The sequence below is a fragment of the Dipteris shenzhenensis genome, chromosome 33, assembly GCF_047967505.1.
Source record: "Dipteris shenzhenensis isolate YYH24624 ecotype China chromosome 33, Dip_SZ_1.0, whole genome shotgun sequence".
In the NCBI taxonomy this organism is placed as follows: domain Eukaryota; kingdom Viridiplantae; phylum Streptophyta; class Polypodiopsida; order Gleicheniales; family Dipteridaceae; genus Dipteris; species Dipteris shenzhenensis.
This window is the reverse complement of record NC_141628.1, coordinates 6825308-6886255: the sequence shown is the minus strand read 5'-3', so window position 1 is coordinate 6886255 and position 60948 is coordinate 6825308. Positions and strand designations below refer to the sequence as shown.

Below are 60948 nucleotides of genomic sequence, written 5' to 3'. Positions count from 1 at the left end.
AAATGACGAGCACCTAAAAGGGGGTGAACAAGGAAACAAGGACATGGAGCAGGAGTAGGAGCAAGGATGGGACAGGGTGATAAGGGCCAACAGAAATGGGAGCCGAGCAACACAGATGGCTAGGAGAAGGAACAAATTAAGGGTGCCGAGGAGAAGGCATAGGAGCACGAGCAATAGGACAAAGATGTCGAAGAGACACAAGAGAAGACACTGGAGGGGAACAGTGGTGAGGGCACCTCCAAGCAACATACCCAAGAACAAACACCAGAGGGGAACGATGACAAGGGTACATGAAGGGCACGTCTGAGGAACCATTGGCACAAGAATCTGCTAGTGGAACACCAGAGCAAAGACAGGAGGCTGAAGGAGTAGACAAGAGAAATATCGAGCAGTCCTCAAAAAAGCCAGTCGAGCAGCAATCTGAGCAACAGAAGGGTGGTACAACTCGGATGACCCCCTTAACCTCCCTCTCTTGTACATAGCCTGACCCATGCTGAGCCATTTCCCCTTGATCCATTATTAACTTAAAATAACCATCAAGATTGGATTGCCACCAAGCCCTAATGGCAAGTCTTAAGGGAGAACATGGTAGACGTGGCACAGGCCTTGGATTTCGTAGCCAACCACTGGCTCCTTGCGTAGGTAATCTTTTCCTTTAGATGTGGTACCAGGAGGAGATGACGTAGTTCTTCGAGAAGCAGACAGCCATCTTGAGACAGGAGAAGGTCGATTTGACTACAGAATGCAAGAGTCTCCGTGAGCAACTGGACAACGAGAGGGAAGTTTATGATGAGCTACTCCAAAACTACTCCCAACCGCAACAAGCCCATACCAAGCTCAAGACAGACTTTAACAATCTCCAATATGAAGTTGAGAGACTTAAGAACCTCACTACCAAGTCTCGATGTGAGCTCATGGCTATTGCAGGTAAGAACATCCATGTGTAGCATGCGTTGAAGACCACACAACAACGGGTCGACAAACAGCCCTATCAGGTGGCCCAGGACAAAATAGAGATACTTGAAAAGGAGAACGCCTTGCTATGTCACACTCTTCTGTCTCCTCCAAGCTCCGACAAACATCCCAACAAGTTGTCCCCCAGATAGCCACCAGACCATGGCGGTTCAAATGGGCAGGCTGGTGTGTGTGAACTGTCACAACCGAGCAACCACGTGAGTACCTCGGAACCAAAGTCAATTGAAGGTGGAGGTACCTCATAGACTAAGGCAGCAAAGGGGATCATAACCCAACCTCTATTAATGCTCAATCCAGCAAGATGAGCAGAGTCCAAAGACATGGCTACACAGACTTGTTGCAATTTTGAAGATGCTACAGTTCGAGTCAAAATTTTGGCGAACACAAGTGGTGTGGGCATGTAGACCAAGCAAGTTTTGGATGTTGAACCCACTTTGCCAAGGCAGGATCTCCCTGTAGCTATCCCAGCTCCCAAAGTTTTGCATCGAGTTTTGAGATGGGAGGAGATACCTATTTGATATTGGGTTTGGTGTGGCAGATGGAGGAAGTTGGATGCGATGCTCCCCCACAATCAATGCATCAGGGTGTACTTAGGCTAGTGCAACCCATTGTATTACTATACGATTGAGCAATTGAAGCCTTCAACCATTTTGTCGAAGAGTGCACCTTATGCCAATACAACATTTTCAAGACTGAGCTCAATTGATCGTGGTTTGGATTTACCAGTTACCCAAGCCTACAATACCCTAGCTCCCTTCCTACTACTACAAAATTTTGCAGGAGCTCAAGAATCTTATTAGTAGCCATGTTATAGAGGCCGTGGTAATGCGAAATAATATCTTAACTCTTATACATAAATTTCTTGAGTACTAGTGCTCGAGTGTTCCACAAGTGATTCGTACATTGCTACACCACCTATTATGCATCCTAAACTGCATCATGTCATGTCCAAGCTAGTGATGCCATTAGGCATGCACCTAAACCATCTATACACCATCATGCTATCTTTCCATGGTTGCTCTCAAATGGCTTTGAATAATAGGGATGCTAGGGTGGTCTAAGTAACATCTATTGAACAAGATCACTTGAGTAAACTCTAGGTTGAAGAATTCAATCTCTAAAGCAATTTTTGAGTTCTTCCTTTATCAACTTACAATTTTTCCATCTCATCCCATTAAAGCTTAGCTATTGCAAGTAGTGGACAATACCTTTTGTCAATGGTTACCATGATAATTACTTGTGCTCTCTCGTCATGCTCAACTTCATCAGTGTTTGTCAGATCCAAAGTCTTCTTGCCATTGACATAAGGCCATAAGCCATCGAACATGAGCAAATATTTGACTTGTGTTTGCCAAGAATGGAAACCTTTCAATGGTCGATATTTCTTCAGCTATTGAATAACCAAAGTAAAAAAAGGAGTGTAAAAGGTGATTATATCTCAAACAACTTTAGCAAAGGACCTCCTCTTGCGGATAAAAATGAAAGATGCAATAAAAAATTTAATGATCACCCCAATTATAGTAGCCAACTAGACCATTTGATGCTTAGTCAATGAAGGGTTTGACTAAGCTTTGGAAAAGCTCTGCAAAATAGCAAAGATTGCTTCATGGTCAATGTCGTGGCTTCTATGAGCATCTTGAAGAAGATAAGATAAGCAACGTCTGACTGAATCAAAGGAGAAGGAATTTCCCAAATGTGAAGAGCTATAAAAGATACAAAACTGCTTCGAAAAATCTACAACCTTCAATAGCCAACACACAATAAGAGAAACCAAATTCAAAGTAACATACGTTCTTCGAAAAATTCAGCACCCTTCACAAGTTTTGAAAATAAAGTCTCCTGGATATTGATAAGCAGCTGTAGGAGTAGAATAACAGCCAATAGAGGGCTTCTAAGGCCTCTCTTAATGATGGACAAGATACTTCCAATCGCCTTGATGATCAAATCTCAACACTCCGCATAGAGCTACTATTGCTACTACAAAGGGCATATGCTTACCAATATCTACATATAAAGTGCAAAGGACCCCCATCAAAGAGAAACCCACCCATCCATGTCGAGACCATCCATGCCTCCGACATTGTCCTCAATACGTAGGATGATCTTGCATTATGTCACATGGCTGTCTATCATGTGCAAGTTCAAAAGAAAAATATAAACGACACTTGTCAAAACCACATGAAGCTACTCATAGGAAGACTTTAAAAGAACAATTTTTAAGTGCAAAACACTCATCAAGACTGCAATTTTGTGTACCATCAATTTTATTTCCCTTCGAACATTAAACACCTGGTAAAGGTTTTAGGGAACCTTGAACAGTTCCACTTATTCCTGTTTGCTTCAATTCTCTAGCAGACTTACTATCAAAGCAATAATTTGTGGTACAAAGTGGCACCCCTACAATAAAGGTAACAATTTATGGTGCAAAGTTGAGGTGACAGGTTAAGTATGTTGCCAGTATGTGACAAGCTGGTAGCTCTAACCAAACGTGTTTAGTGTGCTTACTAGAAAACAAATCATGTTGCTTAATTTCATACTGGTGTCGATGATGGTAAAACAGAATTACATGAGTGAGCTTTACCAATCGTAGAGGGCTTGATTATCAGCAAATGCAAGCCAATTGACTGTTATTTTTCACGTGAATGCCAGTTTCCCTTAGAAGGCAAGCTTCACTTTCTAGATTGAGGTAAAATGTTCAGGCTCCATTGATATTCACGCATCAATTACAAGCATTTACTAGATGGCCTTATACTCATTTATCACGGAGTGGCAAAGGTTGGAGAGAGGGCATAGGTTGGATGCATACATTTGGAAACCATTTGGCAAATCCTAGAAAAGGTAGCCAAATGGGTCTATGTCCTAACAATTATGCATATAACTTTTCATTTAATGTTGTCTCATAGATTCCATTTGAGGACTACAAAGGTAGTGTAAAGACTCTTACAAGGAATGGAGGCAGCATTCAATAGCATTTGATTAAAGAAACAAATCTTGTTTATATGCTTCTATGAATTACATAGTGCCTTTGACCTTTTGAATCTCAGCTCTCTTAAAAAATGTTCGTGTAAGTTGATCAAATACAGGCGGTCTGTTTGATAGCTGGGTATCATTTCTGCTATAACTTTGAGCCAAGAGTTCATAAGAATATCCCTTTGCCTAATTTAAACAATTGCTTTGTGTACAAGTTAGTTACATTCGCTGCACATAGTAATGCTCAAAAAGAAATTCACCCTTTCAGTTATATGGCTCCTTCAAGGATATTCAGAAGCTTCAAATGTTCCCAGACAGACACAAGGGAATGCGCAGTTATCAGCCCAGATGCAGCAACTGCAGGGACTCCTATCCCTGGCATGGTACTGTCGCCACAGCACAATAACCCTGGAATTTTTGTGTAAGGCCCTGGAAAAGATTCCTTGCCTGCCTTGATAGCTGGTCCATATGTGCCTTCACTCCGGCGTAGATAACGCTCATGCGTGAGAGGAGTCCCCACGAGCTTGAGCTTAACCCGCCCTCGAATATCTGGAATTACCTTCTCCAGCGCTTTCCATAAGACCTAAACCAACAACAAGTCAAAGATCATTTGATGATCAGGTTGAAAATGGCATAAAGAAAATGAGTTAAGTGAAGTTTATAAGCATAAAGGACTAGGGCATGGAGCTTAAAGTACAGTATGCTCCCAACTCTCATGTTGACGCTGGACACAGCATCCACTAGAGCACGACGAAGATGATGATGCATAGTACTCACCTACGAACCAAATACTTACATTATATTAATATCACCTAGTCTACTTGGGATGTGTTTTTACAGAGCTAGGCACGTAGATAAGCAAACAAAAACGTTTGGGAAACTATACATCTGTGCATACAATTATCAGAAATCTTTGACCAAGAGGTTACACCAGCTCATCTGAACAGTGAGAGCAAAACTGGCCCTTGGCCTTCGGATTTCGTTCAAACCCACACCCCCTTTAAGGCGCATCTAGAAAGTGTCCCTGCTACATGCTGGAATACTAGACTACTACTAATGAACCTGCCTGTACCTGAATGAGCTCTTACAGACTCCAAGAAGTCGAATACTAACAAATACGTGGCTGATGAACAGAGAGAGCTTACATGAAGCATTGCTGAATATCTCATGTATTGGTGCCCTCACCACATTGGCCTGATAATCAGGTTGATCAGCCAGCCTGGCTTACTTCTTGCCCGGCTTACTCCTCACTCACAAAAGTAGCCACGTCACGGCCTCAAATAGATTTCCTGGCATACTTTCAAAGCTCCCACTTGAGAGCTCTACTCAAAATCTGCTGCAACATGCGCTCCACCTGCTCCAAGCTAGCCCTTGTCTCCCCATCTGCCCTCTTTCCTCCTCCATGCCCTCCCTTCCTGCCTGTTTTCCTCTTCTGCACCCTCCCTTCTTGCCCTTTCCCTCTTCTATTTCTGTTCTCCCCCCCCCCTCAGCACGTCACGGGACTATTAGCAGTCACCCACTCATTTTAGGGCTTTTTGTGCTCATGGGCTCCCCCCCCTTCCCCAGTAGCCTTGGGCTGCTGTTTATGCCTGTGTGGTGCTGCCTGGGAGCCATTTCGGCTTCCCTGCACCTCTGCAAGGGCTTTCCAGCCTGTTCCAACCTCATGAAAAGTGCTGAGGTCAGTTCTTTGGTTATCTTCAGTTTTCATTCAAGGTTATCAAGAGCTGTTTCCAGCTCTGGTAGCTTGCCCCCCCCCCCTCCCCAGGCTGCCTCTTGACAGTTAGTTAACGCATTTTGGGGTGCCCATAGGCTGCAGAATCCCCCCCCCTCCCCCCCCCTTCTTTTTCCTCTTTACATCCCTCCTTTCCCTTTTTTCCACCCCCTTCATCCCTTTTTCCTTTTCCCCTTCAGGTTGCCTTAACAGCCAAGGGATTCCCTACCCGCCTCCCCCTTTTTGTCCTTCAAAGGCAGCTCTCTATTTTACTTTTAGAGGATCACGATCCTGTTGGTGACTTTTTGGTCTGGCCAAAACTTTGATGACAGCTCCCTTGACTCACCCAGCCATTTGAATCTCCCTTTCCCCGGAGGGCAAGCAGCAGGTGCAGTTAGCCGTACAGTCCCTTCAGGACAAAGCAGTGGTACTCCTCCTTGATGCAGTAGGCCCTGAAGGTGGACATAGAGCCAATCATGCCTTTGGCACCATCACACAGACGACTCCTCCCCTTCCAAATCCCCACTCATAGGAAGGCCTTGTTTGCCACCCCTCAACCCTCCTCATGAGCATGCATGGCCTACATAATCATGCATGTCAGTAGATACGACAGCAACTGATACTTCGTCAGGAGTTGTAGAGAGCCTTGGGGGGATGGTCCATTGGCGTTCTTATGATACGTGAGCTATACAAGCATACGTTTCCAGTTTCGCATATCAAGGGACGGCACCGTCTCCTCCCAAGGAGAGGTTTGAATGTATGGTCTCCAGCTATGGGCAAGAGAAGGAGAATGTGCATTTCGGTAGCCCAAACCCAAGCCCTAGAGGTGTTCAATCAGGGTGAGCTCATAGGAAAATGGGCTATATGGATAGGCTTGAGGATGGGAGACTCCAGTATTCACTTTTCTCGAGATGGCTTACCAAGAGCCTCCCAAACATGGACTCTTGGATTGTTGGAGATGAGGACAAGAAGGGGGAGCCTCCTTCTTGGCTATGCCGTTAACCAAGCGCAGCACATGGGAGTAGATTATCTTCGCAGTTAGCGGCCAAGATCCCTAGCAAGAGGCAAAGTTCTCTAGACTCCCAGGTAGCCTTTACTACTCCTTCGGCCAATTTTGTCATGACCGGCTATTCAAGAGCATAGAAGATTCTATGGGGGACTGGGCTATTCCCAAGCAGGATTTTCTGGTCACCAGCAGAGATATATGGGTGTGTGTTCTTTGGGATATGAAGCAGCTCATTCCTTCATGCTTGGAAGTGGATTTTGGACTGCCTCACCCTCTCCGGATTCCACTTTGTTTTTCCTCCTTTCCAAATGCCTGTTATAAATGTCAACAATTGGGCCATTTTGCTAGAGTATGCCCTTCTCCATGCTCTTCAGCTCCTCCTTCATCCTGTTCCTATCTCTTCTTACAGCATACAAGAAGTCAGGCATTTTGTTAAACCCTCTAAGGTTTGGAGAAGAGTTCAAGAAGACAAGGCGGTTAAAGATTCCAATCCTTTTGCGGTTTTGGCAGTTCCGAATCCTATTACTACAGTGCCAGATTCTCATGTTTCTTGTGATCCTGCTTCAGTTTCTATTTCAAAAAGTGAAGTTGCAATGTTAGATGCTTCCTCACTCCTGGACAATTATGCTGTTATGCAAGATATTGTGGATTCTTCTTCTATTCAGCAATTTCCTGCAGTAGAGAAAAATTTAAAGTTCCTTTCTCCTTGGAGCAGCAGTTCCCTTCTCCTTGGAGTTTCAACCTCCTTTGATTGAGAGCACTGCTACAGTGCAGCCATCTTTACAGGGCCTTTCATCTCTGGCTGCAGATGTTTCCTTTTCACTAGAGTCTTTTCATCCTTGGTTGAGACAGGTTTTTGATACTGTGGTTCAAAAGTTCCGATTGCCAACCTATATTAAGAAGAACCACAAGGGCAAAAAACAGCTTTGTTTTATTGATGGTGATATCACTCCGTTACATGGTTTTCTGCAAGCTAATAATCTTACTTTGGAGGATATCTTACTTGATCCTCCTCCAAGTGACTTGTAATCAGTTTTATACTTCTGAGGTTTCTCTCATAAGCATACTTGTAAGGCATAGCAACTGCAAAATGGCCTGCCCCACGTACTCCACCCAAAGTAAGTGGAAAACAGTCTCCACAGAAGCACAACGTGCAAAATAAAATCCTTTTCCCAAGAAAACATAAGATGTAATCTTGCCAGCACCCACTACAGCCGAAGACCAGGCTTGTAAATTAGACAGTGTAATGACTCTCCCCATAAAATATAAACAAACACCAAGTTGTTGTTCCTGGACACACACACACTTTTTTTTTTTTAGTGAAAACTTTTGATTGATTATATTATAAGAGTAGCGACCTCAGCCAAAATTACATCAACTGAAAATCTCAGTGTATGCTAGATATACATCATGATCTATGCAGTGCGTCTGCAAGCAATCAAAGAAGGATTGTTGCAGAGAACACTTTAAAAAGCCAAACAAGGAAAAAATAGGATCACTAAAGACTTTACAGTTCCTGTCTGTCCATAAAGTCCAAAGTGCCCAATGGCAAACCCAAACAGATGAAACTCCGGTCTGAGTGGATGAAAACCAAAGAGCCATAAAGACTTCCCAAAAGGAACGGTCGGGAATCTCACTCGCAGGCGTTGCCGAAGAAGATCAATGAACTCACGAGAACATAGACAAAACCAGAATAAATGAGGCACAGTCTCCTGAGAACTCAAACATCTGTGGCAATGAGCAGGAGCAATGTGTCTACGAGCCAACATGTGTCCAAATGGAAAAATGCCCATAAGTACTTGCCAGAAGAAAACATGTTGCCGAAGAGGAGTTTTGTAGGCCCAAAGCTATTGTAATCTCTTTCTCCACCACTTGGCTGGGCGATGCATTTGTCAAATAGAATTGCCTTTCTCTGAAACCCAAGGTTGAGGCAAAAGGATTTTATACAAAGCAGGCACGGTAATATGAAATAGCCTCAAAGGGCGAGAAGAGGACCCTAGGGAAGTAAAGTCCAATCCTTCAACCTCACCTGAAGTTCCAAAGGAGGAATCGGAACAAAAGGCAAAAGCATATAAGCAATTTGTTGCCACAAAGCACGATAATGAGAGCCCAAGTCATACCGTGTAGCTGCCAGAGAAAAAGATAGGATAGAGCCATTATTATGAATAACGTCGGCAACAAAAGTGACGCCCTTAAAAGAAACAAAGTAGGAATGGCGAGGTTCCTGTAAAGCCAATGGAGACTGACAAACTGTCGACCAGTGAATGCTTTCAGCTCGCAAAGAATTACCCAACAAAGACTGTCGACCATGCCATTCCAAATGAGAGAGGACGTGCTTCCAATCAAGAAGCAAACTGGAGACGAAAGGGCAGCCAGGCAAAGTGCCATCGATGTGACCAAATAAGAAATCCGAGTAATTGATTTGCTAGTGACCAAAGAAAGAAATACTAATATGTGTGACCAGAGATCTAATCATAAGAGCCCAAGGCTGATCACCTTGCAAAAATTGCAGCAACATTTTTCCCCTATGAGCAAGGATGTGCACCTGGATATTCGTGATGTTCAAACCACCATGCATCTTACGAGAACAAAGTTTGTTCACTGAACGCAGCCTGAGACTCTTTCTGCCATGTTTGGAACGCCAGAAGATTTCCATAATGGCAGACTGAGAGGGAAGGAAAGGGGGTGAAGAACATACGGGAGAGAGTGAGAGAGAGGAGTGACACTAGAGATGCGGGTGTGAAGTGATGAGCCACACCACAAACTCTTAAGTTTTATTAGGATTAGGTTTTTTACCCTATGACTGTCTTAACAGTCATAGGTGTCATATCTTTAATAAAGGGGTGGCAATGTGCCTTTACCCCAACAACCTCCCACCTAAAGGCCAATGTGCCTAAACGGGAGAAAAGAATAAAAATTACAGCAATATACAGTTACTGTATACAAGACCATAAAATAAGAATGGTCTCATCCTAATCCCATGATGTGGCGGCAATGTGCAAACCGCTCTGTAGGCAAGCTCTTAGTGAGCAAATCTGCAGGATTATCATCAGTATGCACCTTCACAAGCTCAAGTCGCTTGTCTTCCAGTACCTCCCTGATGAAATGATATTTCACATCTATGTGCTTGGTCTTTTGATGAAAGACCGGATTCTTTGCCAACATGATAGCACTCTGACTATCACAATGCAAAACTGGCATATCTCCTGTAATGCCCAAATCTCCCACCAGCCGAGTAAGCCATATTGCTTCCTTGCAAGCCTCAGTGGCTGCAACATATTCAGCTTCAGTAGTTGACAGTGCAACGCATTTCTGCAACCGAGACACCCATGATATAGCACCTCCTGCAAATGTGAAAATATAACCGGTAGTAGACTTCCGGTTATCTGCATTCCCTGCATAGTCTGAATCTGTAAAACCATGCACCAATGCATCTTGCCTACCATAGCATATGCACAAGTCTTTGGTACCTTTGAGATACCTCAAGACACCTTTCACTGCTTCCCAGTGCCGCTTGCCTGGATTTGCCATATACCTGCTGATGACTCCCACCGCAAAAGCAATATCCGGACGAGTGGCAACCATGGCATACATCAAAGAACCAACTGCAGATGCATACGGAACCTTGGCCATTTCAGCCTTATCATCATCTGATCTGGGGCTGTCCTTACTGCTGAGTTTTGAATGTGGAGGCAACGGGGTACTAATAGACTTCCCCCCCTCCATTTTAAACCTCTGCAGTACTTTGTCAATGTACTCTTTCTGTGACAGAAACAAAAGTCCCTTGGACCTGTCACAAGTAATCCGCACGCCAAGAATATGATTTGCAGCACCCAAGTCTTTCATGTCAAAAGACTTATGCAGTTGTTTCTTCAAAGTACTAATCTCCTGCTGAGATATTTACTGGCAATCAGCATGTCATCCACATATAGAATGAGTAGCATCAAACTGCCATCCTTTGCCCGTTTGGTGTACAAGCAATGATCGGTCTCACACCTATGATACCCTTGGGACTGCATGAAGGCATCAAACTTCTTGTACCATTCTCTTGGTGCCTGCTTGAGTCCATACAAGCTCCTCTTGAGCTTACACACAAGCTGCTCTTTCCCTTTAACAGCATATCCCTCTGGCTGACTCATATAGATCTCATCATGGAGATCTCCGTGAAGAAAAGCAGTCTTCACATCCATTTGACATAAATCCATGTCCTCATGAGCAACAAGAGCTAACACTGCTCTCAAAGTAGTCATCTTGACTACAGGGGAAAAGATCTCATCAAAGTCAATGCCCTTCTCCTGCTTAAATCCCTTGGCAACCAATCTGGCCTTATACCTTGATAAAGCATTTGAATCCACTTTGACTTTGTAAACCCACTTGCATGGCAAAACCTTTCTGCCTGCAGGTAGCTGCACCAAGTCCCATGTATCATTTTGAAGTAGGGAGTCCATTTCTAACTGCATGGCTTTCTCCCACTTCCTTTTCTCAGTTCTTCCCATAGCTTCCTTGAAGCTGGAAGGCTCACCACAATCTGTCAGCATAATAAAATCAGCCACATTGTTGGCTCCTGGAACAAACCTGTCAGGAGGCCGTTGTACACGGGTGCTCCTCCTAACAAAATGTTCCGGATTAGGCTGCTGTCTAGCCTGTTCATCATGCATGACGGGTGGCTATACCACCATATCTGGCTGTTCTACAGCCCCATTTGCTGGCATATCCAGTGGTGCATCATTGGCAAAATTATCTGGCTGATTTTCAGCCTGTATACCCTCTTGAACAGGGTTATCTGCAGCAGCCTGCTGCTGCATATTAATGGGCATTCTTTGCTGTCCGACATCATCATAAACAACCCTCCTGTATTCCACAGGTTGCACGGGTTCTTTGTGTACACTATCCTCTTTAAAGATGACATCATTGCTGCGTATAATCTTCCGTTTAACGGGATCCCATAACCTGTACCCCATTTCACCTTCGTCACCATAACCCATAAAGATGCATCTGGAAGACTTTGGATCCAGTTTGGTGCGCAGTTCTTTGCGTATATGAGCAAAGCACTCGCAGCCAAACACACGTAAGTGCTTATATGAAGGTGGCTTGCCAGACCACATCTCCTCTGGCACTTTCAACTCCAAAGCCTTGTTCGGCGACCTGTTAATTATGTGAACTGCTGTTTGCACGGCTTCTGCCCAAAAGCCATGGGGCAATGCAACATAAGACAACATACATCGAACCTTCTCCTGAATAGTTCGATTCATCCGCTCACTTACACCATTTTGAGATGCATTATGAGGGGCTGTGAGTTCCTGTTTGATGCCCTTAGCTTCGCAAAATTTCACAAAAGCATGTGACACATACTCACCCCCATTATCGGATCTGAGGCATTTCAGCCTGCGACCTGTCCGATTCTCAACCTGAGCGACAAACTTCTTGAAAGCATCTAAAGCATCGCTCTTATGCTTCAAGAAATAGACCCACACTTTGCGTGTGGCATCATCAATAAAAGTAATGAAATACTTTGCACCCCCTAGTGATAACTGTGGCATCTCACACAAATCAATGTGCACTAGATCAAGCGGTGCTCTATTTTGGGGAGTTCTCCTCTTATGAGGAGTCATAGAATGCTTGCCAAATATGCAATGATCACAAGTAGGCAAATCTGAAAATGAAAGAGACGGCAGATAACCCAAACGTGACAGTTCTTGCATTCCTTTAACGGACATGTGTCCCAACCGGCTGTGCCACAATGAAACCTTTGGCAGCTCGGTTATGGCAACAACATGATTACCTACACTGGAAACATAAAGAGGGTACAAGGTATCACTCTTAAAACCCTCAGCCACTACATGGCCATCAGTAATCACCCATTTGGAATCCCCAAATGTGGTGTGGTAACCACTATCATCTAACAAGCCAGTGCTAATCAGATTTTTCTTGATTTGCGGCACATGACGAACACCATCAAGCATAAATATGCGTCCATCAGGGAATACTATCTGTATACTGCCAATCCCTGCAATCTGACATGCATAGTTGTTCCCAAGGTGAACAACTCCATGAGTACCTGTATAGGAAGTAAACCACTCCCTATGAGGAGTAACATGAAAAGAAGCACCTGAATCCAAGAGCCAGGTGTGCATGTCATGGCCATCAATAACCAAAGTATGTGCAATTACAGCAGAAGAGCATAGAACATCATGTCTGTCACTGTCACTGTCCTCTGCTGCAACATTCACTGCATCCAAGTCATCTACCTTGGCCTTGCCTTTGCCTTTGCTTCCACTGCCTGCATCCTTTGCCTCAGCCTTCTTGGCTTTCTAATCCCGTATGAACTTGAAGCACTTAGACTTCACATGTCCCTTCTTGCCACAATAAAAGCATTCAATATCCTTTTTGCCACGGGACTGACTGCGGGATTTGGACTTACTAGCAGATCTCCCCTTCTGCTGAGTCCTGCCTCTTTCCTATACCTGCAAAGCATTTGAAGACTTTCTGCCCGCATTATTCTTTCTGCTCATCTCCTCCATGAGGAAAGAGCTCTCTACATCAACATATATAAGAGTGACATTTGAATTAGACAGGGTGGTCTTGAAAGTGTCCCAACTCTCAGGGAGGGTACACAACAAGAAAGTAGCCTTGAACTCCTCATCAAGGTTCAACCCCTGTGCAATCAGCTGTGTAAAGATGGCATTGAACTCACTTAAGTGTGAGGTCATAGCTGTACCTTCCTTCATGCAAAGATCAACCAGCTTCTTCAACCAGTACACCTTACTGGCTGAACTCTTTTGGGCATACAACTCTACTAGCCTCTGCCATACGCCATAAGAGGTCTTTTCAGCCTGAACATTATACACAAGAGAATCACTGAGAGTAAGCATGATAGCAGCCCTCGCCGACAAATCTAGCTCCTCCCACTCATCATCTGACATCCCAGATGGCTTGACACCCTTCACCCTTATGGGCTTAGAAATCTTCTTAAGCAGAAGTACATTCAAACACTGTTCTGCCCATAATGCATAATTGTGTACCCCTTCCAACTTCTTTATGTTCAGATTGATGATTCACTTCCCCCTGATGCCATATCAGATAAGGAAAGTACCTGACTCCCTGTAAGTCAAAAAAGACTGAATAAAATTCTGATTTCTCAGAAAAACCCTGCTCTATCAAGAGCCAGGAGCACTCACAATAGTGCTGTTTTTACTGTCAAAAAAATCTGCAGCAAAACAGAAAAAATTTCCCTCCAGTTACTGTACCTTCTGACACACTGTACTGTGCTCAAATAGGCATAAAACAGTAATTTCAGAATGCTGCAGCTGTTCCACAAGTGCTTTAACAGTGCATCATCAGCTGACGAAGCACAAAACACTGCTGTCCTGATCACTTCTCCCACCTCAGATGAGGTATTGCACTGATTTTATATGCATAAACCACTTGTCATACACTATTTTGTTCACTGAAAAAGAAGCTCCATACACTTCAGCCTGTCACAAACCTGCAACAGAAAATGGGACAAATCCCAAGCAATCACCCTTATGCCAAGGGGATAAAAGGCATCTGAAGGTCTCAAACAGTAACCCAAGTGCTCTAAAGCAAAATCTGGGCAAAAGCCCCTTGATTTGACACCTGTACCAAGTGAAAAACACCTCAACACTGAGGTAGCATACAAAATGCAGCGCTCTCCTGGTACTTTCACCTGACAATGCAATGCATAAACAGCCCTGTGTACACAATAACAACACAGATCCCAGCGTACAAACACTGAAGAGAAAATCTTATGAGCACTGTCAACGATGGACAGTTAGGGACCGAGTAAACTCGATGCGCCCTGGCCAAGCGTGGCTCAACTGAGATTTTCCAAGGTGTCGTACACAAAATGTGACCTGCAGAAATGTCACTGAATACACTGCGGAAACAAGACCAATGTGGGCTCCCTGGCTCCACACTGCCTCAAGGCATACACTGCATAAGCTTCCACGCAAAAGCCCTTTGAAAATGTCACCCAAAAGCTGAGATTTGCACTCAACAAAAGCATTAAAAAAAACCTCTGCAAAATCAAGGCATTACCTTCCCGAAACAAGATAACTGTGCAACCACCACACACTGTGGTACTAGTCACCTCAAGCACGAGGGACAAGAGTGTACTTGTTGTACCTCAAAAAAAAAACACAGTTTGAAGGATTGAACAGCCGGGAATGCTCTCTCTTTGCCTTCTTTCCCCAAAGAAAAAGTGATGTACTTGCTGTACCTGTGTACTGGCAGCACTGTACCTGCTGCACCTGTGTACGTGTGCAGGGTACGGAATCCCAGACCTGAAAAATTTTTTTTTCGAAATGCCCTTCTCTGATGCTGCTCCCTGACGAAAAGCTCTGACGCAGGTTCCTGTACGTACGGCGGCGTCCGTACAGTACGGACGCCTGTACGGAGTCCGTACGACGGTACGGATGGCCGTACGTCCGTACATGCACCGCCTTGTTCTGTCTGCGCGCCGCCCTGTTCAAGGCCCTTAGGCTGCGTAGGTGCGCTCCGGTGCTGCACACAGCCAGCTGCTGCTGTTGCAGCTGCTGGCGCTATTCCGGGCCGCCCTGCCCTGCTCGCAGATCCGCTGCAGCCCGCGCTACCCCGCTGCAGCTGTCCACGCTACGCCCTTGCCGCCCCGCGTTGCTGTCCCGCGCTGTAGCCCTAGCTGCTTGCGCAATGCCAAGGGCACAAGTCCCGAAGGGGGTAGAGGGAGAGGTAGGCAGGGGTAGGCAGGAAGAGAGGCTGGCTCTGATACCAGTTGAGAGGGAAGGAAAGGGGGTGAAGAACATACGAGAGAGAGTGAGAGAGAGGAGTGACACTAGAGATGCGAGTGTGAAGTGATGAGCCACACCACAAACTCTTAAGTTTTATTAGGATTAGGTTTTTTACCCTATGACTGTCTTAAGACAGTCATAGGTGTCATATCTTTAATAAAGGGGTGGCAATGTGCCTTTACCCCAACACAGACATGAAAGAAGCAAGATTTGCCTTGGTGAATGTGATCAATGGCATATCAAATTGAACATAAGCCACAAGAATGGACTATATTATCCGAAGCCGAACATGCAAAGGCCAAGTTGCCAATTTTCAATACTCTAGCTTTTTTCGAAGCTTGACCATTACCCAATCGATTTGTTGACGATGAGTTAGACCCCACCCGAAAGGATAACCAAGATGACAAACAATCTGAGTGGGTGGAATGATTTTCCCGGGCCACAAAAGACTATGCCAGTCTTTAGAATGCAATGGGAGCAGCTTAGACTTTTGAAAATTTACATGAAGACCAGCTTCCAAACCATAAACAGAGAGAGCCTACATCAAAGCAGAAAGATCATTCTGTGTATTCTTCAAGATAAAGAAAGAATCATCAGCATAGGCTTGAGCAACCATGCTGCTATTTGCATCCAATTCCAAACCATGAAGGGAGCCTATAGCCACGAGATGATCAATATATTGCAGCATAGGATGAGTAGCAATGGCATACAATAAAGCACTAAGGGGACATCCCTAACGAACCGAACAACAAAGAGTCCACTCATCAGAGAGATCTCCAGAAAGAATGCAAGCTGCATTGCTGTCCCTGTAAAGCCAATAAATAATTTGCTGCATTTTTGTTCCGAACCCCAAAGCTCGCACTATTTGCAAGATGAACTCCCATTGAGCTGTATCAAAGGCTTTTGCAATATCCACCTGTAAGAGCAGAACATCCTGTTGCGTGTTATTGGTCTCCACTCAGTGAGCGAATCACATAGCTACTTTTTTGGAAGGAGCTTGACAAGTCCTTTTTTCCATGACATAAGCATTTGCTGATTTTCCCATGCTGAATTAACCATTTGCAGCAAAGTAGGCTTGAGGATATCCCAAAAGGCAAGAAAAAATTCCACAGTGAGACCATCCCATCCTGGAGATTTCCATCTGCCACAGGATTCAACAGCATCTAACAATTCTCTTTCAATGAAAGGAATTGCCAATTCCAAAGCTTGAGCATCAGAGAGAATGGGATGGACATGCTGCAAAAGAAGTTGGCGGGCACACACAACCTGAGGAGAAAGAATGTCCACATGCCCAAAATGAGATAAAAAGTGATGCACACAAAAAGCAACAAGCTCTGAGCGAGATGAGGACCAAGAACCATGAGGCATCCGGATCCGACAAATATATGCAGCCTGTCTTTTGTAATGCAAACTTTTAAAGAATTGCTTGGAAGAGCAACCTTTATCCAAAAAAGCCCTTTGCCGAGATCAGGTCTCTCATTTAGCATGCTTTCTTTGATCATTTGATTGGAGACAAAATTTAGTCTGACATGATAACATGCTTTCTTCTTAGGACAAAGGCTGAAGATGACTGAGTTCGGTCAAACTCTGGCAAGTGTATTTGGCATGCTTCACGGTCTCCCGTGTGGCTTGCATGTAGGATTTACCATAATCCTGAATAACTGCTTGCATTCTCAAAAGCCTGCCGTGCATAATCCAAATCAATGTGCATATGATGAGAAAGAGGTTGAATGGCATCAAAAACCATGGCTTTAAAATCAGCATGGTCAAGGTAACCATTATTTATTAGCAAAAGGCGTCTTTCATCTCAAAAGACATGTAAAGAGAGCCTCAGCCAAAGAGGAGCATGATCAGAATATGTGAAAGCATGGTCAATCCAAAGCTGACAAGTGAAGGCATCAGAATGCTATGGATCAACCTGATACCATCTGTCCAAGCCTGCCTGATATGAAGATTGAGCACTATGCTGAAAGGTGTAGCCCGTAAGCATGGGCTGCAATTCCTTCTCGAGATCAACCAGAGACAACCGAAGCAAAAAATCAGACCATGCCTGCTTTTCACAAGCCAACATGTGAGTGTTGGCCCAAGGTATTATCTCCCAGTTGTGGGGCATTATTGAAATCACCACGGATAAAAGCATAATGCCGCCAGGGATATTTATGCATAGCATCCCAAATCAAAGCTCGATTCCCGAAAGATTGAGAAGCATATACTGATGCAAATTCAAAGATGTTGCCTTGAACAAGGCATTGCATGATCATCCATCGACCATGGTGATCATTGAAGGCCACAATAGGGTGAAGATCATGCTTAACCAAAAAGGCTACCCCAGAGAAAGAGTGCTCACCAGCATAGCAAATGTCATAACCAGCAAAATGTCCAGATTTACCAGCATACATATGCTGATTATGCTCTTGTAAAGCCACTATATCAGGCTGCAATTGGCATATATACAGCCAGACCACTTTCCATTTTCGACCATCACACAAACCCTGTACATTCAAAGTGACACATTTGAGAAGATCAAGCATATTTACAGATATAGGACAAGTATGCACAACAGCCAAAAAGTCTTCTATGTTTGCATTTCCACCTCAGTATCCGGGCCTAGGCCCTCAGAAGAAAAATCAGCCTGAGGAGAAGACAATAGGGCAGCAACTTCTTCTTCTGGAAAGAGGGTACGATTGGCACTCACCGCAGCCCAAGTCAAACCAATGCCAGAGTTTTCAGTTGGTGTTTGAGAGGATGCACCATCCCAAGTCTGGGAGGGCAAAGGTCTCCTAGGTGAGACAACTTTTCTTGGGGTTTGCCAAGCATCATTCAAATTTTTTTCCTTGGCTTGAGGATTTGAGGCCGAAGGGACAGAAAGAGGAGCATCACCATTCGAAGCAACAGGTGCTTTCCCTTTGTCCTGGACAGCAAAAAATTGTTTTACCCCCTTAGGCTTCATCAGAGAGGAGGCATTTTCTTGCTTGGAGGCGGTGACAATTCAGCCTGCAATGGCATTTTAGGAGCACGTGAAGGGCATTGTGAAGCCATATGCCCGAACTTCTTGCATTAGCAAGCATCTGCAAAGAGATCCCATTTCAATTTATAAAAGGCATTGCAAATCAAAACATTATTCACTGTGACCGAATAAGAGTTTGGGGTTGGATTGTCTGTATCCCACAAAATGCAAAATCTATTTGAATTGCCATTTGGCCATGATGGGCAAACCACTTTGCCAAGAGAGGCTGCAATTTTTGGCAAAAGAGAAGCCAGACATTGAGGAAAATCCACAACTTCCACCCAGACAGAGCATTTGTGTCTGATCAATGCCTGATAATCTCTAGTAGGTGACCAGGGCAACACGTGAACCATATGCTACCCATAGAAAAGAGAAGAGTGCTCCAATAAAATCTGTCTATGCTCTTCATCTGCCATGATCACTTCAAAAAAGCCCCTTGCTGCATAATGAACTTTTTTAACATAGCAACCACCGAGGGTTCTAGTCAACCAGTTACCAAAATCTGCAGCAGCAGGCATACGTCCTGAAAAATAGATAATAATGGCATGCTTGGCATATTCCTTAACATGATAAAAAATATCATCCACCTCCACCATGATGCCCGTGGTGGGAACTGGATCCTTCCAACTCTTTCGAGTGTCTTCAAATCCCTCATGCATCACCTCATAGACAAGCTGAGCCTCTGCAAAGTCGTCATGAAGAGGGTCATCCTGACCCATATAACCTGCTTCTGTTTCTTATGCGTGCAAATCTTTGTGGTAGCCATGAACTCTTGTATAAGTAGAGATGACAAAGAAAAGCTCGCAAGAGGTGTATATAACAAAGAGTAAACAAGACTAAAAGGTGTAGGGATAGAGAAAGATTATAGATAGAGGCTGTTAGGAAAAGAGTTGAGCAGCTGAAAAGTACAAAACCCAAGAGAAGAAGAAAAGAGCGACAAAAGCCTCAAAAAACACCCTCAAAACTCACACACAACACAGAATTACGACAAGGGAAGACGCAAACAGCAGGAAAAGGGCGGCTGAGAGGAGGAGAAGGCGACAGACTAGCTGCACAAAACCCGAGACAGGTCCGTACAACAGTACAGGACTGTACGGCTGAAATCCGTATAGTACAGACCAAAAACGGGCAGCTGAGGTAGGAAAAGAAGGATGCAAGGTTGCAAGCAGGCCGTCAGGGTATACGTCAGCAGTACGGAAGACAAAACGGGCCTGTGTAACCTCTCCATACAGCTCATGCATAGCCCCTCCATACAACTCCTACGTAGCCTCTCCCATACAGCTCCTACATAGCCCTTCGTACAGTCTCCATACTCTTCCGTACCTCTCCGTACAACTTCCCGTACTCTCCCGTACAGCTCCTGCTTCTCTTGCGTCAGATCTACACACACCTCTCACCACCTACGTTCACCGCTCACTCACCAACGCTCACACACCACACGCACGCGCACGCACGCGCACACATGATCATATGGCTGCTAGAGCTACACACACTCGTATACATATACATTTATTTATGTATATATGTTTTATACACACACGCGCGTGCCACACACACACATATTTATGTATGTACACACACACATACATATATGTATACAACTTTGTAAGACTAGAATATATCCAATCGTACATTCAGATTTTATTCAAACACACTATTGAGAATTTTCATCTGTTGGGGCTTCTTAAATATCTCGATATTCTCAAATACTTCATCATGTTGATGAAGATTCCATCAATTTCTTTGCCCTGATGTTGAAATGTCTCAGTTGATGATGTCCTTGTTCAATGATACCAACTTGTAAATACAAGACAATTGAAAGATAAGTGTTTCGTTATGCCACTTTTTCTATTCTAACACACATAGTATATAATAAGAGCAAAACTAGATGTCAACCCCAGCAATAATAAACAAATAAGATTCTAGACGTAAGAAGTTTTTCACTGCACACTCTTGAAACACTTGGCTTTATATCAACCCAAGTTAACATTCTAGACAATCAACATTCTATGATAAAGAGCAAGAAGACATCCACAAGGGGATGGTGGGGACATCGAAATGCACCTGAGGTCAAAAAGAGCTCTACTATATATAAAGGTGGCGCCACAAGCATACAAGTCATTAGGTTGAACCATATTTGGTGCAAGACTCAAAGGATTTTGAAGTCATTAGAGGTGTACTTTTTGGCCAAGTCAAAAAGGGGGAGAAACAAAATCAGCAAAATCCGACCATTATATCAGGAGCCTTCCAACTGATTGGACGACAAACAAGACACAATATCCTATTGTATGAGTCATAGAATCTTGAATCTAAGGTTTTCCACAAGGATGAATCCAAGCCTTAGAAGTACTATAGGTGTTCCTTTTGGGTGTTCCAACATAACAATAGGAAAACACATTAAAAGTTCTCCTTTTGCTCTTTTTAACTTTGAAGGAAAAGAGCTTGGAGTTGAACATCTCTAACATGTAAGAGGCCTCCTCCTCCTTGCCCCTCCATCGACACCGTCTCCCCCCCCTCTCCCCCAAAGAACAAGAAGAAGAAGAAGAAGAAGAAGAAAACAAAGGAAAAAAGTCTTTAATGTCCTTCTAGAGCCCTTCTTACTTGTTAGAGTATCCACTTATGGTTAGAGTCAGGCGCCAGATCCAACTTTGATCCACATAAATGGGTGTGTCCAAGCTTACGGGACATCATGAAAAATCATGCTCCAAAATAAAGTGCCCGCATTCTCCTCAATATATCCCTCGTAGCCTCAATATATCCCTCGTATGTCAAGGGCATTACTGCAGCAGTTAGGATCATCACGTAGGCAAAATAGGAGAGAGACCTGAGTTGTAGGACACACAAACTGGGATTGCATAGCTCTGAAGTATTATGAAGAGAATAAAACTTTACAATCTGCATGCTCTCCCTACGAGAGAGTTAAGGACCTTTAACTAAATACTAAATCTCGAATTTATTTACTCTGAGGCTATATATTTGTTCATTCATTTAATTACTCATATTCTTACTATACCTAGCTTTCTATCTTTTCTATGCATACTACATGAATTGCATACATGGAGTTACAAACCTGCACCATAATAGTATCAGCCGATATAGGGAACTCCCCGCATATAGTAAGTATTTGCCTTTAAATCTAAGTACACTGCATCCACAATCTAGAAACACATTCACACAGATACGAATGAATGGGGTGTGTGTGTGTGTGTGTGTGTGTGTGTGATTCCACACAAAAAAAAAAGTGTGCGTGCGCGCACGCGTGTGTTTGTGCGGGCACACGCGTGCATGTGTGTGTGTATGTGTGTGTGAGAGAGAGAGAATGCAAACGTACAAGCTTGTACATATACGTGTAAACACACATATGTACAGAACCTGCATATCTATGGCCATCTAAGCAAGCATTTAAATATGTGGACGTGTGTTTCTACATGCCTAAAAAAGTGTTATATGCAGTGCATGCACTCTGCATTGCATGATACATGAAGTGCATATCTGGTTTTACAAATCTGCCTCATGACAGTTCCACTCATTAGAGGGAGCTCCCACAATATTCTAAACACCCTCCATTTATCCTAAATCGCTTAGTAGTACACCTGTCCCAAAAGATTGGAGTCAGTCTGCAACTTGGAAATATATGTACACATATTAAAAATTAGGTGTGTATATGCATGCATGTGAACAGTAAGTACATATCTATGACCACATAAACCAGCTTATGTAGATGTGCACACATATGTTTGTTTATGCATACAACGGGTGTTATTTGTAGTGCATGCATTTGATTTATGGTATTTGCTCCTAAGGGCATCCTCTGTGAATGACTTGGATGCAGGTGAGTAGTAATATGTTTATCATTACATGCAACACAGTGATCAGAACGCACCTCTGACCGCTCCTCTTTCAAAGAGGCATATTCAGAACTGCGACGGTCCATGCCCTTCCATAAATTATAAGGTTCATTGCCTGCAGTGTAAGCATGTATGACATGATGGCCCGATGGAGCAAGTGATGGATCAAATACCGTTGGAATTGATACAAGGCAGACATTTTGTGGTGCATCAATTCCCAAATTCCAGTCATTCAATATGAGGTGATGGCATTCAAGATCACCAGGGAGTCCTGATGCCTCAATGCCCAGATGCAGGTGCATGAAACTGTCGGTCTTAGGGGTTAGCTTGGCTTGTCTGCAAAATTCTTCATCCTGAGAAATAAGACGGGCTGTATCCCAAATTGAGGCATTAGAGACTACTGCTTTTGTACTCCGCAGGATTATTTTCTCTCCTTTCCTTACTCCACTCGTTTTATGGAAAACTATACCCACCGCACGACCCTCTTCTATTAAGATGTTATCGACATGCGAACACAACAAAAGTTGTCCACCATACTTCCTGAGACCTCTTACGAGAGCCTCAATGATACTCTGTCCACCCCCAACAGGATAGTCTATGGTCCCATTAACACGATGCCGCTCTGTAAACATGGTGACCATCTCAGCTGTGATTGTGCTGCAACCAAAAAGACAAATACAAACAATTCTTACCTATTTACAGGATAAAGCAGTATGGGTCTTTGAAAAAAAGAACGTATGGCACAGTGAGTGATCACATCAATTTCAATCAGTAGAATCTATAGAGTTTCAAAACACACTAGAGTTGAACCATGTACTTATTGAGCAGACTGTTAAAGAACGTTTGCAATTCATAAGTTCTTCAATTGCAAGAAAAAACACATAGGTATCCATTATAAGGCAAGTACAAGTGACTAAATATGCTCTTGTAATTATGTGCAAATTGTGTGACTCCTGCTACCATCAACTTGATGGACTTTGAACTACTACTTCAGCAGCCTTTTCATGCATTTTGATGCTCATCATAGGGAATTTCCTAAAGAAAACAAAAGATCATACAATGCATCAACTTCCTAAGAACTATAGCCATCATGGTCTGGAGAAAGACATACCCATCAGCAAGAAGACCACTCAAAACAAAGCACTCTAGATCAACAAGTCTTCGCAAGAAAGGATCCTTCACAATCTGTAATGGGAACCATACACATAAGGTCAGAGCTTGTGTAATAAACCAATCCAAAGACTAACCAAAAAGAAGTACAATACATTAGCATTTAAAAGCGTGTGAGTAAACACAATCTCCTACTTTGCTATGATTTGTATGCCTTCACATCCTTTATTGCTAAGATTGAAAGAAAGAAGCAAAATCTTGTCTGGTAGACCTTGTCAACCATATCTGAGAAAGGAGCAAGAAGACTGCCCGTGTGAGCTATACTTGGCAGTAAACGGGGCAAAAATCTTCCAGCTGTGAGCAAGACACCAAGATCTTGCCTCAGAGCTGCTGCAGGAAGAGATGAAGCTGCATTTGCAAGTGGCTCCATCCTTTTCTCAAGTTCCCCCCATTCTGTAGCTGCATTATTCCCTCCAACCCTACGGATCTCTGCCTCATACGCAACAGGGTCTGCTGTGAACCTGAAAATTCCTTCAGGGAAGTAGCCCACCCAACTGTCATATTGCACACACCTCACTTCTTCACCAATAGCATCCAATACCTGCAGAAAGCCATGACACCCCTGTTATTTGGAATGTTGATTTGATAAATATTAACAGAGGACTTTTACTGAAGACTTCAAAAAATAAACATAGGACGATTTCCTCTTATAAATATGGCCTATTCTTTAGTCAAAGTAGGCAGAAAACCTCAATCAGAAAACATGAAGAAGTTCGAAGGCCACCAGAAAAAGCTGGTATTGGTTAAAATCAAAGTTTTGCACTACAAAAATCAGAAATATCAGAAGTAGAAATGCACGGGCCAGTTCCAAAGGGGAAAACAAATATCAAAAACAGGATATGACCACAATTACACTAACATCTCTTAGGGGGTATAGGATACACGAGTTGTCATGACAAGAGAAATCACTAACCCATGATTAGCAGACAATAGAACATTATTATATATTATATGCCAATGTGTAACACGTATTTGTATTTTGATGGACACCGACCGAATTGTTATGGCGGTGTATCATCTCAGTAGATAGAACTAGTCGAGCTGGACCCACTGCTTCAGATGGCATCAAATTTGGACATGTAACACCCACGTCTCAAGGTCATCGGGAAAAGATGTGCACCCACATGTCAAGGCCCTCGGGTAATAGGAAGGGAAGGGTATATTAAGGTGCATTGAATGGTAGATGCATGGGTCATAGGCTAAGGGTAGGTGTAAATGGGAAGATGGAACTTGAGTAATCTCAAGGGACATCAATGAAAGGGTACCACCCTTCATTGTGATTCTCACGTAACATTCTCTATTCACTTTGCATTCATCCGTCATCTCTCTCCCACCTTGCATGTAGGTCGAAAAGAGAAACCAGTACTCTCACAAGGGCACTCTTCTCCCATTGGAGGGCCAATTGGCATTCGAATTCTACATGCATTGCACACATTTGCATTCTTGAGAAATCTGGTTCTTCACATTTGGTATCAGAGTAGCGACAATCCATGGACGGGATGCGAAGGGAGAGAGAAAAGAAGCGAGCAGGCAAGGAGAGGAAGCGGCAGCCTACAGGAAAGGGAAGTGCAAGGCAGCGCAGCTCAGCACAAGAAGATCTCATGGGAGAGACCATATGGGCAGAGCCGCACAAGCGGCATGAAGACTGGCAATCCTGACGGACGAAAGGCTTGTACGAATCAGCCGCATGTGCGACGGTCGAAACAAGTTTTGTGTAAGCCCTCATATTTGGAACTCTGCGACTTGCGAATTGAAAGTGGGTATGGTCCTTTTGCATTTCTAAAAGGAGGTTGCATGCAAACCCTAAACTTTGGAGGATTTGAGATAAACGTTTCTCTAAATATTCTACTCTTTGGACGGGGAACGGGGCCTCCATGAGCGAATATACCCTTAAACTGTGAGGAAAAGAGGCCCCCCCTTTCTCCCCAATAGGAGATCGGATTGGAACAAGATTTTAAGAGGGTGATCCGCCTACCAAAAACCCCCTATAATGGTGCCTAGAGCTCCAATCCACTCAAAACAAGTAGCCCAAACTGAGTGTACCAGTTTACAGCATAATATCAAGGAAGAAAGGCCAAAAGAGAAGAAAGAAGAGGTCATTTTAAGTGGTTTTTCAACACAAGCGAAGCGGGAGTCGGATAAGTACCACCAACTCTCTAACACTTGACTTTTGCCGTTACAGCAAGTCATTTTCTCTCTTGTATTACTAAAAGGAAAGAATGGAAGGAGAAGGGAGATTTAATATTGAGTATAATAGCCCACGCATAGAATTACCTTCATCTCTCTTTCAAGGACCTCTTGATAGGGAGTTCTCCTTTAGAAATGAAGGGAGAAACGAGTCCATCCAAGAGCAAGGCTCTAGGTTTACGCCTTTAACTCAAAATCCTATACACATGGATTATAATCCAACTGCAAAAAGGAGAGAGGAGTCTCTCGTTCTAACTCGTTTCTCAACATACTGATATAATTGAATAGTCCATTATGACAAAATTTGGGACTAAGAGAGTGCTGAATTTTGGGGATGAAGATTTAAGTACCCACTAGAAGAGAGCCAAATTCCAAGCCCGAGAGAGAATAGAATTCCCAAAATATGATGAAGCAAGAGAGATGGATAAAATCCAACCTTGCATGTAGGTCAAAAAGAGAAACAAGTACTCTCACGAGGGTGCTTTTCCCCCATTGGAGAGTCAATTTAGCATTCAAATTCTGCATGCATTGCACACATTTGCAGTCTTGAGAAATCTAGTTCTTCACACGAGTTGGACAATTTCACAACAATTGCTCTCCCTCAGGAGATTTCCTGTCCTTGGAACCCTCATTACCTTTCTTCTTGTTAATGGGCTTGCCTTACTCCTGCTTGCCCTTAGCTGCCATCTCACTGCCATCATCCTCATACAATCTTTCCCTTCTTCCTGCTGGATTTAGAAGGGAATGAGCTCGTCGAACATCAACATCTTCAATCTCTCTCCAATCGTAAGAGTTGTCACCAACCCACTGTAGTACATGAGACCTTCTGGCCATCAGCAACCTTAAAACTTGACTGTTACCAAATGTTCACTTATCCGGTCACCTTCTTCTATCACAACATGAACAGATGATTTGAATCCCATCCATATTAGCAGCTTCAAACAAGTCACACAGAATTGTCCAAGTCTTGAACACAGACACTGCTAGCTTCTATGTGCAAAAGCACTAAATCTGCAGCCATCCCTATGATCATTGAGAGTGCCTTTAGGGATGGGAGGCAAACATGGTTAGTGAGCCCGGGGAAGTGAGATATAAAAGCCAGGGGTCTAGAGGGAGGAGAGGTACCTAGGAGGTGTATGCCTTAGTGATCAAGCCATCCAATCTAAAGATCACGTTGAGACTGAAAGAGAAAGGGGACTTCTGCTCAGTAAGGGAGGTTAGTATGCTTGTAAGTCGGAATTCTCTTTGCAGTTCAATCTCATGGTGCAAAATGGCATCTTGCATGTTGATTCCAAATTTTGGTGAGGCAAGCATGTTGGATGGGAGCAAATATGCTATCTGAAAGATCAAGATCTGGAGCAACCTAGTTGCACGTATTTTGTGGGAATTAACTGAAGGGAGTGAAGAACACGCCTATGGAACACATTGAAGGTAATCCATAAAGAAGATCTAGATAAGATTAGAGTGTGGGTGCTCAGAGATGCTGGACCACCACGGTCTGTGATAATGGACCTGCAGCAGCTGACCAGCCTGCCACGTGGCAGGTGTTGATTGGACCAACCGGCTGCTACAAACTGCCAACTTCTGCCACCACCTGCAAGTCAGCCCACATCCATGGCCCTATACGCTGCTCCTATGCAGCCCTTCCATGCAGCAACATGCCCTGCTCTTTCTGCCCACATGACAGCCTGCATGCTGCCACGTGGCAGCTCTCCTTGTCTCTCAGATCTGCCCCTGTGGCAGCCTTCTTTTCGCATCTCTCTGACCCCTTTTGCTGCTGGTCTACCTCCCCCATGTCCTCCTCATTTGGGGCTCACAATTGGGGAGGTGACCCCACTTAGTAATCATCAGGTTAACCAGGTCATACACGAAGACCTCCTGCAGCTACACATTCCAGACCTGATTGGAACCAAATGAACTTCCGCCGAAGCTTAGCTTCTACAAAGATCAATGCCTACGTATTTCTGAAGAGGGTTTTATCAATCCTCTTGGATATACTCGGATTCACCACCCCCATTCATTGAGGATCTCTATTGGGCACTTCCAGGATTATTCATATCGATTTCTTAGTAAGAGTTGGCGAGCTGAGGGAGTACCCAAGCCTCAAGGAGAGGTGCATATGCACTCTCTGTGAGATACAGGAGATTGAGTCATAGGAGCATTTCATCTTCAGGTGTCCAGTATCTTACGAGATCTGAGGCCGCTTTTACTGCCTCTTTAGAGACATCTTCAGGCCTCTCTCCCACTTCCTCACCTTGTGAGACCAAAGGTGTTTGGCCACTTTCATCCATAAGGCAGTTAGACATCAAGAGCACTTACTCAACGCACGGAGGTAGGGATGAGGCGCACTGGCAAACTCTTCTCAGAGCATGATCACGGTGGGCCCACGGCACGAGCGAGAGCCGAAGCCAACGACTCGACAGACCTGACAGAGGATGGACACACATATTACACTTGAAGGCATCCCTTCCATGTTTAGGGTTGGGTCATAGCGAACTAGAGTCACCGTAGCCCTGGTATGATAGAGAGTCTCTAACAGGAGACCCCACTAGGTGGCACCCACGGATAGTTGACAGCACTCTATCTCTAACTTTATGCTACCGCTATCCCACGGGGCGTTGGGTCCTTCATCATATTGTGTTGGATTCTGCTTTGTACTCTGATGACATATGATGATAGCGGTGGTGGGGAGGGTCATATTGATACGGACTTTATGTTATGACTCGGGATTGAGGTTCCTATGAGTATGTAGCATGTAGTATGTAGTATGGGTGATGATGCTCGTTTAGTAGCTCCACCTTTCATCTTATTTGTATCTGATTTCTCACAGTCTCATAGACCCATGATCCATCGATCTTCCGAAGACTGTAATAAACTTTCTTTCTCTTTGCTATTTGACTTGCTGAGACAGACCACTTGAGTGATGGTAGCACTTTTCAGAGGCTACGAAACTATAGAGGAGGAGAGAGGGACCCAAGCACTGATCAGGCCAAACAGCAGCAACTCTCCATTACTGATTTCCTTCCTCAACAGCACCAACCTCACCAGATCCAGAGTCATCGTCAGACAAGATCCAAGTTGCACTAAATGCTTCTTCTTTGGAGATCGTGATGAGACCTTATGGGTCTTCACTAGACAGATCTTGGTAGATGGTTTTTCCTTAAATGAGAAGGCAGTAAAATCACAATAAAACAAAGACCCCCATAACAGCTACTCTCTTTGGATTCTTAATTTATGAGGTAGAAAATTCAATGAATAAGAATGGATGGAGGGAGTAGGGCTTGCAGCTACGCACTGCTATTGCTGATGCATGCAAATGACTTAATACTTGTCGCAAGATAAGGAGAACCTATAGAGACACTTAGACGCTTTGGGAGGGTTTGCAACCTTTCAAACATCCACCTAAATATCGGAGTGCACAAGTGTGCATGGGCACTACCTCCTAGTATAGCGCTTTAGGATGTAAAAGACAGAGGAAACAATTTTTAAAAAGCGGATTGGGCTATTAAAAGGTATTTTTGACCTGACGGCAATTTGAAACACACGTTAATTCATTTTTCAAAAAATTGCTATAGCACTACCTTAGATACATCTATAACATCACGGAAATTAGTTTGTCGCTGAAAAGTTTGCAATAATGAGATGGCCATTTAAAAAGACTGAGCACGGGAAAACCTGTTTGAGGGGATTGATTGAGGGCTTCGTGGAAAGACCTGCGTGAAAGGAAGGTCCAGAATCAAAATGATATCCCTTCCGAACAAATGCATGGCCTGCGCCACCGGCTGTGTCGTGACTCTCGCAAACTACGACCTTATAGCCGTATTTCGCGAGCATAGCAGCGCAGCAAAGTCCACCAATGCCGGCGCCGATCACTACAACGTCGACTACTTGGCCATCCAACAACGTGGGCTCTCCATGCAACGTCGAAGCTGTCGAGATGCTAGTAGAATGATCTGGATTCGCGGCAGCTCGATTGAAGGCAGACAAAGGTGATTGGGGAAGGCGAAAAGGGAAAGGTTTTGTGTTCCTGATGAAATGGGGAGCTGCAGAGAGGCCTGGAGGGGCAAGAGGGGGACCGAAAGAAGATGGGTTGATGGGTATGAGAGGCACCATTGCAGGTGAAGGGCAGAAAGCTCAACTGTAACTACGTTAGAAATGTGAAGATGATCAATCGCCTTGTGAGAAAAGGTGACCATGTTAGGATTCTCTTGTGTGGCTCACAAGATGGTCACCCCTTCATTCACGATCACCCATTGTAGGCTCTTTAGAGTGCCTCCCAAGCCACTACTCACGCCCCCCTCGCACGCTTATTCCCCAGTCCCATGGACCTTCTGAAGCTGGCTCCCCAAGAGTCAAATGCAAGCCCAAAGAACTTGGAATGTGAGATCCCAGCCTAGCATTGGATTCCTCGGAGGAAAGGTCCTCTCCCATTGGTGGACAAGGTGACCAGATTGCAGGTTCAAGGAGGGGGAGGCCCACTTCAAGGTACAATTTGGCACCAGCTGCTACACATGAGAACATACTCCATGCTGAAGCTAGAAAGCTAGACTCAGGAGCTCCCTCCATCTCTAGTAGTGTGCAGGGAGCTACTCTTACATAACTAGATCCCGGGAGGCAGCTATATTGAGAAAGAAGATTGCATTAGAGGACCTCCCCACATCAGCCAGTGGCGCTGGAGGAGCCCCACCAATAGAACGTTTTCGTTGCCCCATGGCTGGAAAATGCTAAGAGTTGTAGTTTTCTTGGCAATGGAATGCTAGCCTAACTGCCTAGAATTTTCAAATTCATGCCCATTGCTGGACTAGGCATAACCTTCTATGCTACATCCTCAAGGTGCCTTCATTGCAGTCTAAGATGAAGCCAGGTGCGACTAGCTCAATGAGTTGCAAATGGTACAATAGAGAGTGGACCCAATGAAGCGCTAGAAGTCCGACACGAGGGAACATAATTTGTTTAAGATTGTTGATGCAGAGGAAAATATGAAGAAGCTAATTGAAGAAGAACTAGACATGCATGGCAAATGTTGATGTGAATGAAGAGGAGAAGCCACTGGTCTACATTTTGGAATAAGAAGAAGACCATTCATTGACAACAAAATTGTATGATAGAGAGTAAATGCTCGGGATGCATTCATGTAGCTAGTACGTGAGGTCGAGACAATCATGGGGCTGATTTACAAGAAGGAATTGCCATAGATGTTGAAGGTCAACAATGGGGTGGGCATAAGACCATATCAACCCCATATTGATGAATAGGCAGTGCCAATGCAAACAAAGTGTGATATTCTCAGTATGTAGGGTTCCGAGGCTTTTTGTCACCTACAGATATATCAGGGTTGTCATTTGTAGTATATGTGTAGCTTAGGACCTCAAGTTGTGTTCCAGTGAGAGACATAGGCTCAAGTGTGGTAAGCAAACATAGTGCATGCATGTGTAAAAGGAACATGTATCATCATGGTTGAGGTAATGAAGGCTTTCGCCTTCATTGGGGGTAGCAGGGTTTAGGAGGATTTTAAGGGTTAGAAGGAGGTTCCAAGGTTTAGAAGGAGGATCCAAGGTTCAGAAGGAGGTTCTGGAGTTTAGAAGGAGGTTCCACGGTTAGAAGGAGGATCCAAGGTTGAGAGAGGTTCCAGAGTTTGGAAGGAGGTTCTAGGGTTAGAAGGAGGATCCAAGGTTCCAGGTAGAGTACATGGTGGAGAACTTGTCTCCCTCGTAGATCATGGAGGTTAAGGGTCGAGGAACTAAGGGTTTAGGAGGAGCATAGGGGTGGGAGAGGAAGAAGGTGTAAGAGCATGGGGGAAAGAAGAGAGAGGAGGGAGGAGGAGGAGGAGGAGGAGGAGAAGGAGGAGGAGGAGGAGAGGGACAGGATGGGTTGCAAGGTTGGAGGAGAGGGGAGGAGGAGTTGCAAGGTTAGGACATGCTTTTGGACGTGGAGTGCAAGGAAGCATGGACACTTGAGACAATTGCTTGAAATACCAAAGTAGAACTCAACACAATGCCGCAAAGAGTGGGGGCTTCATTCCATTATGGGGTATTTATAGAAGTTGGAGAGCTTCTCTCTCTACATGTAGGAATTATAAGAAATTCTCTCTCTGCATGTAGAACTTGCATATAGAAATTGCATGTAGAAGTTGCAAGTTGCATGTAGGAGTTGCATGTTGCATGTAGGAGTCGCATGTAGAACTCGCATGTAGAACTTGCATGTAGAACTTGCATGTAGAACTCGCATGTAGGAGTTGCATGTAGAACTCGCATGTAGGAGTTGCAAGTAGAACTCGCATGTAGGAGTTGCATGTAGAACTTGCATGTAGAACATGCAAGTTGGATTTCTAAGAGGGATTATTCCTAGCCTTATGCAAGTACAAGCGGAGCTTTGTCGCTACTCACATTCTGTTCTACTAAGTCCATGTTGGCATAGAGACAACATATTCCCGGATCCATTTTATTACCCGTCCTCAGGTTATGGCTTATTTTGATTTTGGAGTTGGGATGCCATGTGCGTAACCCAGTGGTTGTTGAGCTTGTGGCATGCGAGTCATTCCTATTGTAATGCTTTTGCACCATACAATTTATGGTATGTAGTCAGGAAGCTTATCTCCTCTTGAGGAGGGGTAGATGGTTGTGAATTTCAGAGGGGATCTCGTTGCTAAGGCTGCAGACTCTACCATCGAATCTTCTTGGGAAGAGGTTTGGCGGGGGTCTCGTTGTTGAGGCTGGTATTTCTTGCTATCTTGCATACATGTTGGATGCGATTACACCAATATCATTGAGCTTGTAGATAAGTTTGTATGCAAGTCTGATATTTTTGCATTTAGGAGATGGTTGTGATGATTGGCGGGGGTCTCGTTGCTGAGGCTGCATACTCTTTTGCCAATTCATCTTGAGTTTTGGCATAGCTTCTTGTCCTGCTTGTGAATTCATTGCATCCTTTGAGAGTATGGAACGAAAGTGTGTGATACTATTATTGATGAAATCTATTATGGGCCTATGCAAAATCGTGTGAGTGCACGTGATGTGTCTAACTATATGCTTATTTGTGGAATTTAATAGGGAAACTAAGACTCAATCATCCCTAATACGAAATTGATTAGGTCTTCCTAAATGTGCAAAAATGTGCATATGCTAGTAAGTGTGCATGTAACAATCTAGTGCAAACTATATGTGCAAAAATGTGCATATGCTAGTGAGTGCTCATGATACAATCTAATCCTAACTAAGGAAGCCTTGGTTTCCCAAATCTTCATTTTTGTCGGGGATGGCTTGCGTGTTGAATTAGTAGCGCTTCAGTCGGCTCCCGTTTATTGTTGTGTTGAATAGGACTCCATCCAATGTTTCTAGCAGCACAACTCCAATGGGATTCATCTTTCTTACTCGATAGGGTCCTTGACCTAGATACTTCAGTTTCCCCTTGTGTACTTTGGCATTGTATAACAAGAACAAGTCATCTTCCTTGATGTCTTTAGCTTTAATATTTCTGTCAAACCATGCCTTTCTTCTGAGTTTTTTTGTTGTCATGGCATGGTAGGCGACTAGTCTTGTCTCTGTATGCTTCTCCAACTGATAGAGTCTTTCTTTCACGGATTCATGGTCTCCCATGCGTTCCTGTACTGCTATGCGTAGGCTTGGTAGTGGGACCACAACTTCAAGGCCGTACACCAATTGAAAAGGTGTGTTCCTTGTACTAACCTTGAGTGTGGTTCTTATGCCCATAAGGCTGCATTCAGTTTCTCTGCCCAATCAGAACGCTGTGGTTCTACTACCTTGGTGAGGATAATGCACATTATTTTGTTGGTGGATTCAGCCTGTCCATTCCCTTGGGGGTAGTAGGGTGTGCTTTTTCTATGGATTACCATAAAGCCAGACAAGAGTTCTTGGATCACCTCATTGACAAAATGTGTGCCTCTATCCGACACAATTTCAATGGGGCATCCAAATCGGGTGATCATATTTTCGTATAAGAATCTTGATGTGCTTCTGGCATCTGCCTTTCTGACTGCTTTAGCTTCAGCCACAATGATGTAGCGTGCCTGTGTTCCTTTTGTTGTGCTGGATGGATGGGACCCACATAGTCAATCCCCCATTTTTCAAATGGTTTTTGTGCAACAACTGTTGTTAGGGGATTGAAGTCTTTGTGTTGTGGTTTAGTAGTCCGTTGGCATACATCACAGCCTTTTACATATTCATAGGCATCTGCCCACAATGTTGGCCACCAGTAGCCTACGAGGAGGACTTTTCTTGCTGTGGCTTCCCCTTGGAAGTGTCCTCCTGCAATGCCTTCATGGACTTCTCTCAAGATTGGCATGATCTCATGAGGCATTACACATCTTCTTAATACCTGGTCCTTGCCCATCTTGTACAGTTGTTTGTAATGAGTTGATAGGGTGCAGCCTTTAGAATTAGTTTTCTGGCATCTATTGAATTCATTTCAGGGGGTGTTCTTCCTGCCATTAAGTACCCAATGATATCTCCAAACCACTCTAGAACAGCATCTATTTGAAATAGTGTGGCATCTGGTAAGTCGCCTTCTACTCCAGTGGCTTCTTCTCCCCGACTTGACACGAGACATGTGATTGGCAATGTAGTGTTGGGCACCTTTGCAGACTACTATTTTGAAGTTAAATTCTTGAAGCAAGAGGAGCCATCTGGTTATTCTTCCTGTTGTACACGGATAGTTCATAAGATAAAGCAATGCTTGGCCGATGTAGAAGACAAAATCATTTGCCAGTACATAGTCCCAAAATTTCTTAACACTATACACCATTGCTAGGGCTTCTCTTTCTATGGTGGTATAGTTGATCTCTGCATCATTGAGTTGTCAACTGGCGAAGTAGAATGGGTAGTCTTTCTTATGTTCACCAGGTTGACAAAGCACACTCCCAATTGCACACTTGGATCCATCAGTATGAACATGAAAATCAATATCCCGATTGGGAGATATAAGGATGGGTGCTATGATTAGGCACCACTTTAAAAGCTCAAAGAATTGGTCGCATTCTTCTGTCCATAAGAATTCCACTAATAATTTGTAAAGTGGTCTAGCTATCATGGCATACCACAATATAAATCTTCTATAATAACCGGCATGTCCCATAAAGACCTGTACACCTTTGGAATTTGTAGGAGGAGGCAATTCCATGTGATGATTTTGATTTTGTCCATGTCAGTTGCAATCCCATGTTGAGAAATGACATGTCCCAAAACAACTCCATGGGTGACCATGAACTGGCATTTTGTTGGGTTTAGGGAGATGCCATACTCCCTGCATTTGATTAGTACTGCTTCAAGAAATTTGAAGTGGTCTATTTTGTTTGAATGGATGCACAAATCATCCAAGAACACTTGTAAAAACTTATTCAGAAATGACTTGAAAGCTGTGAACATGACTCGCTGGAATGTGGCCGAGGCATTACAAAGGCCGAATGGCATGACTCTATATGCAAAAATACCCCATTCTGTAGCAAATGTTGTTTTTGATTGGTCTTTAGGAGAAATTTGCACTTGGTCATAGCAACTGAAGCCATCCAAGAAGCTATATATTTTGGAGCTTGCCAATGTGAGTCCGTTGTCCGAGCATACGTCCATCCTAATCCCTGATCTCCAGGTGCCATATGAGGGGCTGGCGCTTGAACTCGTCTCTGCAACAATGGGGATGAGCCCGAACGAGGCCCCTTGCTAATCTCTACTAGACCTTATGGAGGCTCATCATCATGGGGGAAACCTTCCCCGTAAGGGGGGCCTTTGAAAAGATCCATCTATGTGAATGCTGCCACTGCCCCCCAGTTCGTGGGGTGTTCTTGAGAAGCCTGCACTATACAAGAGGAGCTTCAAAGGCTCTACGCCATGAGTGAGGCCACACACAACCAACTTGCGCAAGAGGGCTCTACTCCGCATCTTCGGATTTATGATGCCCAAGCCTCCCAATGCTTGCAGCACGATCACCGTCACCGTCTACCAAGCAACCCGAGCTCTGGTATTCCTCGTGCAGTCCGATCCGTTTCTCTGGAACAGGTTGGTTTTTTATTCCTTCATACTTTTTTAAGTTTTCTCCATACTCAGCACCTTCGGGACTACTGTTTTGTATTGAAGTCTTTCAAGCATTAATAGAAGGTTTCTTTCTTTGCAAAAGAAAAGAAAAAAAGAGAACAAAGCAAAGGAAAAAATTTTGAGTGCTAAAAATGGCACTCAAAAATAATTATTCTACTTTGTTCTCTTGACTGTTGGCCTTTTTATTTTGGGTTCATACTCTCTTACAACTTTTATTGCCTTGTACTTTCTTGGGCGATCCTAGCATTTTGTGAGAGTGCTCTCAACGAAACCAAAATGGAAGAGGGTGAGAGAGAGGGAGAGTTAGAAGAGAGCCACACAAGTTTTCATGGGTGCTCTAATCTTCTATGTCATCCATTTATATATGTTTTTGAGTATTGTACATAGCTGGGGTTAAGGCATAGTGGCCTTTAACCCCCACAACCTCCCACTTAAAGGCCAATATGCCTTTAAGGGAGAACAACCAGTGAGCATACTATCCAAAGCCCATCAATACACGACAATACTCAAACCGCTGACTAGGTAGACTCTTCATCAACGTATCTGCAGGGTTATCATTTGTATGAACCTTGACAAGCTCTATGTTCTTGTCCTCAAGTACCTCCCTGATGAAATGGTACCTGACCTCAATGTGTTTGGAATTTGCATAAAAAACCAGATTCCCTGCTAGTTGAATTATACTCATGGAATCACTATGCAATGTTGGTAAACCTATATGAATCCCCAAATATCCCACTAGCCAATCACAACACTGTTTCAGTTAAGGGTAGGGGATAGTGATCCCTAATTGTGGCAGCATTCACATTCTTTAAGTTTACGCATATTCTGAGCTTCTTGTTGCATTTAGGCACAATGACGATCGGTGAAACCCAATCAGTGTGCTCTATCTCATAGATGAATCCGGCATCTAGGAGTTTTTCCAGCTTGTCATAAACCATGGTGCCATACTTAAGATTTGTGCGATAAGGTCCACATACCTTAGGGTGAGCACCTTTCCTTATAGGTATGGTGTGTACTGCCACTTTTCATGAAATTCATTTCATCTCTTTGTATGACCATGCTAGGTAGTCACGGTATTCCATTAGGAGTGCTTTGAGTTTGGTTTCATCTTCTTGCCGAAGTTGCTTCCCAATGAAAACCAGTTTTTCTTCCTCCCCTTCAAGGGTGAGGTTTATTGTGCGTGTTTCTGTCAGTCCCTCATAGATTGGAGTTTCTCCAATGCTATCAATTTCTTGAACTTCAGATTCTCTTAGTGGTCTTGGCATTGCTATTGGGGCACTGCCACTTGTGTAATTCTTGAAGTACTTCGGCACTTCTCGAAGATCGGCCTCTGATGGTGTTGAACTAGCCTGACATGTGCCATGTGTACTGGGTGGCATAGTTTCATTTACCAATTTGTTAGGCTCTTTTTGACTTTCTTTTTTTGAAGTCTCTTGATCGAGCTTCATTCGCACATGTGGCTTATATTTCCGAAACTTCTTATGTTGGGAACTGTGGGGTAACTTTTCCACTGGTAAGGTGTTTCCAAGTAAGGGTTCATTTGCTGCACATACTCCTCCTAGTCCCTCAAGGGACCATTCAAGAGGTGGTGGTTCTGATTTTCAAGGAGCTGGCTTTGCAAGATATAATTCAACAATCCTTGTTTGGACTCATTCGAATTCATTGAAGTGTTCGGCCTTGGCTTTTCTGCGATTTCCTCCTTCAACTTTCTTGCGGGATCTTCTGATGTTATTCAACTTTGGAGGTTCAACTTTTGGGAGCTCGATTGCCATTAGGGCATGCAGAATGGCTAAGTCATTATCAAAGATTTGATCTTCAATTTTAGCATTCTCAGCCTCAGTTTCAAGGTCCCAATGAAAATCTGAGTCATCATTGGTATGGGTACCTTCTTCAGGTTCATTATCCCACTCGAGGTCAGCCGTAAAGAATGGCATCTCTAGATCGATTGGTTCTTCATGTGTGAGTGGAGGATCTACCTGTAGCACCTTAGCATCTATCTGTGAGAAGATGGGGTCTAATGAATGGCAGTTGTCGATGGTGGCCAATGTTTGTATCCAGTTATTGACATTGCTTTGTGAATCGCCCGCTATGGCATGCTATTGCAGGGGAGCTGATTTGCTTGAGATTGTCATTGAATATGTGTCATCCAACGCTCTAGGCACAATTGGTTTTATAGCTCCTATCCCCACATTCACCCTAACTCTGGTGTCACGATTCTGGATTGTCAGTCTATCAATTCCCCAGTCATGGAGGACTGATGCTTCCCGTAACCAAGGATGTCCTAGTAAGATTTGATAGGATTTTTTGGGGAGATCCAAGATTGTGAATTGAAGGGAAAAGTGGACTCCTGTGACCTTTGTGGACATGCCATTTACTATTCCCAAGGGTTTAGCCCGTGAATCATCAGCAAGGCGTATGTTGAAATTAGCCTTTTGCATTGGTGGGAGACCCCATTCTTTGTAGAGCTCCTTTGATAGGACATTTACACCTACTCCACCATCCACTATGGCTTGGACTTCATTATATGCCTTGTGGATCAAAGGCACAGTAATGTTGCGTATGTCATCTCTCTCATCCATCTACACAGGGATATCTTCGATGTCGTTCATAGGTGGAGAGGGATTTGCGAGCTTCTTTTATTTGAGGCTCGAGAGCTGATGTGGATGAGCTTGGCTGCTATGACATGAAGTTGGGGGTAATGAAACTTCACGCACCTCTTAGCTTCCTGCTCTTCCCAATCTTAATAATAGAGACCCTTATCACTTGCAAAGAGAGATAAAGAAAATGTTTTCATGCAAAGAAAACCACAACATATCTTTCTCCTTGCTTCCTTTAGAGGAGAATGAATATGGTAACATCCCAAGTGACATTGTAGTCCAGCATTGGGAGAAGAAAAAGATCCGCAGAGGCCATTATCTCACCAAGCCGGTCGGCGCCAAAGAGAAGAGTGATGCATTGTTGGAAGAAGATCTTTCGGCTCAACATGACATGAAATGATATATATCTAGGGGCTCGAAGGGGCTGATTTGGCTGGATGAGTGAATTCCGGGGAAACATGGCACCTTTTTCACAAAAGCCTCTGGAAATGGCTCAAAATCATTCTACAAACTGCTAGAAAACACAGAGGTCTATAACTTCCACAAGAAAACTGATATTAGAAATTAAAGTACATCCAGAGATGTGCCTTGAAGTGAGCTTCATAAGTTTCATTGAAAACAAATAACCGGTTGAAGAGATATGGATAGTTTACTGAAAGGGGGTAAAAACTGCCATAGAAATAAACAGTCATACATAGAGACTCATAACTTCTTGTCCTGGACCCAATGAAAAAAACTAATTACATGGGAGGGAGACCCTTAAAGAGAGCTTCGCGGCGATGATATAAGTTTCATTGAAATCAGACCACCGAGGAGAAAGTTACAGGCCAAATACTAACAGGGGGTCTAACTGCTATATTAACTGCCATCTGCCCATGCAGATTTCGCCTAAGCAAACTACTCCCTCAAGGCTCCACAATTATTAATGATCCAATACCCCTAGAATTTGCCTAAAAGAGAGGAAGAAGCTTGGATGGTGGCTCGGGAAACGGATGGACCATGTGTGCACAGTGAGTGGCCGAACAAGAACTACTTTAGAGACTTGAATAGAGAGAGAAAAGACATAGGAATGGAGACTCAAGGAAAATGATAAGAAGTGACTTTGATTGCCATGAGAGTAAGACTCCACTCAAATACACTCAAAATACTACAAACACAAGGGAGAAGAAGAGGTTTCATACATACAAGAGGGAGCGGAAGCTCCAAGACTACTCTTAGAGAGAGAATGAACTAGAGAGAGATGGACTCAAGAGTCTACATAAGAGAATATCTACAAGAGGGAGAGAAGGCTCATGGAAGAGGCTTGAGGAGACTAGAGCTACAATAACATGAGGCCTAATGGTGGAAGAGATGATGAACAATGGAGAGGAGGGCTCCTTTTATAGAGATTTGGTCACCCTCCTTCACCCATTTACAATTGCTGCCTGTAGATTCTTTTCCCCATCAATCACATAAGCCCGTATGTCACCATCCATGTCCTTTTTGGATACTCTTGCAATGTGTCCCATCAAAAGATTCTCAAAACTCTTAAAATATTGAGAAAGTCAAGAGTCTCCCCACATGGAGCCCATAGGGACCCTCTCTTTTCCATAAGTCCACATCCTCCTTATTCCACATGGGAATTCTAGAAGGATTCTTCTTGACTCAACACTCCTCCACATGCCTTCCACACGCTTGGCATGTGGCCTCTCTTATATTATTGGAGCACATGGACATGAGCCCACCTCTTTATATGACTCACTCTTCCTATTTTCTAAAAACCCCATAATATCCCATACACAAATAACTCTCACCCCATACCAAGGTATTTATAATTCATACCTATGGTATTTACAATGATCCATTACACTCATCCTCTCAATCCCATACAATATCTTAGAAAATAGAAATAAGTGAGAGCCACTAGGCTATCACTTGATACTCAAACTCTTATCAAACATAAAAGAAAGCAATACCAATGCCAAATAAAAAATATCAATTTTTGGCGTCACATCTTCCCCCCCCCCAGCAGATCCTCTCTAATGACAGAGAGGGTCTGCTGGCCCTCAAGGTGGTCAAGCATAGAAGAATTTAAGGTGATACTCATTGGTGTGTCCGGGTATCACCATGCCGTCAACATCCTCAAGCTGATAGGTTCCATTGGTGACATTCATATACATCCTTATGGAGGCTTGGCCAAAAGTAACCAATCTCTGCTTTTGTTGTGGAGTTAACCCTCGAGGAGACATGCCTTCTTCCACATATTGCTAAACATCTTGTAGTTTTGGCCTGAAGGCACAGGAACGGAATGAAATGGAAATGAAATGACAATACAAGTGCAAAGCAATGATAACCAAGAGTACTCACATGTAGGCCAAGAGAGCTTGATGTTGATTGATGTTCCAAAACTAGAAAGTACAATGCCTTTATAGAATAGGCACACACACTCTAGGAGTCACATGTATATGGGATAAGTCCCATAGTGACACATGGCACTCTAGGATATAAAGTAGTCTAGTACTACTCTAGAACACTAGAAAACACTCACTTTGGCTTCATGTTCCAACACCCCCCCATGAAGGCAAGGTGAGAGATTACTAGAATGGAGCCAAGAACAGGACATGACATGATGAATCTACTAATCTGTACATCCCAAATAGCTCAGAGGCTCAAAAGAGAAGCATGGCTACTTGACCCAACAAAACAGTCTAGGGAGTGCACCAACATCCTGCAGGCCTGATAACAAAATCCATCAATGCCAATAATAGGACTCCCATAGTACATCCCCCCCTGGCTTCATAACATGAAGTGGTAGGAAGCCACACACAAATAAAGTAAAAGAGAATAACATCATTTTAGGAGGACTATCCAAGGCTGAGAACCTTTATTGTCTCAACACACATGATTTATTTGCATTCATTTTAGGGGGACTCCCAAGGCAGAGTACCTTCGACACACTCAAAAAACAAAGTCAAGATCATCCGGTGCATAGACCTCTTCATCAAGAGAGAGATCTTGGATGTGAGCAGTGAGAGCATGAATTGGAGTAGAGGTGTCTGCATCGTCTTCGTCTTCGTTGGATATAGTCCCAACCAAGTTGGCATGGTCTTTAGATTGTTGTTTGGCCAGCTTCTGAAAGCAACGATCTTCGGTGTGACCAAGCTTTCCACAGTAAGTGCACTTGAAAGGTTTGATGTTACCTTTCCCTTTAGGAAACCTCCCTTTAGGAAATAGTGCATTGGCATCAAGAGTATCAATATGCCTTCTTTCATGATCAAGAAGCATAGCAACCATGTCATGGTAGCTCATGCTGGCCACTCTTAATGCTGGTATGATCTCCCGATACTTAGGAATTTCTTCAATGCTCGTGAGGAGCACCGCAACCTGGTCATCATCCCCAACTGGGGCCTTCAACGCAGCAAGTTGGTTGATGAGAGACTCCATTTGATTCAGATGGGGGAGAAGAGAGTCCTCATGCTTCATCTGGAGTTTGAAGAATTCTTGGCGGAGAAAGACCTTAGAATTGATTACCTTATTGCCGAAGAGACCTTCAAACTTCTCCCATAATTCTTGAGCAGTGGAATCAAAGTCAAGATGATGAATAACTTCATCACCCAAACCCAAACCAATGAGAGAAAGGGCTTTGTCGTTTAAATTCTCTCAGTGTAGAATTTTCTTCTCATCCGATTGTGGCTTTTTATCCTTGCCACAAACAACATTCCACACCCCGTCTTTCATAAGGATAAGACGCAACTTTGTTTGCCATGTCGGAAAGTTCTTACCAGTGAACTTCTCAATAAAGGTACTCGATCTTGAAGACTCCATGGCTGTAAATGATTCTTGATTAGGACATGGAAGAAGTCATCACGGGAGAGGGCATCACGAGAGAAGCATTATGAGCAATAGGAGCAACATCACATTTGTCGTCAATGTTGATTTGGCGAAGAAGAGGAAAGAGGGAGTCAACATGAAAGATGTGAACACGTGGAAGAGGGAGGCAACAGGAGAAATAAGAATCAACAATGTCTTGCTGCTGTAGATCAGGTCGAATCAACTCCACGAATCAGCACTGTCTTGCTGCAGATCAGGCCGAATCAGCTCCACGAATCATCTCCACGAATGTAGAGAAGTGAGCAGCAGCTTCAGGAAGAGTGGTGGCAGGCAGCTTCCAAGAAATGACGGGCAACAAAACTCGTGGGCAAGTAGAAAAATTCGCGCAGGAAAAATTTCGTCACTTTCTTGCAGGAGCCATAACTTTTCACCAGAACCTCGGATTGCAAAGATGTGAAAACAAAAACTGAAGTTCTCAAAGTCCTCTACAACTTTGCTTCAGATTTCAGGTCGAAATTCAGCATCTGTCCAAAGATACGGCTAGAAAAATGGGCAGCCTCAGGAGGTCTCAAACAGCAGCAAATAGCACGGGCAGATCTACAGCAGGAATGTCGAAGAAGAGGTTCACGGGCAGCATCAAATAATGCGGGGAGATCTGCAGTAGGAACAAGAGCGTGGCAGCCTAAACAAGAGCAGAATCTAGAGCAAAAAATCGGGGCAGCAGCTAGAGATGGCCTTGTCTTCAAGATGGAGGAGAGCATACTCTCGTGCACTTAGAGAAAGAGAGAGAGGGCATGGCTTCTCTTTTTGGCCTCCCTCTCCTCAATCTCTAGGAGCAAAAGAGCAGTGGCTCTGATACCACATGAAGGCACAGGAACGGAATGAAATGGAAATGAAATGACAATACAAGTGCAAAGCAATGATAACCAAGAGTACTCACATGTAGGCCAAGAGAGCTTGATGTTGATTGATGTTCCAAAACTAGAAAGTACAATGCCTTTATAGAATAGGCACACACACTCTAGGAGTCACATGTATATGGGATAAGTCCCATAGTGGCACATGGCACTCTAGGATATAAAGTAGTCTAGTACTACTTTAGAACACTAGAAAACACTCACTTTGGCTTCATGTTCCAACATGGCCATGCAGTGTTTACCAAAGAAACCACCCCCCGGGTCTTGTACTACAATGGCTTAAGTAGCTAACTCATCTGCCCTTTGATTTTCTTTTCTGTTTATATGAACAAACTTGCAAAAATCAAACTGACTATATAGTGCCATCGATTTCTAATGTTTACATTGATGGAGGTGCATTGATTAATGTCATGAGTGAGAAGACCATGATAGATGCTGATTTCATTGCGTTGGCATCATTTAGTGTGCTCCACATCCTCCACATGAAGTGTCTATACAGGATCTTCTTATACCACCACCTTGTTCCCCCCTGACTCATCCTAATCAGCACCAAGACAAAGACCAAAGGCCACTCCTTCCACCTCACCCTCTGAGCTGGACTCCTCGGAGCTACACCCTGTCTCTTCTTCTTCATCGGTTAAGTCAGAGCTTGAACTCTTTGATGTTGAAGATTCCTCCTTGACAACTTCATTTTTGCGGCTTCTGATGTTGTAGCGCACCTTCTTATCATTTCCTTGTAAAATCAATTCTCTGGTATCCCAATTTTAAACAGCCTTCACCTTGCGTAGCCAAGGTCTTCCCAAAATCAATGGATAGGCACGTGCATCTGGCTTGGTAGGGATCACCTGAAAAGTAGTCAGTACAGAAATTCTACATACATCCACTTCTAGATTCTTCACAACTCCCAAGGTCTTAACCCTAGTGTTGTCAACCAATTTAATGCGATAAGGAGAGGTAGTACTAGAGTATTTTAAATCAGCATCTATCATGGTCTTCTCACTCATGACATTAATCGATGCACCTCCATCAATGTAAACATTAGAAATCACTTGACCATGAATGATCACATCAACCACAGGTACATCATCACCAACATCTATATCTACCTTTTTAACAACAGGAATGACACTTTTCTTCTTTTTCTTCTTTGACACTCTTGTGCTTGCTAGCTTTCCCCATTCTTTTCGTAGTTTTGGAGACAAACAAGTAATTGACTAGAGGTGATATGAGCTTCCTTTTCTTTAAGGTCGGACAACAAGTCATAGCTTCCAATGCCTTGTCCTAAAGGAAAGTTTGATTGGATAATTCTCCTTCTAGATGCCTTCTTTTTCTTACTACAGTGTTCCTCTTCCTGATGTTCCTCATCTACTTCTCCCTTGCTTTCTTCTTTATCTTTTGCTTTACCACGCCCCCGTTTAGCCATCATTACCTCTCTTTCCTCATCCCTTGAAGAAGCTTCTAACAAGGATACTTGTTTTTCTTCTTTCTTTCTCAATCTAGGACACTCGCGGTGATAGTGACCTTTTTCATTACATTCATAGCAAGTGACCCCACTCTTATCTTGAGGCCTATCTTCACTCTTTGGTGCTTTAGGTTGTCGTGCATTAACCAAATGCAATTTCAAATCAACAAAATTTGCCATCAATTGGGAGATATTATGATCTAACTCAGAGGACTTTGGCACCTGAGGAGTGCCCATTACCTCCACCTTAGAAGTTGAAGCTGTTGCAGACACAAAAGAGGATTCAATCTTTGGAGAAGCTTCTTTCTTTGTCGCAATGCAAAGTGCCTCCATGTATGTTGTTGGATCTTTACTCATTACTTTTGAGCAAAGACGAGGCTCCAAAGGCATAATAAATTTGCTCATCTTTAAGTGCTCCATCCCTGAGAGACTTTGAGGGGCCGATGATGCAGATCCCACAGCTGGCAAAGCTGCCCTTTCATACTTTGTCCATAAAGTTTCATATCAGATTGCCAACACAAAGACCATCTCACCCTCTCCTTGATAGAACTGATCCAATTGCAACATCAAAGCAATAGGCCACTCCACTATCCCAAATCTCTGCTTCATTGCTGCCACACTTGGTCCCAGTCCTCCTTGGTAGAGTCCCGCAAGGCCTCATGCCAACTCAAGGCTGCACCTTTAAGAAAATCAGGCAAAATCTCCACTCGATCCTTCATGGACCATCCAGAAAGCCAGCATCCTCGAACAAAATCCCGAAGATAAGACTCCGGGTCTTCCCCTTGGGTCCCTCAAAACACTGGAATCTTCACCATGATGAAACACAAAAAGGAAACACCAAGATCCAACTTGGAAAGATGTAACAAAAGAGAAAGTGCCATTGCTGAGTAAAAAAAACCTTAGAATGGTTGAAAAGAAAACATGCACAAGCAACTTAAACGAGATAGAGGCTCGATTGGTCTCCATCCGAATACCATTTGCACAAATTCAAGAACTTTCATACGAAGGTCAATATGGACTACATGGAAGTGTTGTAAATGTGTTTGCAGATGTTAATAGAGCACAACGTGTCTTGCCATGGTTCATGCGGTGGAATGACACAATTGTCGTAGCAATTAAACGCAAGCTATCATATAAACATAGTTACATGAGTGGTGTCGTGCGACCAACTTTGACTATGCTTGCCTTAACAGAGTTTCTAGGCACTCTTCTATACCAACAATACAATGTCAAGGTGAATCCTCTTTGGGAGAACCACATAAAGAACATTCAATAGGAAGAAGAAACTTAGCAAAAGAATGCAGACAAGTACAATGAAACACAAGAAGAAGATCTTGCAACCGATACTTTGGTTCATGGAATATATGCAAGCTAACAAGTGGTCGACTTTGAAGATCAAACTATTGTTGTTGATCCCTCCGAAGAATTTTCTCCATTAAGTATATTCAAAGACAAATTCTATGAGGAACTAGCATATCCCAAACTATTCTTTGGTCATCAATAGAACTACAACATCCCCGAGTGCACTTCATACCAGAACATTGCTTATCGGGAACTAACGAATGTCGATCGTCATTTTGCACGATCAATAGACAACCTTTTCTTCTAAACAATGAAAATTTTGGTGCGTCAAGTGCTTTCATCTTCTAGGGTCCACATGCATAAAGCACAAAAGAGGGGCAAAACTCTACAAGTAAAGGATGCTCTCTTGAATACAAACATTGAAAAACTTCACCCACCTAAGTACTTCCATTGACTACAAGTACCATCTCAAGAAAAACATATTTGAATGTTAAGACAACTTGTCCTCCCATGCTTCTTCATTACACTATCAGCAGAAGAAAAACTTTGGCAGCCCGCTAATGGATTCTCTTACACAGCTAAACCCATCGCAAGGGCCTAGCAATTTGAACTCAAATATAGAAGCATGTAATTTGATTCAATTAGACTCAGTGACAACAACACAATATCACGTGCATAGATTCCAAGCACTTAAAACTTTGCTAAAGAAGGACATCAACACAACTCCTTGCTAACAAACAAGATGATACCTAACAATGAGGACTACTCCACATTAAGAAAGCTAAACGATGAGCAACATTTGATTCTTGAAGACATTATACTAAAGAAAAGATGCCAGCACACAAAGCCACATCATCTCTTCTTGACAAGAAATGCAGGAATAGGGAAAACATTTGCTTTGCTACTCATAGTTCAAGGACTTTTGTGACACTATTTCTACATACAAGCTACGACCTTAGACTCCCAAAAATACTACTTCAAACATACACTGGGAAAGCGACATTCAACATTAGTGGCATGACAATACATTCATCCCTTCATTTACCACTCATGGCATCCCGTTACAACAACCTTTTAGCAGAAAAATTACAAGAGTTATCACAACTATACAAAGACCTCATGAGGTCTCCCTCATTGGCCATAGCACACTAGTTGCAGCAATTGACATGTGCCTACGTGAAATCAAACACAATCATCTAAAACCCTTCGGAGGGCTTGATGTTATCCTATGCGGAGATTTGTGCCAAGCTAGTCCTACGAAAGATTCATGGATATTCATGGAGCAATCATCAATCTCAACAACAATGTCATCCTTTTGGAAAGGCAACGTCCTTCTATATGAACTAACCACACCAATGTGTCAACAAGATAGTACATACGTACTCAAACGAATAAGAATTGGGGAACACACTCTTCAAGACATATCTTACCTTAACAAGCAATATCATCGTCAACCAAAAACAAAATGTCCCTCACTTGTTCTACACAAGCACAACAAAAGATGCTCACAATGAGGAGGTTTTCACATTGCTTGAAGAGGATCCACACATCTTAAAAGCAATTGACAAAAGACACAAGACATGTAGCAAAGCGATAACAATTCCAACAAGTCCAAAGAACATAGCAGGTAAGCACCAAACCCTACATCTAAAGCCAGGAATGATAGTCAAAGAATGTTCCAGCAACTTGGACATTCCCTATGGGTTGGTCAATGGTGCCGACGGCATATTCCAACATTCATGCACAACTGCATAACAACATGTGGTTTGGGTTTTGTTTAACAACAAAGCCATTAGAAGAAGAACATGCTACAACAACTCAAACCTCTACCAAAACAATATTCTGCCCACTTGGACTCCAATACACCCAATCCAAAGAGAATTCCAAATTGGGAAGAACTACTTGAACACAGTCTCCCAATATCAATTTCCCATACAACCAGTTGCTGCTAGAACAATCCATCGTTCCTAAGGTCTGTCAATGGATTACCTCGCATTTGACCCCTCCTTCATTAAGATGCATGACCTTACATACACCAAACTTTTAGGTGTACGCAATCCTGAGAATCTTTCCCTCATCAACCCAATCCAACCAAAGCACATCAAAGTCAACATCAATGTTCTACAAGAAATTCAACGATTGAGAAGTCAACGAAAATGGGTTTCACAACAAAGAAAGTTCTCTCACTACACACACACACACACACACATGACATTGCAATCTCTTAACACAAGAGCATTGACTTCCCACTATGAAGACATACTTCATGACAAAAGTCTCCTAAATGCCACAATAATCTGCCTCCAAGAGTTGCATTGCAAAAAAAATAGATTCGCTCTCGTTGCCGGAATTCACATGCTTGCAAAACAACATTGGGGTTGGAATAGAAACATGTTACAAAAGCAAAATAATCTTGCAGATGCGAGAATACATCACCAAGAAAAAATGCGAGTGCTTGCTAACAATATTCACAATCAAACATCTTTCTTGCTTCGCGATCATTAATGTCTACAAGTCACCCTCGTCACCACATTCAACACTTATATCTCTCTTGGAAAAACTACTCCACAAAATAGAACATGGAATTCCAACAAAAATCATAGGGGACTTCAATATTCACTACAATAATTCAAGCACTAATACAACACAACTTTCTAGATTCATGACAAATTTTTTTTTTCCAACAATTGATCCAACAACTAACAACTATTCGAGGCTCCACTATTGACCACATATGGACAAACAAAACAAATAAAAACACAATATTTGGAAACTTCATTTATTGGTCTGACCACTCTCTTATTTACACAAATCTTGACCTCCATGCAGGGCAGGCCTTCTGAATGTAATTCACCTTGTTCATTAGGCCTCCTTGTTGATGGGTGGTGTCATATGCCTTCTCGCTCTCGATCAACAGAAGGAAGATGATCCCTAGACCTTGATGACATACCTGTAAGCGCAGTTTTCTTTCACCCTCCCCTTCTCGGTTGACTACATGGGATAGTTCGAAGCAGGTTCTGGATTTGAACTTGTGTGCATCTTGGGATGGCCTACGTTGGGTAGGGGAAGCCATAATGGGCAACAAGGGGGTACAAGCAAGGTCCCCTGAGGCCAAGCCCTTTTCCACCACATCCCATGAATAGATGCCCAACATCGGTGTCTGTTAGAACTCTTTGCGGGATCTATGAAATGTTGACATTGTCCTGCATTGTGTGTGTTCACATCCATGCACCGACGCAAACTTGTGGATGTAGAAAAGAAAGGGCAGGGAGGAAGCCAAAAGAGGTGAGGGTGCATTGTGAGAGCAGAGATGGAGGCATGGTTGATGGAGCTTGAGGGAGGGGGAGGAAGCCAAAAGAGGTGAGGGTGTGTTGTGAGCAGAGATGGAGACATGGTTGATGGAGCTTAAGGGAGGGTTCTAGGTAGGAAACCATTGTTGACAGTCGGTTCTATCAACTGGCTAGACTGGCAGCCCATCTCCTAGTCATAGAAACCCTAGCTAGCAAGGGCATCTTCACGCCTACTTCCTTGGTTTTTTGTGACTCCATTAGTTTTTGGTCATGTTGCATGGGTATTTGTGTGACTAAGAGAGCAAATTTCTACCCATTTGGTTGGCGCGGGACTCTGTAGACAATCGTGGCTATAGGTCCTATAGCCCCATTCAGGTGCGGGTTGAAGAGTTCCCACAAGTGAAATTAATTGTCAGTCTTTAGCCTTGAGTGTAGTTGGGTGTGCATTCGAGTCCAACAATTTTTGTTGGACTCGTTTGGCCACCACCGGTGCTGGATGGACTGCACACAGGCTGACGAGCCAATTCGGTGTCTTCCTGAGTTGACAGCCTCGTCTCGAGCTACAGCAGAGCAGGCTGCCATGCTCTCTGCATCGGCGAGGGGCTTGAATGCGATGGTAAGTCACGGCTCCCAAGATGCTGAGTTGGGAATGGCACTGCTTGAGGAGGAAACGATAGGCAGAAAGCAAGACAACTAAGAGCGCTTCCCCACGAGGGCTAGCAGATCTGAGTGAGCAACAGGAAGAACAAAATGCACTGTTCCCATGGATTGCTATCCCTGCTAGTCTAGCATTCCAAAGCGAGGCTAGAGTTCTAGTTTTTCAACATTATGGCTCAGCATTGAGTTGTTGAAACCTGTCTGCGAATGAAAAAGCAGCAGAGTTGTTTTTGGTGAATGGTAATAGAGTAGAGCCTTGGCATTTACTTTGCAAGTTGTGGCATTTCAGCGCAAGGATGCAAAAATGCTGAGTGAGCTTTGGCCATGGAGCTGCCCAACCATCCCCACTAGCTTGAACATGGGGAGGCGCTCTAAGGTACGTTGCACACTCGTCTACCTACAAAAGGGTGGATTGAGTGACGACCAATCAAAATCTGCACTGCAGAGAAGAATGCTTCACACACGTTCGCCCGCCTTTAGCCAATAAAACTGACGTGTCGTCTGACTCACGGACGAGAAAAATGATTTTCTTGGGCGGCGTCAACCCAACGCCCAAGATGATGTCCGAGTGGATTGAAACAATTAGTGCGCTCACAGGAATAGAACCCGAGACCACATTCTATTGTCCATGAGAGCAGCCCTCAAATTTGAAGGGTAGCCTAGAATTTCATTTTGAAGGGCAATTTAAGAGTTATCCTTCTCGTAAGTTATTTTTGAAGGGTGATGTGGCATTTCCTTTGTAATTTTTCCAAAGTGGTCCTTCTTTTGAAGATTCATCTCTCTATTTCTCTTCTGGGGAAGGGTAGAAACCCCTTTGAAGAGTGTTGCAGCCTTCAAATTTGAGGGCTGCAGGAGAGCTTTACCACTTGGGTGATTGTGAGGTGGCACATTTAATACTTGTACAAAAGACGTCCGCCCGGTTGTGACTTGGCAAGCGGACGAGTGCATCAATTTAAGGTGGACGAGGTTTGTGGGGGCTTCACCCGTCCGAGTGTGAAAGCTCCCTAAGGAGGCTTGTGAAAAGTGTTCAGAGGGAATGGACGTTGGGGGGAGAAATTTTGGAATGGATTCCAAGTACGCAAAAGTCTCTTTTGTGTGTGTGTGTGTGTGTGTGAGAACTTCATACTTTCATCTCTTTTGTGTGTGTATCTTCATCATACTTTGATGGGGATCATGGCTTCTTGCTTTGCGTCGTGCTGTGCCTCGTGTTCTTGCGAGGCTTGCCGCTCTCTCGCCTGCGGAATCACCCGTCGTTCCGCTCGAATCGCCTACTGTGCCTTTTTCGCTCTCTCCCTCATCGTTTCCTTCACCTTCCGGGAGTTCTTAGCACCTTTCATAGAGCACATCCCATGTACATCTTCCCCCCTTTTGCTCCTTCCTATATAGCTCTGGTATGTATCGCTGCTCATTTTGCTCCTGGCGCAGGGATCAACAGTTTCGCCCACACTCCCGATCAACAATGGTTTCAGACGCAGGCTGTGATGCGTGTTAGCCTTGGGAATTTCTTGTTTTTCTCTATATTCTCTCTGCTTATGATCGGAGTTAAGGACCAGAGAGACCCGCGCGATGCATTGCACCATGGAGGGTGGATGGTGAAGTTTATCATGTGGGCTGCACTTATAGTGTTGATGTTTTTCCTTCCAAATGGAGCTATATATGCGTATGGTACGATTTGACTTCTTCCTCCCATTTGGAGTCTATAGCATGTTTGTGCCGCTCTTGTTACTAAAGACTCTGTGATTCTCCCTTACTTCCTTTGAAATTGTATAAATGTAATAACAACCTTTGCCTATCAATTTGAACATGCTGGTCAAACTCTTGAACGCTTCGAACTATATTTTAATATTGTGGTCAAACTCTTGGACACCATACAAAGTAGAGGCCGTGGTACTAAGCAGAATACAAGCACACCTGTATCCTCAAACACTTGTTAGAAAGAGGGTCTATTATTGACCTCACTTATGCTCATTGACCTCCAGAGACAACAGCCAAAGTCGGTGCTGGATTATTTTTGCTAGTCCAAGTCATCCTCTTATTGGATTTTACACATGGCTGGAATGCTGCATGGGTGGAAAAGGATGAGAAGTTTTGGTACGTACTTTTATTTCTTCCTGTGGGACATGGAGGTATATAGTGAGCTTGAGCTGAATAAAAATGGTGCCGCTTTTTTGTCCCCTGTTTTGCAGGTATATTGCCTTGCTATTGGCGTCTGTCTTTTGCTATGCTGGGAGTTTTGCACTATTAGGATTTCTTTTCTACTGGTTTAATCCTTTTGGGCACGATTGTCAGCTGAACTTGTTCTTTATCGTAGTGACACTTCTTCTTGCTGGTTCCTTTACTGTCATCTCACTGCATCCAAAGGTATTTTGTTTTTCATATATATCTAGATAATCAAGCACTGAATATCTGAATAGCAATAGCGTTTGAAAAGAACTCTCTCCTTCTGTTTTCCATTCTAGATCTTCAAAGATGCTATTTTGGCTTTCAATCAGCCGGAATTCAGATTGTTGCAACCTTTTATATGCACTTCCTTGGATGCAATGAACCTTGTTCTCCTTTATATGGTTAGATGTGCAAGGCTTCTGCAGTCAGTAGCTTAGTAGCTAGAGCCTAGCACATGTATGCACGATGGAATATTGTGCAGTTTGTATTTCTATCAGAACCAAGTCTAAGCATTGTAGAGATAATGGGTCTAAGCATTGTAGAGATAATGGGGTACAAGCGGTCTAGTAGTAGCTACATTAAGCAGAAGGCCCTCTAGTCTACAATTATTCTTTTGGATGTGTTTTGGAGGTTTGGTGGAAAGATGGTGGAAGTCCAAGTGCACTATCCAGAAATCTTTTTTCTCTTTACTTCCATCGTCATTCCTTTGGGAGCACTTTCCTGCTTGAAGGACCGCAGTTGTGGCCTCAACTTCAGTTTCCAGCGATGGAAGTTCATGGGATGTTTGCAAAACCATCATTGGTGGCAATCTTGTATGGTCGACCAGTTCCCACTCTCTAATGATGAGGGGCATGCAGTGACTCATGTTTTTACCTCCTTGTGGAGCTTTGCATCATGACCAGGTGATCTCCACAGACAGTCAGCTCTCAAATGTAAGGGCTCCTTCATAGCATCTAATGCATGTATTCTGTATTGTTGGGAGGAGAAAGATGCTACCTCCTCTCAGCTGCTTACATAGAATGCTCCTAAAGCAAGCATCTCTAGTAGCACTAAAGGGACCAACATGGCCAAGAAAGTCGCTATTCTAGTTGCACTAAAGGAACCAACATGGCCAAGAAAGTCGCTTTTCAAAGGTATGACCATAAAGTAGACTCCTATCTGTATTTGCTGTGGAAAATTAAGTTGGATGCATCATCAAGAGCTGGCAACCGCATTGTTTTCAAGAAATTGCCAGGTAGGCGCATATGTTGATGCTCAGCAGGCTGAAATCTAACAATTAGCCTGTGCCTTTGCCCTCCATTTGTGAGATAAATAGTGGTCTGGACTTATGCTTGGGAAGGTAATGTTATGAGCGTATATGTTGTAGGGAGGGAGTAGGCAGTTAGACAGGAAGGTATATATTCATGTAGGTAGCTGGTATGTATTTTAAGAAGTTAAGGAGGATTTGGACATATACAAGTGCATGTTTGTGTTGGTATGTGCGTGCACATACATGTGCTTGTATGTGTGCACATGCATGTGTGCCACTCTGCAATATCACAAATATGTATTGCATTATGGACCATGGTTAGGGGTCGTATGCATGGTTAGCTTGGGATCAAACACCAAGGCCCCCATCTTGAAATTGGTTCTGAAATTGTGCATGACATTACAAACAGGTGTGTGGAAGCTTGTTGCCTGCATCAATAGTATCCCTCTACTGTACCTACTTGTGCTATATTGCCCTCTCAAGTGAGCCTCAAGACTATGAATGCAATGGTCTGCACAACCATGTGGAGGCAGTCTCAACAGGCACTCTTGTTCTTGGCTTGCTGACTACTGTTCTCTCAGTTGTATACTCTGCTGTACGGGCTGGTTCCTCCAGAGAAATTCTCTCTCCATCTTCTTCTCCAAGAGCAAGTAATGTTTTTTTTTTTTTTTCTATTTTTATGCTTCTTCTGCACGCGTTAGATACTGCCATGAGAATCAGCATGACTTCAACGCCTTTGCAATGATTGCAGCTGGACAGAAACCTTTGTTACTATCTCAAGAAGGGGAAGACACAGAAGATGCTGGCAAGAAGGGGCCAAAGCCAGTGACTTACGTGTATTCATTTTTCCATCTCATCTTTGCACTTGCCAGTATGTACTCAGCCATGTTGCTGACTGGTTGGACACAGGCAAAGAGCGACAATAAAGAGTTGTTGATTGATGTTGGCTGGCCATCTGTTTGGGTGCGTATGTGCACACAGTGGGTCACTGCTACCCTTTTCATTTGGTCCCTTATTGCTCCAATATTTTTTCCAGATCGGGACTTTTAATAATTTTGAGATGAGTTTCGTGTTGTACTAAGATGGAGTCCATGACACATGTGGGCATTCTTAAGATTGTTTGTACGGCTTTCATTTTTCTGACGGATTACTCAAACCACTCCTCTGAACGTCAGTCATTGTAAAATATTAGTATTGCCGGACATGTAAAGTATGGTTAGCACATATTTCCTGTTCCATTTTGTATGGAACATATTATCTTTGCAGGTCTCTCTCTCTCTCTCTCTCTCTTCACACACACATAGATGTGCATGCAAAGTTGCTTGCACCTCTGCGTGTGCACCCATGCATCACACAGCATGCACATTCACCTGGGCAAGCAGGGCTGCATGTCCACATGCGTGTACGTTAATGAGTAGTGTGTGGTCTAATTGGCCATGATTGACTTTCATTATTCATAATTTGTTTTTTAGGGGTCTTTTTATAATAAGACATGAAATAAACCAAAGAAAGCCATGGAATTATTGAGACTTAAGCATCTTTTTCTGAAGGATGGTAATGTAGGTTGTAAAATTTGCCAAATGAAAATGAACTCTTTGACATTGTGTGACAAATGTCATCGATTGTTTTACTTAATTGCGCACAAACATTATTTTGTAGGGGGATCTTTAGACTCTATAAGAAGGGGATTCTACACTCAATTTTCATTCCTTGTTGACTTGGGATGTTACTGGTAATCCTAGGGCAACGTTTCATATTTGGCACCTACTCTACAGTGACAAGGATTACCTAGATGCAGCAGTATGTGATGTCCCCTTGAAAACACTCCAAACACTTCCACATGTAGACTTTATCTAGAGAATACTTCCCAAGAAAATAATGTCTATTCTATCCATGTCTACTTTGATAGCTTGCTCTTGCAATGGTTACCTTCAGGGAAGGGGAAGCATTTGCTCAGCCTCCAGGAAATCGTCCTACGAGCTGGGCTTCCTTTGTCGAGAGAGTTTTGGAGGTTGGGTCCGTGGAACTATATGGAAATCCCACATTCGTATCTCATGCCTTTGGAATTGACTCGCCTGATCTCGCAGCGTTGAAAAGGGGATATTGGTGTGCTAGGATCCATGTCGCCACCATCCTTGGGAGAGGCCCAAAGGTTTGGTCTCCCGCAGAGTTGGTAGGAGTGGCGGAGTGTGCATTTCGGTCTCGTTCTTAGAGGGCTTTGCAGTTTGGATGGGTATTCGGGCAGGTGAGGCCCGGATTGGTATCCTGAATGTGTACGCCCTTGCTTGTAGGCAGCACTGACCTACTTTCTGGCGGTGACTCAAAGAGTGCCTTCCAAAGGTTGACTCTTGCATTTATGGAGGACAAACATGGAGGAGCCTCTTTTGCAGAGAAGCCAGTTGCACAGAGGAGGAGCAATTGGGAGCAGTTCATTTTTTGTGATTAGTGGCAGGGATCCATGGCAAGAGCCAGAGTTTACTAGACTTCCCGGGACCTTGCAGCTTTCTTTCGTGCAGTGGAGGCATGATGGATTGCTGGAACGTCTGGATAGATTCTACGTAGGGGACTGGGCGCTGCTCAGAGGTGGCTCTATTGGCATTTTAGCAAGCACCACGGTGTTGGATCACTCCCCGGTGGTACTTCATTTGGAGCAGCCTTGTCGTGGACTCCCTCAAAAGGGGATCCGCATTCCGGATGATCTCCTATAGGAGGTGGAGCTAACTGCGGGCTATAGTGGAGATCTGGAGGCAGCTCGAGGAGGGGCCTAGAGAGGTTGGGCGGCGTGGGTGGCAGAGGCGATTCATTGGAGCAGTCAGGAGCTCCAGTCCCAGGCCCTTAGACGAAGACATGCTCTTCAGGAGCGGGAGAGAGCACTTCGTCATGATCTAGCATCTATAGAGCGACTTGAGCAGGAGCTAGGGTCCTTGTGGCTCAAAGACCGCTTGGAGCGTCCACGGTCGGAGCTCCAGGGTATGGAGGTTCGTAGAGCTAAGTTCTCATACCACTCTTCCCGGGTCGGATGGGTCTAGTAGAGGGGAGGATGACAAGGCAGTTCTTTCAGACCATAGGACCATGGTTTGCAAGGATCCAGCTCCAACGACTTCAAGACTGGCAGGGACAGATGCACACAGACCCGCAGGAGATCCTTGAGCTGACCACAAATTACTGTAGCTGTTTCAGTCGGAGGAGTCGACCACGACTCTCCTATCTTGTGAGGTTTTAGTCATGCAGAGCTTGAGCAGATGATTAGAGGCGTCTCTCACCGATGAGGAGCTTTGGGAGGCCTTGTAGGCCCTACCGACCTAGAAGTGCCCCAGAGAGGATGGTTTGACATTGAGCTTGTTGAGGCGCACACATCTGTACCCCACTCCAATTAGTCTGCCAGAAGGTCTTCGATTTAGACTCCCACATTCTTTGAGAGGCTGGATATGCTTGATCCCAAGGAAGGGGATAGATTAGATGTTCGCCAGTGGAGACTGATCACCCTGCTCGACACGGCTTACAAGATCTTGGCCATGGTCTTGAGCCTGCGGTTGAGACCCCACTTGCCAGATATCATATAAGAGACGCAGACAAGTTTTGTTCAGGAACGTAGCATCGTAGACAACATCTTCACCTTCTAGGAGACAGTGGACTGGTCTAGGGAAGAGTTGCAGCCTCTGACTATGGCTGCCATGGGGGCAGAGATCAGAGAAAGAGAAGAAAGAGAGGGGGCTGTCACACGGGCAGCACCTCACATCAAAAGAAGAGAGGAGGGTACCTGGCTGATCTGCAGGAGCAGAGGACAGAGCAGGGACCCAAGAGGAGAGGCGTCTCATGGTGGGGTGCTGCAGCAGCAGAGGTGCACATGTGCAGGGCAGGATTGGGGCCTGTACAAGGGCCTGTGGATGCTGGAACAGCTGCAGCAAAGGGCAGCCTAGCAGCAGCCCAAAAGGGTCTGGCTAGGGCCCTTTTATAGGGTTGGTTGGACCAGCCAACCAAGTCGGCCAGGGGGAGGAAGAGAATCGACCAGCAGTCGGCCATTAAAGGCTGCTGGGTCAGTAGGTTTTCCCAGCCCTTGGAGGCCTATAAAAGGAGAGGCCTCAGGCCTCATTTCATATCATATGGAGCAGCCCTTTGACAGCAAACAGGAGGAGCAAGAGGGCAAGCCTGGGGCCTATCCACAGGAGGTGAAGGTGGCTCCTGAAGGAGCTGCAGACTGAGCTTTAATGGCAGCCCACCTAGGCTGGTTTCCAGACATGAAGGTGGAGAGGATCTTTTTGGACGGTAAGTCTACAGACGCTCGAGGTGGAGCACTCGGGCTTGAGTCGAGAGATATCCAGTAGATAGGAGAAGTACCTTGTGGTAAGATCAGAGGACCACACCATTGGTGGGACTTTGGATCTATCTCTTTTGTTTTGTGTCCATAGCTTTGGACGGAAATATATTATTTTGGTGTCTTCTATATCTGGCTGGTTCATTGTCTATTGATGAGTCTGCACATCTATCCTACGCACATAAGCTTAAGAAGTTTGTGATTCCACACCCCACACCACACGGGCTATTCTATCAGTATTTTGTTGTGCGTATCCTCTGTTGGTCGATTTCTAACATGGTATTAGAGCCCAAGTAAAGGGTTCACAGGTGTAGGAGCTTGAAGGTAGGGACCTTGCTGAAGGATGATCTTGTTTCAGAAGCTCTTGGGAGTTGACTTCCATGATTGGAGGACAGTGCCCTTGTGAGAAGGAGGGTGACTCAGGTTCAGTCAGGTGCGTTCAGAGTTCTGGTCTACGGAAGGTTGAGTTTTTCGACTTTGTTGTGTGGTTTAGCAGTAGAGATGTCGATCTCTTCATCCTCTTCAGCCCTCGCTCTCCTTTCCTACTTGCCCAAATTTCTTTCTTTCACCATCCCTAACTTTGGAGAGTCCAGGGAACTGGATGGATCAAATTACCCGATTTGGAAGGTGAAGATCCGGAGTCATTTAGTGGCTCGGAAGCTGTGGAAATTGACAACGGGAGTGGAGGCAAAGCTGGAGGATATGGTGGATAAACAGGGAAAGGCACTCATGGCAGTAGACAGAGAGGAGCTTGAAGCTTGGGAAGACAGAGATGCCCATGCCCTGGCATTGATTATAGAGACTACGGCGGACTCTGTGCTTCCTCTCATCCAGATGGCCAAGATGTCAGTAGAGGCATGGGTCATTCTAAAGGATTTGTACGAGACAGAGAATACATCTCGATCTTGCTTCTTCAGCATCAGCTCTATAACCTTGATATGGATGAGGGAGATTTGGTACATGACCACTTGACGAAGGTCAAGGTGGTGAGGGATCAACTGGCATGAGTTGGTCAGAAGGTGGACTTGTGCCATTTGGCCTTGATGGTATTGAGGAGGCTACCTCGGAGTTTCAAAAGCTTTGTTACGACTGTGACAGTAGGATAGAGGACCAAACCTTGACTTTTGAGTTGGGTCCATTACTGTTATAGGAAGAAGCTAGGGAGAAGAGCTGCTCGGTGAGCTCATCCCCTCCGCCCATGGCAACGTGTTGCTCGTGTTGAAAATGGGGAGAAGGTGAGAGACACATGATTGGAGATGAGCTGGATGTGGATTGATAGATGGGTTAAAAACACAGCAAGTACATAGCCTCTTTTATAGGTTGGGCAAGCCTTATCTTCCCACACAGACACCTCATAGATGAGGTCACATACAAGAGAATCTAGATCCTATAATTTAGGTGAGGATCCTATAATTTAGATGAGGAATCACATCTACCACATGAGGTGGCACAAGTGGCTTAGGTGTCAACGTGATCAGACTCTCAAATCTGAGCATGGATGCATGATCAACTCATAGGTCTAGGGAGTACACCAACATCCTGGAACTCGGCTAGGCCTGATAAAGGAAAGCCAGGCCTGATAAAGGAAAGACATAACAACCCCCGTCTAACGGGTACATGGAAATAAGTTGAGCCTTTTATACGACCCTGAAGCATCCTCCTCCACCTAAGGGCGTGAGCCTGTAGCTTGTCACTGCTCCTCTGGATCACATTGGCCACCCATGAAGCCCAGCCCTTGCTCGGTGTTATCTCTGACTGCTCCCAAATCCCCGCTAGGACCTACTGAATCTCCTCGTTCTACAGGAGGTCCTCTGGAATGCAGACCCCCTTCTGGGGGAGACCTCGATGGGACTGCTCTAGATGAAGTACTACGAGAAAGTGGTATGACATCATGGTACCTCCAAAATCTTGGTAGAGCCGCCTCTATGCAGTGCCCAATCCCAACATAGAAACGGTCTAGTCTCTCAAGCAGTCCATCGTATCTCCTCTATCCGAAAGAGCATAGAAGGCTGCCAGGTATCCTGTTGAAATCTAGCTCTTGCCACAGGTCCCTGCCACTAAACATGAAAAAGACCTACTTCCAAGTGCTGCACTCTGCGGCTAGCATCTCAAAGAATAACGCGGCGCCCTACTTGTCTTTCCCAACCTCCAAGTTGTTGAAGTCTCCTCCAACAATCCAGGAGTCTAGATCCAGAAGACTCTCTATCAGCCGCCTCCAACAAAAGGCCGGGCGGTGCTGTGTGCACGCTAGGGCATACATGTTCAGGATCCCAATCCTAGACTCTCCTGTCCTGACTCCCATCCAAACTGCCGATTCTTGGATAACCTCACCCTGATCGTAGACCTCTAGAGCCAAAGTCTGTGAAACTGATATGCAGACCCCTCCGCTCGGTCTAACTGCAAGGGACCACTCCTCCGGACCTCTCCCTAGAAGGACATGGTGATGACGTCTAATGTTTGCTACTAAGAACATATGCTCCTAAACCAAAAGGATGTCCACTGTCCACCCTACTGCGGCCCTCTGCAACTCTTGCCGGAGTATCAGGTACTACGACTGACTACGAGCATGATCGTGGAGCCCGTGCACGTTCCAACTCACTATGGTCCATTTCATGAGGACGAGGGTGTAGAGAACAAGGCTCTCCTGTGAGTGGGTGCCTGTTTTAGAAAGACTGCCTTAAGTTTTGTCGAGGGTTTTGAGGACAAATAGTTAGTGTCTGTCCAACAACATACTAGGGTGGATACCGGCTCAATGCTAATCTTCCATGCCCACTTCATCATGAAGGAGACTTCCACCCCAAACCGCTTCGCATACTTCTGGAGGGGTCAGTAGTATGCATGATCCACTGTGGCGTCAAGCGGCAATCTGATAACTCCTGTCACCAAACCACACATCGGCTCCTTGCATGAAGCTCAGTTGGAAATTCACCTCTGCCCCATGGGCGTACCAAAGATCTAGTCCCCGTGCTCCCATCCACTCATCCATCATGCGTGCTATCTGGTCTCCCATAATAGCATCAAACACCTCTGGAGTCTACTTCTCCAACCCTATAGAGGTAAACTGGAAACTCCAAACGGGGTTTGTTTGAGAGCCCATTGCGCTGATGAAACCCCCCTTCTGTGGCTGTAGGACCATAAGCGTTACCTCCAATGGTAAACGATAGGAGTCTGGGATCTCCAGGTAGTTCCAAGGCCCCAACCTTCAGAAGTCTTGCGACAAAGGACGCTCGGGCTAGAGGTGTGGAGCGGTTGACCTAAAGGAGCCCCGTCCCTCTGGCTCCCTCCCTGGATGGGCCTGATGCTGCGGTGAGGGAGCAGAAGGGGACGTCATCTTACCCTTGCTTGCTGGCAGGGGTGTCAAAGCCTGGGAGGGAGGGGAGGCTGAGGAACCTGCTGCGAAGGCGAAAGGGAGGGCAGCGGGGGCGAGAAGAGGTGGGGGGATGGATGCAAGGGGACGAATGGTGAGAGTGATCACAGCAAGAG

At 44.2% G+C, this 60948-nt stretch overlaps 2 protein-coding genes across 4 annotated transcripts; one reads left to right on the top strand and one right to left on the bottom strand.

Moving 5' to 3' along the window:
* Positions 1-3966: 3966 nt before the first annotated feature.
* LOC147879601 (prolycopene isomerase 2, chloroplastic-like) lies at positions 3967-29880 on the bottom strand. 2 transcript variants are annotated; one of them, XM_087371779.1, is made up of 5 exons: positions 29336-29880; positions 23685-24014; positions 23415-23488; positions 22339-22960; positions 3967-4528 (listed from the first exon to the last, which is right to left on the bottom strand). In XM_087371779.1, the coding sequence occupies exons 1-5, from the start codon at positions 29771-29773 to the stop codon at positions 4214-4216; spliced, it is 1779 nt and encodes a 592-aa protein (XP_087227905.1). In that variant the 5' UTR covers positions 29774-29880; the 3' UTR covers positions 3967-4213. The 2 variants fall into 2 exon arrangements, with proteins under 2 accessions (XP_087227905.1, XP_087227906.1); XM_087371780.1 differs by having other exon boundaries at positions 29374-29559.
* Positions 29881-50794: 20914 nt separating this feature from the next.
* On the top strand, positions 50795-54592 carry LOC147879600 (uncharacterized). Of its 2 annotated transcripts, none has more exons than XM_087371724.1 (6): positions 50795-51011; positions 51164-51403; positions 51718-51829; positions 51925-52099; positions 53560-53800; positions 53902-54592. In XM_087371724.1, exons 1-6 carry the CDS (start codon positions 50903-50905, stop codon positions 54198-54200), a joined length of 1176 nt encoding a protein of 391 aa, XP_087227850.1. In that variant the 5' UTR covers positions 50795-50902; the 3' UTR covers positions 54201-54592. The 2 variants fall into 2 exon arrangements, with proteins under 2 accessions (XP_087227850.1, XP_087227849.1); XM_087371723.1 differs by having other exon boundaries at positions 50798-51089; positions 53902-54579.
* The last annotated feature ends 6356 nt before the right edge of the window (positions 54593-60948 follow it).

Excerpts from the sequence above, each read along its gene's own strand:
- LOC147879601 (XM_087371779.1), bottom strand. The coding sequence starts at position 29,773 with ATGGTGCCTCTCATACCCATCAACCCATCTTCTTTCGGTCCCCCTCTT. Across the intron at positions 23,489-23,684 it reads TCTCAGATATGGTTGACAAG|ATTGTGAAGGATCCTTTCTT; the intron begins GTCTACCAGACA and ends TTCCCATTACAG. Across the intron at positions 22,961-23,414 it reads AGTGGTCTTCTTGCTGATGG|CACAATCACAGCTGAGATGG; the intron begins GTATGTCTTTCT and ends TTTTGGTTGCAG.
- LOC147879600 (XM_087371723.1), top strand. The coding sequence starts at position 50,903 with ATGGGGATCATGGCTTCTTGCTTTGCGTCGTGCTGTGCCTCGTGTTCT. Across the intron at positions 52,100-53,559 it reads TCATCTCACTGCATCCAAAG|GTGTGTGGAAGCTTGTTGCC; the intron begins GTATTTTGTTTT and ends CATTACAAACAG. Across the intron at positions 53,801-53,901 it reads ATCTTCTTCTCCAAGAGCAA|CTGGACAGAAACCTTTGTTA; the intron begins GTAATGTTTTTT and ends CAATGATTGCAG.